Below are 72089 nucleotides of genomic sequence, written 5' to 3' on the forward strand. Positions count from 1 at the left end.
GATGATTGATCAGCCACAGTTTCAGTTTTAAGGGTGTAACATCAAAATGCATCCACATTTGGGAAATGATGGTTTACAAGTTGCAACAGGGATAAAGCATCTAGCACAGAATCAGAGAAAATGCCAAATAGCCTTCTCTAAGCAGGCCCTTTTATCCTAACCTAAACTTTAGGTAGGGAGAGTTGGTCTAAGCCTTTGAATTGAGCAAATAATATGTTTGCCGTTTTTTGTATCTAGAAATACAACTGACAGACACCCCTACTTCCACACCCCACTCTAGTCACACACACACAAACAGATATCCCCCTGTCAATTCAAGGACTCAATTGGCCCACATGGATAAATGCAATAAGGTACACTAGAAGCGAAAAAATGACATGTTGGAAACTTTCATAATTACAAAAACACGTGATCACTTTGACAGAGGAGAGACTTGCATGTGCTCTGATGTGTCCTTCCGCTGCCAACAAAAGAACTAGCTAGCCGACTACAAAAAAACGTCAATCGGAAAAACGTACACTGTAAATCTTCTGCAATGAAACAGCTATTCTAAGAATGCACATGTATTTATTTGATAGAAACTTTTTTATTTCTAGATCTATATATTTGCGGCGGTGGGATATATATATTTTAAACCTCTACATATTTTTTTTCCTCCGTTGGAAGCCATGATGGAAGCTTGAGAGAAACGCAAAAAGAAGATGCTTCCCTGGACATATGTCAAACGAGTCTGTGCAAATATTTGGTCTTTGTATAGCCATTATACATGCACGTTGGAGCCTGACACTTTTTCGCGTGTATTTTGGCAATCTATTGGTGAAGATGTTGATTCGCTAGAAGGTTTTTGGATTTTTTAAAAAGTGGGTAGCTATTGCAGCTCGCTAGATGGCTAGCTAAGTCTGAGTGGATACGGTAACTAATTACTGCTGGGCTTTCCAAAGGCCGGTAGTCTTCAAATTCGAGCGAGCGCCGGAGAGTTATCTCCTCGCTGGTCGGTCAATCACGGCGGCTTCGGTAGATCAAGAGATTCGGACTGTATTATACCTTACGGTTAGGCGGGAGGATAATTGTATGTATTTTTCAAGGGGGAGTTGCAAGACAAATTCCAATATTGGGAAAGTTTGGCCTGCGCGGAAGAACAGAGCAAGGCCCGTCTCTATGATCCAGAGAAAAGGCCATTCTAGCTAGCTAACGCGTTAATCCTACTCACGACGACGACCACTGCTGGCTTGTCTCTGCGAGGAAGGAGCTGCAAAATCAAAAGAGCAAAGGGCGCTCGAGAAGCAAAGCCATTGCCAACCGAAGCAAAAGCAACGGCAGCTAGCTAACTTTTCATAATTTGAAACCCACAGACTCCTGTCACTAGCCAGCAAGCTAGTTAGCTACAATGGCTGCGATAATAAAAGAAATGGTCAGCCGGAACAAAAGGAGATACCAGGAGGATGGGTTCGACTTGGACTTAACGTGTATCCTTTTCTTAAATAACTAACGTTATACAGTTTAGCATACAGTAAACTAGCTAACTAGCCACGTTAGTATACCTACTGTTGTCAATGGAATATCGTTGATTGCTAACTAACGTTAAGGTAGCTAACGTTAGCTGGCTAATGTTTGCTAATTTATTGATACGACAGAATAGAAAGCATGTTTGAAAGGTGGTGTGAAGCTGTCAAATGTCATGAGGTTAAGTTACTACACATATTTATAGGATTAATGTTCCCACACATCCATATCTCCATGTTACAGCACTTGTTTACACTAGACAGACGGACATAGCTAGCTAAATTAGAAACGGAGGCCGCCTAGGCTAAGTTAGCTATATCTAGTGTGCAAGATAAACTGGGAAGGAAGTGTATTTCCTCAACTGGAGGCACACGTAGTGTATGGATCTGTGCAACACTTACTGTAGCAGTTTTTTAAAATGTTATTTCTCGCACACATGAAAGATAAGGGGCATATCAGTGTCTTTCGAAAGCTTTTTAGAAAGCAATGATTATTGATGCATCTAAACGTTAAAACAGTGTCGGAATTGTAGTTCACATGGAGCCAACCGTGGGCGAATGCAACCGCTGAAAACCCTACATACACAGAAGGGTTTAAGAGCTTGGTTCCGATTAGCAGCCAGTCAATATTACATAACTTTATTGGTTACAAATAGTCCATCTCTAGACATGACTACTTTGCCATTAGGTAGCTACTGTAGCTTGCTAAAGTAAAACGTGGCTTCTTATTTGACAGTGCAGGGAAGATGGTTGGCTGCGTTATTAATGTTTTCTTATCTAGCTATGACTAGTTATAACTAGCGAACCTAGCTATTGATCAGCTAATCAATAACACAGAGGCTGCATTTACACAGGCAGCTCAATTTTGATATGTTGCCCAATTATGGGCAATGGGTCAGAATTTGGCTAGTGTGTAAATGCAGCCTGACAGTTCTGGCACTATGGCCCAGAGGCCAATTTTATCATGGATTTAATTATTGGGCATGTTGGGAAGCAATCAATTAAATGTTTAAGACCGTGCAATGCACCTTTCAAATGTCCTGCTATCCGGATTAAAAGAAACAAAATATGGTGTCGTGAATTGGTCAATCTTGCGACATGTGCTGCTAGCTGTCAAACGTGATCTAAATTAGGGTAATGGTAATTTATCTGGCATCCTTGATTAAAAAATATTTGAAGAACACTAGCGAATTCCAAAAGGGCCTCAATGCAGTTCTTTATGCAAATGTTATAATTGAGAAGATCTTTAGGAAATTAACCCAACCCCCTCCAAAAGACACACCTACATATACAGGTTTTGGAGAGTTGTGGGGGTGTTAAGTGCCTTGCTCAAGGGCACAACGGTAGGCAATGGTATCTAGGATTTGATACTAGTAAACCTCCGGTTGCAAGCTCACTTCACAAAAGATTTTTCCAGTCGGACCCGGAATCCAATAGGCAAGATCCCGGTTGCTGGCTCATCTCTCTAACCGCCAAGCTACCTGCCGCCCCACATTCACGCTAATCATTTCTAGAGGTTAACTTCAGAACATGCGCATATATACTGTCAAGTGAAGTTTGTGATCTAGACCTATATCCATTTTGTTAACCCATAGGATGGTAGTCCCTTGCAGCACATCTCAAACCTGGCCAACCTGGCCCTGATATTGAAGACCAGTTCAAGCGAGTGCACTGAACGGGTGTGTGCTTGGAATCTGCTCGGTATGGTAAAATACCTTGGCAGAGGAAAATGCTGGAGCAACTACTGAAGACTGTCTTACAAGCTGACATCAAAGGTCAAGTTGTGACATCTTCTACCTGGCTGTTTTAAAATGTATATTTTAATGTGTTTTGACACTTGAGTTCATGTTGGAAATCAGAAGGGGAGACAGGCAAATGGGGGCGAGACGGTGGGAAGGGTGGACACGGATTGAACCCTGGTCAAACGACTGAAGTATTGCATTCATTTCATAGTTTTCTCTGTTGACGTGGATAATGTGCCCAATGTTTATTTGGAGAATTTTGTGCAATTTAATATTTGCAATGCAATGGTGATGCCTTTCAGAACAATTTACGCTGAACAAAAGTATAAACGCAACATGTGAATAGTTAGATGTTTCATGAGCTGAAATAAAAGATCCCAGAAATGTTCCATATGCACAAAAGGCTTATTTCTCTAAAATGTTGTGCATAAATTTGTTTACATCTCTGTTAGTGAGCATTTCTCCTTTGCCAAGATAATCCACCCACCTGACAGGTGTGGCATATCAAGAAGCTAATTAAACAGCATGATCATTATACAGGTGCACCTTGTCCTGGGGACAATAAAAGGCCACTAAAATGTGCAGTTTTGTCATGCCACAGATGTCTCAAGTTTTGAGGGAGTGTGCAATTGCCATGCCGGCTGCAGGAATGTCCACCAGAGCTGTTGCCAGAGAACGTTAATTTCTCTACCGTAAGCCGTCTCCGACATCGTTTTAGAGAATTTGTCAGTGTGTCCAACCGGTCTCACAACCACAGACCACGTGTATGGCGTGCATTTGCTGATATCAACGTTGTGATCTGGGATGTGGTTATGGTATGGGCAGGCATAAGCTACAGACAATGAACAGAATTGCATTTTATTGATGGCAAAATGAATGCACAGAGATACTGTGACGAGATCCTGAGGCCAATTGCCATGCCATTCATCTGCCGCCGTCACCTTATGTTTCAGCATTATAATGCATGGCTCTGTCGCAAGGATCTGTACAGAATTCCTGGAAGCTGAAAATGTCCCAGCTCTTCCATGGCCTGCATATTTACCAGACATGTCACCCATTGAGCAAGTTTGGGATGCTCTGGATGAACATGTACAACAACGTGTTCCTGTTTCCACCAATATCCAGCAACTTCGCACAGTCATCGAAGAGGAGTGGGACAACATTCCACCAGCCACAATCAACAGCATGATGAACTCTATGCAAAGGAGATGTGTTGTGCTGCATGAGGCAAATGGTTGTCACACCAGACACTGACTTGTTTTCTGATCTATCCCCTACTTTTTTTTTTTAAGGTATCTGTGACCAACAGATGCAGTCCCTACAGGATTTCAGTGTCTGTGATATTTGCGGGCAAAAATGCTTGATATTTCTGCAGCAATTCAGACATTTTGAATAGCAATTTGGGACGATTGTGTCCATTTTGTCACATGTGCTGATGGGGGGAGGAGTTTGGCTTGACTGAACCATTAATTTTATGCAGTAAAAGTTCATTGGTTAAAAGCCCTCTTTTTGTAATGCTACGATCAGACAGTTTTATGCAGTAATATTGCAGTGATTACTGTTATATACGGTAATAGTAATGATGCACCGATATGACATTTTTGGCCAATACCGATATCCGATATTTTCCTTGCCAAAAAACCTGATAACGATAACTAATATTTAAAATTTTAGAGGCCTTTTAAGCATTCTAGTACAGTTAAATAGTTAACACACACACATGGACGCATCGGTTTAAGGCACTGCATCACAGTGCAAGAGGCGTCACTACAGTCCCTGGTTCGAATCCATGCTGTATCACATTCGGCCGTGATTGGGAGTCCCATAGGGCAGCGCACAATTGGCCCAGCGTCGTCTGGGTTTGGCTAGGGTAGGCCATCTTTGTTCTGAACTGACTTGCCTAGTTAAATAAAGGTTACTCACACACACCACACTGACCAAAAAGTTATTTTGTTGGCATTTACATATGTCCCCATTACCAGTAAAACACAATCAAAACCTATTTATTTTATTTACTTGCTGTGCTGTTTCATTGTTCAGTCGTTTCATTCTCAACCAGGATTTCTATGGAACACTGTTTGGGTCTTTGCATGTCAATAAAGATGCATGTCAAATAACACTATTTGACGTGTCAAATAAGCTTGTTGACCAATCAGGGCCTGAATATGACTGCACTTCACATAATAATTGAACGCGTTCATATTTTTTTAACGTAGATATTACACATTGATTACACTATCACTCGTATTTCATATGTCACAACGATTCATCGATACGTATGCTAAGATACTGGTAAAGTTGTCTCGCGCACCTACAGTGCTGGTCATAAAAAAAAAGCTAGCTAGCTAGCTCAAGGATGCAAGCAATGTTCTTCCCCAAAAACATAGCTACTGAAACAGATGTCTTTTTGCTATTGTTAGCTAGCTAACTATATAGCTAGGTGTCATCTAAAATAACCCTAATTTATAAGACAGTTGTTATTTGATTAATGGTGGTCAGACCCATCTATGTGAAGCTAGCCACAATAAGGATTAACAACAATAGTGGACTTTGCGGTTAGCCTTCAAAATAAAAGTATGTCATTGACAGTGATGCAAATGAATACAAATAGTGGAATTATGCCATAATTGAATAGATCATGCTAATCGAGGTTGGAATGTTATATGCACCTGTACATAGCCATCTGTAAATAGCCCACCCAACTACCTCATCCCCATATTGTTATTTATTTTTTCTGCTCCTTTGCACCCCATTATCTCTACTTGCACATCCATCTTCTGCACATCTATCACTCCAGTGTTTAATTGCTAAATTGTAATTATTTTGCCACTATGGCATATTTATTGCCTTACCTCCCTAATCTTACTTAATTTGCACACACTGTATATAGACTTTTCTATTGCGTTATTGACTGTACATTTGTTTAGTCCATGTGTAACTCTGTGTTGTTTGTCTCACACTGCTTTGCTTTATCTTGGCCAGGTCGCAGTTGTAAATGAGAACTTGTTCTCAACTGGCCTACCTGGTTAAATAAAGGTGAAATAAATTTAATAAATATATAAAAATCAACAAAAGATCAGTTGTTCATTTGACAAATCAGTTAATCACACTGGATGTATTATACTTTAGAATTGCATTGGGGGCATACTTATTTCACTCTACAGCCTTACCTACGGATTGTGGATCAATGACGTGGGGTATCAGTCTACTCAGTGACACCCAGAGAACATTAGCGTCGTAGCTCTTGTTGCGTGACTCTGAAACAACTGAATTGAGCCACGTTTGTTGTCAACCTATGTGTATTGAACCCTATTCCAGAGGAAAAACAATACTGCATGGCTGTTTTGGAGTCTGATAACTGAGGAGGACGTTGGGGAAAAATATATTGAATATTGAGTATACTGTTACCCAATTTTGTTGATCCCCAATCCTTAGGTAAAGCTGTACAGTGCAAAATGAATGTCAATACACACAATAGGCTGACTGAGGAGGTGATTTCACACAGTCACAGTCCCGCGATAATAGCTACAATGCTAATATTTGCCTAAACTCTTCACAGTTCTGTGGGTGTCACCGAGTAGGCTGATAACCCATTTCTTTGCTTCACATTCCAACCTTGTTTAACATTGTCTCGTCTAAATATGGCATGGTTCCACCAATTTGTAACCTTCAGCATCACTTTCAAAGAGGTACTTTTATTTTGAAGGCAAACTGAAAATTCAACTTGTGCCTTATTGTGGCTAGCTTCACAACACATAACCCGGTCAGGTCGAGCGTCACTAGCCAGATGAAGCCAGCTGGCATGCTTATAACGTTAGCTTTGGGCAACAGGGTTAAGTAGCTGGCTAGCTATTTATTTTCATGAACTGAAGTTCAATTTCAGTAGGCGAACAACAAGTGGCTACATAGCTAATACTTACTCACAAGGATTCCTAAATCATTGCATTTACATTTTACATTTTAGTCATTTAGCAGACGCTCTTATCCAGAGCGACTTACAGTAGAGTGCATACATTTTATTACATTTTACATACTGAGACAAGGATATCCCTACCGGCCAAACCCTCCCTAACCCGGACGACGCTATGCCAATTGTGCGTCGCCCCACGGACCTCCCGGTTGCGGCCGGCTGCGACAGAGCCTGGGCGCGAACCCAGAGACTCTGGTGGCGCAGCTAGCACTGCGATGCAGTGCCCTAGACCACTGCGCCACCCGGGAGGTCTATTGCGAGGTCATTGCTAAGAATAGTGAAAATGAGTGCAGTTTCTACTGGTCAATGTTTTCAGGTTGGTTGTATTGGTGCTAGCTAGGTACCAAGCTAAAGTTAGCTAGCTACCCCAGAAGTTGCGGTCGAACAAATAATGCTTTATTACCAAAGCGGTATTGTAAACACATCGTTTGTGGCTGGTGTTTGCAGACTTTTTTGTACAGCTTTGACAGTGCTACTGATAGTAGTGGTGGCACTTGGCTTGCACGTGCAAATTCAGAACACACAACATTCTATAATAGAACTGCGTTATTTGACGTGTCAAATTTTAAGCTTATTTAACAAAGTGTTATTTGACGTGTGTCTTTTTTGACACGCAAAGACCCAAATGGCGTTACATAGTATGTCGTGAATCTAATAGCAGTGACACTATTACTGTGTAACTCCGGTAGGGCAACATCTGAAAAATAGCACGCTTGGTAGTGTGTACCGGTGCTCGACTAGTCACGAAAGCCAACATCACCCACGACAGAGAACGGTTGATTGTCAAGGGCAATGCATTCCATTATCTTGGCGTTAATGGATTTCGCCTTTGAGTTGTCTTGCTGAAATTTTCTTAATCTTTCAAATAACTGCTCGACTTAGCCCACACAGCAGGCGTTGTGGGCTAGGTTAGGAATGCTGTGTTGCATGTGTAGCGCGAAATTTTACGTGGCGTCATTACGTCAAGTTATATAGGTATGCACATCAGCTTTGACGTCGGTTTTTCACATCAGGCTGATACCGATGTTGGCACTTTTAGCTAATATCGTCCGATTCCAATATGTTCACCAACTATATAGTTTATCCCTAGGTAATAGTGCAGGGATTGTTCAAATTCCAAGCCGTCATAAATATGCAGGGCTTTGTTGATTAAAAATAAATAAAGGGACTGTACACACCTTATCTATTGTGTGGTAGGTGTTTAGCCTAATGAACTGGCTATACATGTGACGGTTTACTGAGGAATCTGATCAGTTAACCTACTTGTGTGACTGAGCAAATGTTCCCATAGTATGTGTTGTGGTAGGCGATATAGTATTAAAATGTAAAGAGACCATGTTGCTGTAATGTTTTATCGGTTTTGGCATGTTGTCTTAAAGCAATATAGGCTTTTTGCAGTTATGTAATGCAGAGTTCTGGGAACAATCCTTAAAGCACCAGTGATCTTGTATCAGCAATGCTGCCTGCGAGGGCTCCTCTCTAACCCACCACCTTTCCATTTTCCATAGCACCCTTTCTTTCCTGCATTCTCATCTCTTACCCACCCTAACACTTCCCATATCATTTGCTCTCTTTCCCGCTCCTCTCTTTATCTCTTTTCCACACTCTCCCCATCTACTCTCACTCTTTTTCTGGTGCTCCCAGCTGTGGAGTTGGCTAGAGTAGGGCCTTATAAAATTCAACAACATTCCATATGTATAGTAGGTAATTAACTACATGCATTGAACTTAATAGAAAATGAATGAATTTGCTTAATAATCATAAGACATTAACAAAATGCATCAGTGATTTGTATTTTGAAACTGCACAGAACGTGTGCGCATGTCTACACTTTGTGTAGCCGTTAACGATGATGCTAATGATATCGGTCCTCTGGTAAACATGCCAAGGCTTTCCAAAAAACTTTCTCAATTAAATGTAGCCTATACCTACCTGGCAGAATGATATCATGATTTTTTGTATCAATCCAGTGTCCATTTGTTTTGAAAACTCTGCAGTCACATGAGTACTACAGAAACATTGCTAACCAAACAACGGTCTCTTGCTGGTTGGTGAAAACTAAAACGTAATCCGGCAGAAATTAAAAGAGATTTTATAGGACCCTTTCCGTCTGGGGTCCCGCATGTGCGTTTCGTCGCAGCTGCAGAACGCCATGCCCCCCTGCTCCCTAGTATGTAACTACCCTGAGAGCTTTTTAAACACTTAGTCAGAGTGCAATGATTTTGCCCGTAGGACCCGAGACGTAGGTTGTAACCCCGGACTTTATATCCGGGGTGTGAAAGGAAGGCCCGAAAAATTGTTAGACTTAGGTGGCTGGAGTCTAACAGAATGGCTACACAGACTGAGTTAATCCTTGTATGTTATTTACATTTTTGGCCTGTCTCTAGGCTCACTCACAGGACTCTACACACTTCAACACACACAATATGCACACATATTGATACTGACTCTCACATACACATATTTAGCAGATGTTATTGCGGGTGTAGTGAAATGCTTGTGTTCCTAGCTCCAACAGTGCAGTAGTATCTAACAATTCACAACAATACACTCATCCAGAAGGCGAGGTCAGTACAGGTGCATCAAAGCTGGGACCGAGGGACTGAAAAACAGCTTCTATCTCAAGGCCATCGGACTGTTAAACAGCCATCGCTGAGTGGCTGCTGACAACATACTGACTCAAATCTCTATCCACTTTAATAATTAAAGATTGGATGTAATACATGTATCACTAGTCACAGTATATCTCATATGTATATACTGTACTCTATACCATCTACTGCATCTTGCCTATGCCGCACGGCCATCGCTCATCCATATATGTATATGTACATATTCATATTCATTCCTTTACACTTGCGTGTATAAGGTAGTTGTTGTGAAATTGTTAGATTACTTGTTAGATATTACTGCACGGTCGGAACTAGAAGCAAAAGCATTTAGCTACACTCGCATTAACATTTGCTAACCATGTGTATGTGACCAATAAAATTTGATTTGATTTGACATCTGAAAGTAAAATAATGGAATTAAGAAATATATAAATATTAGATAGAGCAATGTTGGAGTGGTGTTGACTAAAATACAGTAGAATAGAATACAGTGTATAGAGATGAGAACTAAAGCAGTATGTAAACATTATTAAAGTGTATGTATATAGGGCAGCAGCCTCTAAGGTGCAGGGTTGCATAACCGGGTGGATAGTGATGGCTATTTAACAGTCTGAGGGCCTTGAGATCTTAACTGTTTTCAGTCTCTCGGTCCCAGCTTTGATGCACCTGTACTGACCTCGCCTTCTGGACGATAGTGGGGTGAACAGGACGTGGCTCGGGTGATGAATGTCCTTTGATCTTTCTGGCCTTCCTGTGACATCGGGTGCTGTAGGTGTCCTGGAGGGCAGGTAGTTTGCCCCTGGTGATGTGTTGGGCAGACCGCACCACCATCTGGAGAGCCCTGCGGATGCGGGCGGTGCAGTTGCCATACCAGGCAGTGATACAGCCCGAAAGGATGCTCTCAATTGTGCATCTGTAAAAGGGTCTTAGGAGCCAAGCCACATTTCTTCAGCCTCCTGAGGTTGAAGAGGCACTGTTGCGCCTTCTTCACCACACTGTGTGTGGGTGGACCATTTCAGATTTGTCACCGATGTGTACGCTGAGGAACTTCAAGCTTTCCACCTTCTCTACTGCGGTCCCGTCGATGTGGATAGGGGCGTGCTCCCTATGCTCTTTCCTGTGAGAGGTTGATTTCCTGGCACCACTCTCACAAGGCCCTCACCTCCTCCCTGTAGGCTGTCTCGTCATTGTTGGTAATCAGGCCTACTACTGCTGTCGTCTACAAACTTGATGATTGAGTTGGAGGCGTGCGTGGCCACGCAGTCATGGGTGAGCAGGGAGTACAAGAAGGGGCTGAGCACACACCCTTGTGGGGCCCCTGTGTTGAGGATCAGCAAAGTGGAGGTGTTGTTTCCTACTTTCAACACCTGGGGGTGGCCCGTCAGGACTATGGTGTTAAATGCTGAGCAATAGTCAATGAACAGCTTTCTTACATAGGTATTCCTCTAGTCCAGATGGGTTAGGGCAGTGCGATTGCATCATCTGTGGATCTATTGGGGCGGTAAGCAAATTGAAGTGAGTCTAGGGTGTCAAATAAGGTAGAGGTGATATGATCCTTAACTAGCCTCTCAAAGCGCTTCATGATGACAGAAGTGAGTGCTATGGGGCGATAGTCATTTTGTTCAGTTACCTTTGCTTTCTTGGGTACAGGAACAATGGTGGACATCTTTAAGCATGTGGGGAAAGCAGACTGGGATAGGGAGAGATTGGGATAGGGAGAGATTGAATATGTCCAATAACACTCCAGCCAGCTGGTCTGCGCATGCTCTGAGGAAGCGTCCAGGGATGCCGTCTAGGCCGGCAGCTTTGCGAGGGTGAACACACTTAAATGTCTTACTCGCGTTGGCCACGGAGAAGAAGAGCCCACTGTCCTTGGTATCGGGCTGCGTCGGTGGCACTGTGTTATCCTCGACGCGGGGGAAGAATGGGTTTAGCTTGTCCGGAAGCAAGACGTCGGTGTCCATGACGTGGCTGGTTTTCCCTTTGTAGTCTGATTTTCTGTAGACCCCACCACATATGTCTTGTGTCTGAGCAGTTGAATTGCGACTCTACTTTGTCATTGTACTGATGTTTTGCCTGTTTGATTGCCTTACAGAGGGAATAACTACACTGTTTGTATTCGGCCATATTCCCAGCCATCTTACCATTGTTAAATGCGGTAGTTCACGTTCTCAGTGTTGCGCGAATGCTTCTATCTACGGTTTCTAGTTTGGGTTGGTTTTAATATTCACAGTGGGTACAACATCTCCTATACACTTTCTGATGAACTCAGTCACCGAATCCATGTATTTGTCTTTGGTATTCTCAGAGGCTACCCGGAAAATATTCCCAGTTCATGTGATCAAAACAATCTTGAAAAATGAATTCCAATTGGTCATACCAGCGTTGAATAGACCTTATCATGGGTACTTCCTGTTTCTGGCTATAGGAAGGGAGGAGCAAAATGGAGTCGTGATCAGATTTGCCGACGGTAGGACGGGGGAGGGCCTTGTAGGCATTTCGAAAAGTTGAGTAGCAGTGGTCCAAAGTTTTTCCAGCGCGAGTACTACAGTCAATATGTTGGTAGAGCTTCGGTAGCGTGTTCCTCAAAGTTGCTTTGTTAAAATCCCCAGATACAATAAATGCGGCCTCAGGATATGTGGTTTCCAGTTTGCATAAAGTCCAGTGTAGTTCTTTGAGGGCCATCGTGGAATCGGTTTGAGGGGGAATATACATGGCTGTGACTAACCGAAGATAATTTTCTTGGTAGGTATTCTAGGTCGGTGAACTAAAGAACTTGAGTTTCTGTATGTTATCACAATCACACCATGAGTAGTTAACTTCTTATGGCTGCAGCCCGAGGCCGCCCACAATATGACAACAGCCAGCTCAAGTGCAGGGCGCGAAATTCAAAAGATATTTTTTTTAAATATTTAACTTTCACACATTAACAAATCCAATACAGCAAATGAAAGGTACACATCTTGTGAATCCAGCCAACATGTCCGATTTTTAAAATGTTTTACAACGAAAACAGCACGTATATTTATGTTAGCTCACCACCAAATACAAAAAAGGACAGACATTTTTCACAGCACAGGTAGCATGCACAAAGCCAACCTAACTAACCAAGAACCAACCAAACTAACCAAGAAACAACTTCATCAGATGACAGTCTTATAACATGTTATACAATAAATCTATGTTTTGTTCGAAAAATGTGCATATTTCAGGTATAAATCATAGTTTACATTGCAGCTACAATCAGAAATTGCACCGAAAGCAGCCAGAATAATTACAGACACCAACGTCAAATACCTAATTACTCATCATAAAACATTTCTGAAAAATACATAGTGTACAGCAAATGAAAGACAGGCATCTTGTGATTCCAGACAATATTTCCGATTTATCAAGTGTGTTACAGCGAAAACACAATATAGCGTTATATTAGCTTACCACAATAGCCAGAAACACAAGCCCTTCCCCAGCAGTAAAAGTTAGCGATCGTGACAAACCAGTAAAAGATATATAATTTTTGACTAACCTTGATATTCTTCATCAGATGACAGTCCTATAACATCAGGTTATACATACACTTATGTTTTGTTCGAAAATGTGCATATTTAGAGCTGAAATCAGTGGTTACACATTGTGCTAACGTAGCTACTATTTCCCACAACGTCCGGATATTTTTCTGACACTTTTTCTGACACACATATTCTGACCAAATAGCTATTCATAAACATAACTAAAAAATACATGTTGTATAGGAAATGATAGATCCATTAGTTCTTAATGAAATCGCCGTGTTAGAATTCTAAAAAATAACTTCATTACGACATCCAGCTTCGGTATAGCTAGAGTACCCAAAAGTTGGGCGCCGACGACTAGTTCACATGTACGACAGATATATGAAATAGCATCATAAAATGTTTCTTACTTTTGCTGATCTTTCATCAGAATGTTGGACAAGGGGTCCTTTGTCGGGAACAATCGTTGTTTGGATTTAGAACGGCCACTTTCCCTCTTGAATTAGCAAGCGCACTAGCCAAGTGGCGCGAATCTCTCCATCGTCAACAAACTCGGAGAACGGAACACGGCAAAACTCCCGAAAAAATTTCAATAATCTGATTAAACTATATTGAAAAAACATACTTTACGATGATATGGTCACATGTATAAAATAAAATCAAAGCCGGAGATATTGGTCGTCCATAACGGCAGCTAAACAGAAGGCAAATCCAGGTACCTCCTCGCGCTCTCCAGAAAACAGGAAATGGGGGACACGTCATACAAAGAGCTTGTATTCCACTTCAGACCAAGATAAACACTCAATTTCTTCTCTCACCGCCTCTTGACATCCAGGGGAAGGTCTATGAAGTGCATGTATACTAATACGTATCATGCCCATTTATAGGCAGGAAGTAGAACAGAGCCTCGATTTCAGACTTTCCACTTCCTGGTCAGGAAGTTTGTGCCAAATGAGTTCTGTTTGACTCACAGATATAATTCAAACGGTTTTAGAAACTAGAGAGTGTTTTCTATCCAATAGTAATAATAATATGCATATTGTACGAGCAAGAATTGAGTACGAGGCCGTTTGAAATGGGCACCTTTTATCTGGCTACTCAATACTGCCCCTGCAGCCCAAACAGGTTAATCATGAAACATACACCTCCGCCTTTCTTCTTCCCTGAGAGTTCTTTATTCCTGTCAGCGCAATGTACTGAGAACACAGCTGGCTATATGGACGGGGACAGTATATCCCAAGAGAGTCACGCTTCCTTAAAACAGAGAATGTTACTATCACTGATGTCTCTAGAAGGAGATCCTCGCCTTGAGCTCATCTACTTTATTATCCAGAGACTGAACATTAGCGAGTAATATACTCAGAAGTGGTGGATGGTGTGCACGCCTCCTGAGTCGGACTAGATGTCCACTCCGAATACATCTTCTCTGCTGGCGGTTTTGGAGCAGCCTTTTGAATAGTTAAAATTTGCTGTGGGGTACGAACAAAGGATCCAATTAGGGAAAGTCGTATTCCTGGTCGCAATGCTGGTGAGTTACCGCCGCTATGATATCCAAATGCTATTTCTGGCTGTATGCAATAACACCAAAAAAATTCTGGACTAATAATGTAAGAAATAACACACACAAAAATTAAATACTACAAAGCTGCTGCCGCCATCTTGCAGGGATACTGGAGTAACTCATACAATCACCATTTACGCAGCTGCTTTTCTTTTTATTATATATCCTGATGCCTAGTCACCTTACCCCTATACATATCTACCTTTTACTACACCAGTATCACTGCACATTGTAAATATGGTATTGGAACAGACCCTGTATATAGCGTCTTATTTTCTCATGTTCTCATTTTTATTTATGTGTTTTTTGTTCTACCTTCCGTTGATTTTAGTGCTACATTGATATTGATTACTGCATTTTTGGGTTTGGGGCATGAAAACCCCAAATTGGCCCAGTTAAATTTGATCTTGGCAAATGTGTTAATTGCATTTACAGATCCTGCCACAGTATTGTTTGTGTGCATGCACTATGCAGAAATGAGATACAGTTTAAGTGAGGGAAATTGTCACCTTTCGCACCAGAGCTGTCAGTGGTGTGCGTCAAATCTTTAAGACCAGTTTTAAAATAATTTGCGCTCAAAGAAGTTCTGCTAGAAACGAAGGAGACAGGGTATCCAATTAGAACTGTTCAGCTTTCTATTTCTGACACCGTAACACAGGAAATGTACTAAAAGGGTGCCCTTTTGTCAGTGGTTAAATTGAAAAATCCCACCGCTTATGTTGCATGCAGGCTTCAGAATGTCAGTTACAGGCAGGAGTTAATATGTGCAATTCAAAAAAAAAAAAAGTGAGATATATGATATTGAAGTTGATGGACATATACAGTTGAAGTCGGAAGTTTACATATACCTTAGCCAAATACATTTAAACTCAGTTTTTCACAATTCCTGACATTTAATCCTAGTAAAAATTAGGATTAGGATCACCACTATTATTTTAAGAATGTGAAATGTCAGAATAATAGTAGAGAGAATGATTTATTTCAGCTTTTATTTCTTTCATCACATTCCCAGTGGGTCAGAAGTTTACATGCACTCAATTCGTATTTGGTAACTTGGGTCAAACGTTTCAGGTAGCCTTCCACAAGCTTCCCACAATAAGTTGGGTGAAGTTTGGCACATTCCTCCTAACAGAGCTGGTGTAACGGAGTCAGGTTTGTAGGCCTCCTTGCTCTCACACGCTGTTTCAGTTCTGCACACAAATTTTCTATAGGATTGAGGTCAGGGCTTTGTGATGGCCACTCAACTTTGTTGTCCTTAAGCCATTTTGACACAACTTTGGAAGTATGCTTGGGGTCATTGTCCATTTTGAAAACCCATTTGCGACCAAGCTTTTACCTTCTGACTGATGTCTTGAGATGTTGCTTCAATATATCCACATAATTGTCCTTGCTCATAATGCCATCTATTTTGTGAAGTGCACCGGTCCCTTCTGCAGCAAAGCACCCCCACAACATGATGCTGCCACTCCCGTGCTTCATGGTTGGGATGGTGTTCTTCGGCTTGCAAGCCTCCCCCTTTTTCCTCCAATCTTAACGATGGTCATTATGGCCTAACAGTTCTATTTTTGTTTCATCAGACCAGAGGACATTTCTCCAAAGAGTACAATCTTTGTCCCCATGTGCAGTTGCAAACCGTAGTCTGGCTTTTTCATGGCGGTTTTGGAGCAGTGGCTTCTTCCTTGCTGAGCGGCCTTTCAGGTTATGTCGATATAGGACTTGTTTTACTGTGGATATAGATACTTTTGTACCTGTTTCCTCCAGCATCTTCACAAGGTCCTTTGCTGTTGTTTTGGGATTGATTTGCGCTCTTCGCACCAAAGTACGTTCAACTCTAGGAGACAGAACGCGTCTCCTTCCTGAGCGGTATAACGGCTGCGTGGTCGCATGGTGTTAATACTTGCGTACTATTGTTTGTACAGATGAACGTGGTACCTTCAGGCATTTGGAAATTGCTTCCAAGGATGAACCAGACTTGTGGAGGTCTACAATTTTTTTCTGCGTTCTTGGCTGATTTCTTTTGATTTTCCCATGATGTCAAGCAAAGAGGCACTGAGTTTGAAGGTAGGCCTTGAAATACATCCACAGGTACACCTCCAATTGACTCAAATGATGTCAATTAGCCTATCAGAAGCTTCTAAAGCCATGACATAATTTTCTGATATTTTCCAAGCTGTTTAAAGGCACAGTCAACTTAGTGTATGTAAACTTCTGACCCACTGGAATTGTGATACAGTGAATAACTGTCTGTAAACTGTCTGTAAACAATTGTTGGAAAAATTACTTGTGTCATGCACAAAGTAGATATCCTAACCGACTTGCCAAAACTATAGTTTGTTAGCAAGAAATTGGTGAAATTAAAACAAGTTTTAATGACTCCAACCTAAGTGTATGTAATCTTCCGACTTCAACTGTATGAGGTTATGACATTTTTAATCCAGAGACAGATATTTTTCAGTAGTTTAAAAGCTAAAATCCTTATTTGGTGAAACTGCCATGTCCGTTTGTGATATTACAACAGAGGTTACTGCAAACAACAAACATTTTTTATTTTTTTTTTATTTTTTTTTTTACATAATTGAACGCGCAACAGAACAGCAGAATATGTACTGCAACCGCCTGACGTTCTTTGGCTCCTTTTCATCAACAAAAGAAAAATGACAGTTTACCTAAATGCGGATTCGAGCTTTAAGTCTTTTAATTTGCACGCAAGGAGTGTGTTGGTTTAGCAGTGCTCCAGACACATTTTTCCCCCTATTGACTGTGTCACTTGACTTCAGTGACTGTGTCACTGAAGGAGCACATTTGTTGTTGCTTGACCACGAGACACTTGATTTCAGTATGCATGGTCAATGCAGCATATGCAACAATGTTGATGACAATGATGCTGTTTCCACTTTGCGTCTTAATATAAATCCACAAGTGTTATATAATTACACTTAATTTGTTTGTTTACATCTGCAAACAGCTAGTTTATTTTCTTAGCAAGTTGTGGCTAAGTCGTGTTAGCTGCTAATGCTAATTCCTATTTAGCTGGCTAGCTAGCTAATAAATGTACTGTCAGACCAAACGTAGCTAGCTATACAACCTGTTACCAGTGATGGTGTAAGCGTAAATCAGCAGGTTTTGTGAAACAGTATCTTCTAAACCAAAGAGGATTAGGCGAAGCATGAATGTTACCAACATGAAGTAGCTAAGAGAGAACATTGTAATGTAGCCAAATATTATAGGGTCCCCTAGGAAACACTGACCAACACTTTGGTTCCTACACTTAAAAATTATGCAATTTTAATTTTGAAAAGGTAGCAGTCAGTACTAGGGCCGGTAACGGTGACCATATTACCGGCAGTCAGGAGTAATGACCACAGTCAAATTCCAAGTGAATGAGTTATGGTCACTATGCTTCTCCAAAACTGTGCTTTGATGCCTCTGATGGTCGTAGTAGCCTACCAAACTTGCTAATGGCCGGTACTCTGCGCTCTATTGTCCCTTTCACTCTGACATCAATGCAAATAGAATCGCAAATGAAACACTTCGTGAGAGCCCTGGCATTCAGAGTTTGAGCGGAGTAGGATCAGCTGTTGCACAGCAAGAGCCAGCTCCTCGTAGCTGATTGTTGCATGGAATAAAATGTGTTCCTGTTACGCAACATTTCTATAGGCTATGCAATTGCATGAGAAAAGTTATTGGGTTTGACGCTACAAGTTTTGCACACCTGTATTTGGGGAGTTTCTCCCATTCTCTGTAGATCCTCAAGCTCTGTCAGGTTGGATGGGGAGCGTCGCTGCACCGCTATTTTCAGGTCTCTCTAGAGATGTTCGATCGGGTTCAAGTCCGGGCTCTGTCTGGGCCACTGAAGGACTTTCAGAGACTTGTCCCGAAGCCACTCCTGCATTGTCTTGGCAGTGTACTTAGGGTCTTTGTCCTGTAGGAAGGTGATCCTTTGCCCCAGTCTGAGAACCTGCTCTTGAGCGCTCAGGACTTCATCAAGGATCTCTCTGTACTTTGTTCTGTTCATCTTTCCCTTGATCCTGACTAGTCACTCAGTCCCTGCCACTGAAATACATCCCCACAGCATTATGCTGCCACCACCATGCTTCACCGTAGGGATGGTGTTGGCCAGGTGATGAGCGGTGCCTGGTTTCCTCCAGAGTGACCATGATGATGCAGTATTCTATATTAAATCTGGTCTTTACATATGACCTACTAATATACTGTATGTGTGGAATTATTTTTGATTTAGAAATGGCCCACAAAAAAGTCATCCATAGCCTGCACTTGAATAGCGAATGGAGGTTACGTGCAGTTACTTTTTATTTTATATACAGTGAAATGTAAAAAATAACTTGTTTAAAAAAAATCTAAAACGGAAAAGTGGTGCGTGCATATGTATACACCCCCTTTGCTATGAAGCCCCTAAATAAGATCTGGTGCAACCAATTACATTCAGAAGTCACATAATTAGTTCGATTGCACACAGGTGGATTTTATTTAAGTGTCACATGATCTCAGTATATATATACACCTGTTCTGAAAGGCCCCAGAGTCTGCAACACCACTAAGCAAGGGGCACCACTAAGCAAGTGGCACCATGAAGACTAATGAGCTCTCCAAACAGGTCAGGGACAAAGTTATGGAGAAGTACAGATCAGGGTTGGGTTATAACAAAATATTTGAACATTTGAACATCCCATGGAGCACAATTTAAAATCCATTATTAAAAAAATAGAAAGAATATGGCACCACAACAAACCTGCCAAGAGAGGGCCGCCCACCAAAACTCAAGGACCAGGCAAGGAGGGCATTACTCAGAAGAGACCAAAGATAACCCTGAAGGAGCTGCAAAGCTCCACAGCGGAGATTGGAGTATCTGTCCATAGGACCACTTTAAGCCATACACTCCACAGAGCTGGGCTTTACGGAAGAGTGGCCAGAAGAAAGCCATTGCTTAAAGAAAAAAATAAGCAAACACATTTGGTGTTCGCCAAAAGGCATGTGGGAGACTCCTCAAAAATATAGAAGGTACTCTGGTTAGATGAGACTACAATTGAGCTTTTTGGCAATCAAGGAAAACACTATGTCTGGTGCAAACCCAAAACCTCTCATCACCCCGAGAGCAACATCCCCACAGTGAAGCAATCTTCCAGAGATTTGAGACTGGGACGAAGGTTCACATTCCAGCAGGACAATGACCCTAAGCATATTGCTGAAGCAACCCTCGAGTGGTTTAACTTCTTATGGCTGCAAGCCCGACGTCGGTACACTTATGACAACAGCCAGCTCAAGTGCAGGGCGCGAAATTCAAAATATATATTTTTTACATATTTAACTTTCACACATTAACAAGTCCAATACAGCAAATGAAAGGTACACATCTTGTGAATCCAGCCAACATGTCCGATTTTTAAAATGTTTTACAGCGAAAACAGCACGTATATTTATGTTAGCTCACCACCAAATACAAAAAAGGACAGACATTTTTCACAGCACAGGTAGCATGCACAAAGCCAACCTAACTAACCAAGAACCAACCAAACTAACCAACAAACAACTTCATCAGATGACAGTCTTATAACATGTTATTCAATAAATCTATGTTTTGTTCGAAAAATTTGCATATTTCAGGTATAAATCATAGTTTACATTGCAGCTACAATCAGAAATTGCACCGAAAGCAGCCAGAATAATTACAGACACCAACGCCAAATAACTAAATACTCATCATAAAACATTTCTGAAAAATACATAGTGTACAGCAAATGAAAGACAGGCATCTTGTGATTCCAGACAATATTTCCGATTTATCAAGTGTTTTACAGCGAAAACACAATATAGCGTTATATTAGCTTACCACAATAGCCAAAAACACAAGCAATTTCCCAGTAGCAAAAGTTAGCGATCGTAACAAACAAGCAAAAGATATATAATTTTTGACTAACCTTGATTTTCTTCATCAGATGACAGTCCTATAACATCAGGTTATACATACACTTATGTTTTGTTCGAAAATGTGCATATTTAGAGCTGAAATCAATGGTTATACATTCTGCTAACTTAGCTACTTTTTCCCACAACGCCCAGATTTTTTTCTGACACACATATTCTGACCAAATAGCTATTCATAAACATAACTAAAACATACATGTTGTATAGGAAATTATAGATCCATTAGTTCTTAATGAAATCGCAGTGTTAGAATTCTAAAAAATAACTTCATTACGACATCCAGCTTCGGTATAGCTAGAGTACCCAAAAGGTGGGCGCCCACGAATAGTTCACATGTACGACAGATATATGAAATAGCATCATAAAATGTTTCTTACTTTTGCTGATCTTTCATCAGAATGTTGGACAAGGGGTCCTTTGTCCAGAACAGTCGTTGTTTGGATTTAGAACGTCCACTTTCCCTCTTGATTTAGCAAGCGCACTAGCCAAGTGGCGCGAATCTCTCCATCGTAAACAAAGTCAGAGAACGGAACACGGCAAAACTCCCGAAAAAATTTCAATCATCTGATTAAACTATATTGAAAAAACATACTTTACGATGATATGGTCACATGTATCAAATAAAATCAAAGCCGGAGATAGTAGTCACCTATAACGGCAGCTAAACAGAAGGCAATCCCACTGTCCACCTCGCGCTCCCCAGAGTACCGGAAACGGGGGACACGTCATACAAAGAGCTTGTATTCCACTTCAGACCAAGATAAACACTAAATTTCTTCTCTCACAGCCTCTTGACATCCAGGGGAAGGTCTATGAAGTGCACGTATACTCTTACGTATCATGCCCATTTATAGGTAGGAAGAAGAACAGAGCCTCGATTTCAGACTTTCCACTTCCTGGTCAGGAAGTTTGTGCCAAATGAGTTCTGTTTGACTCACAGATATAATTCAAAAGGTTTTAGAAACTAGAGAGTGTTTTCTATCCAATAGTAATAATAATATGCATATTGTACGAGCAAGAATTGAGTACGAGGCCGTTTGAAATGGGCACCTTTAATCAGAGCTACTCAATACTGCCCCTGCAGCCATAAAAAGTTAAGGGGAAACATTTAAATGTCTTGGAATGGCCTAGTCAAAGCACAGACTTCAATCTAATTGAGAATCTGTGGAATGACTTAAAGATTGCTGTACACATGCGGAACTCATCCAACCTGAAGGAGCTGGAGCAGTTTTGCTTTGAAGAATGGGCAAAAATCCCAGTGGCTAGATGTGCCAAGCTCATGGAGACATACCCCAAGATACTTTTTAAAATTTTTGTTTTTATTTCACCATTATTTAACCAGGTAGGCCAGTTGAGAACAAGTTCTCATTTACAACTGCGACCTGGCCAAGATAAAGCAAAGCAGTGCGACAAAAACAACAACACAGAGTTACACATACAAACGTACAGTCATTAACACAAAACAAAATTCTATGTACGGTGTGTGCAAATGTAGAAGAGTAGGGAGGTAGGCGATAAATAGGCCCAAGAAACGAAAATAATTACAATTTAGCATTAATACTGGAGTGATAGATATGCAGATGATGTGCACGTAGAGATACTGGCGTGCAAAAGGGTAAGTAATAATGTAGGGATGAGGTAGTTGGGTGTGCTATTTACAGATTGGCTGTGTACAGGTACAGTGATCGGTAAGCTGCTCAGACAGCTGATGCTTAAAGTTAGAGAGGGAGATATAAGACTCCAGCTTCAGATTTTTGCAATTCGTTCCAGTCATTGGCAGCAGAGAACTGGAAGGAAAGGCGGCCAAAGTAAGTGTTGGCTTTGGGGATGACCAGTGCAATATACCTGCTAGAGCGCGTGCTACGGGTGGGTGTTGCTATGGTTACCAGTGAGCTGAGATAAGCGGGGCTTTTACCTAGTAAAGACTTATAGATGACCTAGAGCCAGTGGGTTTGGCGATGGATATGTATTGAAGGCCTGCCAACGAGAGCATACAGGTCGCAGTGGGGGGGCTTTGGTGATAAACCGATGGCACTGTGATATACTTCTTCCTGTTTGCTGAGTATTGTTGGGTGCTATTTTGTAAATGACATCGCCGAAGTCAAGGATCGGTAGGATAGTCAGTTTTCCGAGGGTATGTTTGGCGGCATGAGTGAAGGAGGCTTTGTTGCGAAATAGGAAGCCAATTCTAGATTTAATTTTGGATTGGAGATGCTTAATGTGAGTCTGGAAGGAGAGTTTACAGTCTAACCAGACACCTAGGTATTTTTAGTTGTCCACGTATTCTAAGTCAGAACCGTCCAGAGTAGTGATGCTAGTCGGGCGGGAAGGTGCGGGCAGCGATCGGTTGAACAGAATGCAACAGTTGGAGGCCATGGAAGGAGTGTTGTATTGCGTTGAAGCTCGTTTGGCGGTTTGTTAGCACAGTGTCCAAAGAAGGGCTAGATGTATACAGAATGGTGTCGTCTGCTTAGAGGTGGATCAGAGAATCACCAGCAGCAAGAGCGACATCATTGATATATACAGAGAAGAGAGTCGGCCTGAGAATTGAACCCTGTGGCACCCCCATAGAAACTGCTTGAGGTCCGGACAACAGGCCCTCCGATTTGACACACTGAACTCTATCTGAGAAGTAGTTGGTGAACCAGGCGAGGCAGTCATTTGTGAAGCCAAGGCTATTGAGTCTATCGATAAGAATGCGGTGATTGACAGAGTTGAAAGCCTTGGCGGTTATGATATCGTTTAGGACCTTGAGCGTGGCTGAAGTGCACCCATGACCTGCTCGGAAACCTGATTTTATAGCGGAGAAGGTACGGTGGGATTCGAAATGGTCGGTGATCTGGTTTTTAACTTGGCTTTCGAAGACTTTAGAAAGGCAGGGCAGGATGGATATAGGTCTATAACAGTTTTATTTTTATTTATTTGTTATTTTACCAGGTAAGTTGACTGAGAACACATTCTCATTTACAGCCACGACCTGGGGAATAGTTACAGGGATGAATGAGCCAATTGGAAACTGGGGATTATTAGGTGACCACAATGGTTTGAGGGCCAGATTGGGAATTTAGCCACGACACCAGGGTTAACACCCCTACTCTTACGATAAGTGCCATGGGATCTTTAATGACCTCAGAGAGTCAGGACGCCCGTTTAACGTCCCAGCCGAAAGACGGCACTCTACACAGGGCAGTGTCCCCAATTCCTGCCCTGGGGCATTGGGATATTTTTTAGACCAGAGGAAGGAGTGCCTCCTTCTGACCCTCCTAACTAATGCGTAGTTTTATAATGTGTATTTTTTTTTTTTTACAAAGTAAAACGAGAGAAATAAGCTTTTGGCAAGAACGCATTGGCCTTCACCGGCGAGTGAGCTGTGTATCATTGGGTGAGTCAGTGAAACTGGAAAGTATTTTTAGGACAATCATTTCCTCATATTGTAGCCTACAATGTGTCTCTGCACACACACCTAGGCCTAGGCCATTGATGGATTTAAGACAACGTCGTTTTTATTGAGTTCAGTGTCAAAGTAGCCTGCCATTTAAATAATTTGTGCTTTATTAAAAATGATTCTGCTAGTCTTCAGTCATGTTAAATGACTTAGAGCATGAAATGTGTTTATAAAAAGGACACATTTTTCCGGGATCCTAGGCTACTAAAAATGTGTGCAACTTCTGTAAGTGCCTAAATTCTACTGCTCAATGCCACTACGCATTATATTATAAGTTGTTTTTATTCTCTTTTTGTTGTCATGCGTTCCGGTCCCTCAGAGCTCCCCAGGCCTCACCCCCCCAATTAACCACTGGTATTAATGTTTTTTTACATATACTAAATAATAAAGTAAGTACGACTCAGAATATGTTCTTCTGAAATGGGTTACATTTTCTTCATATTATGCTTCTTTTGACATGCTTAAAATAAATGATTTATTGTGATGGTGTTTAATGGGTTTATTAAACTTTTTTAATGTAGATGTTCCAAAGGCCCACATCAGTGGCTTGTAGGTACGCGTGGAAGCCAGAGATGCGAAATGTGTTTGTTATTAACAGTCAATTAACGTAAGACAGGCAGTTATTTGAATGACAATCACCGGCTGACAAAATGTCATGACCGCCACAGCTCTAATCAGGACGTATTTCTTTCCATCTGCTGTTCCACAAGCCTACTCTGAGTGCACAGAGAGAAAGGGCACAGGGGCAGGGCAGACACTTTCATGCAGGGATAAGGAAAGTCATGCACTTTAGGCTACTGTTTGACCAAATACTGTAATGTATCCCAACAAGACTTTCCTTGTCCGTCGAGACAGTGTCCTCTACCCTTGCGTTTGATATGTTGAATATTCCATGTGATTCAACTGGGGCTGTAGGAGAGTTAAGCCCAACATTTGCAATGATCTCAATATAACTTGGGCTCTATAAATACATGCAGGTCAAGCTATGGAGATTCTCCGAGTGCACCCACATGTGGGCCCTGGTTGATAGGAGTGCTCCGGTCCTTTCGGCCTCTAGCCCTCACACAGTCAACTCCATCTGTTACGTTAGTGATCACAACCCTTCTGCCCTGCACTCTACTTACCCATTACTGTACATTGCTGCTCAATGACACCCACATAGTTATAGAAATGTCTATTTTCCTATCTGAATGCATCATGATGATCTTTGTTCAGAAGATATGTTATTGTGATATGATTGCCTTGTAAACTTGAGGTTTTAGAATTGTATGAGTTATTTATTTGAGTCATTTTGTATGAGTTATTTATTTATTTGAGTCATATATATATATATACAGTACCAGTCAAAAGTTTGGACACCTACTCATTCCAGGATTTTTCTTTATTTTGACTATTTTCTACATTGTAGAATAATAGTGAAGACAAACTATGAAATAACACATATGGAATCAAGTAGTAACCAAAAAAGCATTAAAGAAATCAAATATATATTTTATTTGAGATTATTCAAAGTAGCCACCCTTTGCCTTGATGACAGCTTTGCACACTCTTGGCATTCTCTCAACCAGCTTCATGAAGTCACCTGGAATGCATTTCAATTAACAGGCGTGCGTTGTTAAAAGTACATTTCTGGAATTTGGGCCAATCAATTGTGTTGTTACAAGGTAGGGCTGGTAAACAGAAGATAGCCCTATTTGGTAAAAGACCAAGTCCATGTGATGGCAAGACCAGCTCAAATAAAAAAAGAGAAATTACAGTCCATCATTAGTTTAAGACATGAAGGTCAGTCAATCTGGAAAATATCAAGAACTTTGAAAGTTTATTCTAGTGCAGTCGCAAAAACCACCAAGCGCTATGATGAAACTGGCTCTCTTGAGGACCGTGACAGGAAAGGAAGACCCAGAGTTACTTCGGCTGCAGAGGATGAGTTCATTAGAGTTACCAGCCTCCGAATTTGCAGCCCAAGTAAATGCTTCAGAGTTCAAGTAACAGGCACATCTCAACATCAACTTTTCAGAGGAGACTGTGTGAATCAGGCCTTCATGGTCGAATTGCTGCAAAGAAGCCACTACTAAAGGACACCAATAAGAAGAAGAGACTTGCTTGGGCCAAGAAACATGAGCAATGGACATTAGCCTGGTAGACTGTGCTTTGGTCTGATGAGTTCAAATTTGAGGTTTTTGGTTCCAACCGCTGTGTCCTTGTGAGACGCAGATTAGGTGAACGGATGATCTCCGCATGTGTGGTTCTCACCGTGAAGCGTTGGGGTGCTTTGCTGGTGACACTGTCAGTGTTTTATTTATAATTCAAGGCAAATCATGGCTACCACAGCATTCTGCAGCGATACGCCATCCCATCTGGTTTGCGCTTAGTGGGACTATCATTTGTTTTTCAACAGGACAATGACCCAAAACACACCTCCAGGCTATGTAAGGGCTATTTGACCAAGAAGGTGAGTGATGGATTGCTGCATCAGATGACCTGGCCTCACCCGACCTCAACCCAGTTGAGATGGTTTAGGATGAGTTGGACCGCAGAGTGAAGGAAAAGCAGCCAACAATTGCTCAGCATATGTGGGAACTCCTTCAAGACTGTTGGAAAAGCATTCCAGGTGAAGCTGGTTGAGAGTGCCAAGAGTGCAAAGCTGTCATCAAGGCAAAGGGTGGCTATTTTGAAGAATGTAAAAGATATTCTGATTTGTTTAACACTTTTCTGGTTACTACATGATTCCATATGTGTTATTTCATAGTTTTGAGGTCTTTAATATTATTCTACAATGTAGAAAAATAAAGAATCTGTTGAATGAGTAGGTGTCAACTTTTGACTGGTACTGGTACTGGTACTGGTGTGTGTGTGTACGTGTGTACTCAACATGTAAAGTGTTGGTCCCATGTTTCATGAGCGGAAATAAAAGATCCCAGAAATGTTCCATACGCACAAAAAGCTTATTTCTCAATTTTGTGCACAAAATTGTTTACATCCCTGTTAGTGAGCTTATCTCCTTTGCCTAGATAATCCATCCACCTGACTGACGGGTGTGGCATATCAAGAAACTGATTAAACAGCTTGAGCATTACACAGGTGCACCTTGTGCTGGGGACAAAAGGACACTCTAAAATGTGCCGTTTTGTCAAACACCACAATGCCATAGATGTCTCAAGTTGAGCGATCGTGCAATTGGCATGCTGATTGCAAGAATGTTCTCCGGAGATGTTGCCAGAAAATTGAATATTCATTTTTCTACCATAATCTGACTAAGTCATTTTATGGAATTTGGCAGTATGTCCAACCGGCCTCATAATCGCAGACCACGTGTGATCACGCCAGCCCAAGACCTCCACATCTGGCTTCTTCACTTGGGGAAACCAGCCACACAGACAGTTGATGAATCTAAGGAGTATTTCTGTCTGTAATAAAGACCTTTTGTGTGGAGATACTCTTGTTATTGGCTGGGCCTGGCTCCCCAGTGGGTGAGCATTGCTCTGAAGTGGGTGGGCCCCTTTCCTTATGCCCTCCCAGGCCCATCCATGGCTGTGCTCCTGCCCAGTCATGTGAAATCCATAGATTAGGGCCTATTGAATTTATTTTAATTGACTGATTTCCTTCTATGAAGTGGAACTTGTTAAAATGGGTGAAATTGTTGCCTTTTATATTTTTGTTCAGTGTTTGTGTGTGTGTATATATATAGGATTTTCTTCTATGTGTGTTTTATGTGTCCTTGACTCACTGGTGACCACAGATATCTATCCAAACATCATTGCTATGGGCTTTCCTGCAGAACGACTCGAAGGAGTGTACAGAAACAATATAGATGACGTTGTACGGTGAGTAACGGCCGCTCATGACCTCGTCTGGTGAGGAATCTGTAATGAATGCGTCTAGAATGTATTTTGTGACTAACATTAGACAAAACAATACAAGTTCATTATCCTGAGGTGTAGTGTCAAATATTTTGCGCCGTTGTCTATTTTGTAGCGTTTTCTGTATTTCTGTAGTTGTGTAATGTTCTGAATGTAACTGCGCCTCAACAGGTTTCTTGACTCAAAACATAAAAGCCATTATAAGATTTACAATCTGTAAGTATACCACAAAACGCTTACATGCTAATATCAATGTTTTGTTTACAAATTAATTGCTCCTTCATGACCACTGACTGAAATCCTTCCCATTTCAGTTGTGTAGAACGACACTATGATGCTGCCAAATTTAACTGCAGAGGTACGCTATCAAAAACATCCCTGACACTTCACTGTCACCTATCTCACATTTATGTTTTTAGAGCCAGGTGGCTGAAAGGGAACTTTGTGTATTTATATTTTTCTCTCTCCACCCTCCAGTTGCACAGTACCCCTTTGAAGACCACAATCCGCCTCAGCTAGAGCTTATCAAGCCATTCTGTGAAGATCTGGACCAGTGGCTGAGCGAGGATGACAATCATGTGGCGGCCATCCACTGCAAGGCAGGGAAGGGCCGCACTGGGGTGATGATCTGCGCCTACCTCCTGCACCGCAGCAAGTTCCAAGAGCCCCAGGAGGCCCTCGACTTCTATGGGGAAGTGCGGACAAGGGACAAGAAGGTCAGTGACTTGCCATGGTTGATGACTACGCTAGTACTCAGTGCGGGAAGTCTCATAAAAGCAGAATAGGTCTAGATCTTCTTTGTTTTGTCCTAGACCTGCCTTGATCTCAATACCTAATTTCCAAGACATATTTTATATTTTTTACAATCTGTATATCCTACTATGTGGTAATTATTAAATTATGAGTTAATTCTCTGGCATTGACTGTTTTTTGTTGTTTTTCCTTTTCAGGGAGTGACAATCCCGAGCCAACGGCGCTATGTGTACTACTACAGCCACCTGCTGAAGAACAAGCTGGACTACAAGCCAGTGGCTCTGCTCTTCCATAAAATGGTGTTTGAGACGCTGCCAATGTTCAGCGGAGGCACCTGCAGTGAGTCACTCTCATGTTTAACTTCACCTCTGACCCAGGGCGTAACTCTTTTAAACGGATTGGCAGGCTCTGAGTGTGCATACGGTCACCCACGTTAGTAGAGAGTCATTATATACTTTACATTGAAGCCAAGCTCTTGATCAGTTGCTTGTGCTCTTTAAGAAAGATGGTTAGTTATTAATGAGAGAGAAAATAGATGACAATCTCTACTCTCAGTTGCATTCATCAGGGCTGGGTTTTACCTGCGTATCCAAATAGTTTTTTTCTGCAGTCAGGATGAATGCATTATGTCTCAATTTGTTTCAAAATAACAAGTCACCAAGGACCTCACAGAGATGATATTTGATAGTTTTTTAAATTCTCAATACTTGCTCTTCTTGAAAAAGAACTGCGTTTATTATTGATGTTCAAGGATTTTCAGAAACTGCACAAGTTGGTTCGCACAACTCCTAGCTCAAGTAGACATATTTTCACCACCAATCTTTAATCAAACAGCTCCAATGATCTATCCTATGTCTTTCATCTAATTGAATATGTGAATTTCTATGCATGTGCATCTACTGTATGTAATTTGCTTGGCTAAACCTCTCTGTGAAACAATTATTTGAATATTTTTCCATTTTGGTCCTATTTCTGGTTTAATGTGCCTGAGTCACAGATCATCTTTCCTTTTGGTGTTTATCAATGCGTCACTTGTTTCCTCCTTGAATTCTCTGTGATGCTCTCACCTAACACCTGAATGTGCTCAACTGCTCTGCACTCACCCTTCTCTTTCCCTCTAATACTCCCTAAAGAGGGCCCTATTCTGAGTTTGACGTTCCCTTTTTACGTAGACCTAGATAGTTACATCATGTTACTTGTTAGCACTCAATCTAAAGTGTCAGCTAAATGCTGAGGTGTATTGAGTGAGAAGCTAATTTGGAGAAGACTAGGCTTTCAATGGGACTAGCATATAATACTAACATATAAGACATTTCTCATTGGTGAATGCACATTTTAGAAACAAACAGGCTAGATGCAGCCTTCTGCAATGGGGATTTGAGACATTCTTGGACTATCTAACGTTAGTCTGAAGTTCCCACGTTTTTTTTCTTCCTGTGAATTATTAATGTATCGCACCATGTGTCCTGTGTCTTGTTGACTAGTTTTAAGTTATCTCCATTTGAATGCCAAGTATGTTGTTTCTATATGTGTGGCTGCGTATGTACATAATTGATAATCTAGCGTATACAGGTAACTGCCAAAATAAAGGAAACTCCAATATAAAGTGTCTTCTCAATACGGCGTTGGGCCACCACGAGCCAGAACAGCCTCAATACATCTTGGCATAGATTCTACAAGTGTCTGGAACTTTATTGGAGTGATGCTACATCTTTCTTCCATGAGAAATTCCATAATTGGGTGTTTTGTTGGTGGAAAACGCAGGTGCGGCTCCAGAATCTCCCATAAGTGTTCAATTGGGTTGAGATCTGTTGACTGAGATGGCCAGGACATGGTTTACATAGTTTTTATGCTCATCAACTATTCAGTGACCACTCGTGCCCTGTGGATGGTGGAATTCTCATTCTATGGAGGTATAGCCATGGTAGCCAAAATAATGACCTGCCCAGCATTTTTATACATGACCCAGGAACCACACCTGTGTGGAAGCACCTGCTTTCAATATACTTTGTATCCCTCATTTACTGAAGTGTTTCCATTATTTTGGCAGTTGCCTATATATTTACTGATATAAGTGTTCCTGCTGTGTTCTGAAGGCCCAGCCAGTGCCAGCCCAGCCAGGCTGTGTGTTAATCTCCTTCTCTCTCTCTGTAAGGGGACAGTACCATTAAAAACAGGAGCGAGCCGATCCCTCTGGGCTTCAAGAAAGGGAATTGGCATTGGGGTAAATGAGCCTTTCATCCATTTTGATGTACTTCCCTCATACACTGTTCATTTGGACCCAGTCCCAACAAGAACTAGGTAGATGCTCTTCTAGTGAAGGCTAGAAGAAGGTGTAGTGTTAAGACATTGCTGTGTGGAGGCATATAAAGACCAACCAACCACCCTACTCCCCTTATGAGTAGTTTCGAACTCTCACAAATGTAATGCAGTCCGTTTGTTATTGACGAAAGTGCAACAGTCATCAGAATAGGGTCCCATGGCTTTGGTTTTGGTTCTTTTTGGGTGTTATTTGTGGTCTGGTTCTTTCCCTCACTCCTTCTTTATGGGATTACACTGTTTTCAAGAACTCACAACTAGGGTTTTCTTTAACTGTCCAACTGTCCTTCAATGTGGACATGGCAGCAACTCCAAGAAACTAACATTTGTATACTGTCTTGTTCTTTCTCTACCTCTGTTACCCTTCGTTGCCACCTCTCTCTCCCTATCTCTGCCCCTTGTCTCTGAAACACTCACGCCTCTCTAGATCCTCAGTTTGTGGTGTATCAACTTAAAGTCAAGATCCACACGTCCAACCCGGCTCACACACGGAGGGAAGAAAAGCACATGCTATTTGAGTTTCCCCAACCGCTGCCCGTGTGTGGAGACATCAAAGTGGAGTTCTTTCACAAGCAAAACAAAATGATGAAGAAGGTTGGTTTGTTCCACCCATCACATGAGTGTCCCTAGTTTCCCGCTGGATTTCCTTGGCTTCGGCCGTTTTCAATTGCTGTTTTTTCCAATTAATTGTGGTTAATAGAGATGAGCATTTTAAATGATTTCACTATTTGAATAATATTTCATATTTTTACGGATATGCGCAGAGTCGAAATACATGTTTTAAAGAAAGTATACATATTTTTTAATCCCGCGACTCGAGAGAGCCGGTGCTCTGCTGCTGTCAGCAGAAGGGTGGGGGAGGGATGGGTGTGTGTGACAGACTGAGTGGCACAGAGGGAGAGAGAGAGAAAGTAGCTAAATCGACTCGCGCTACTTGTCTACAACATATGAAACAACAGGCTACCCAGGGGTTAAAGTTCTCCATAATTGCTACGGATTTCCATCATATGGATTCTGGAGAGGTTGTTTTTGAGATCAGTGTACAGCTGGCCAAAAGCCAGTAAAAATGCAGAGCGCCAAATTCAAATAAATTACTATAAAAATCAAACTTTCATGAAATCACACATGCAATATACCAAATTAAAGCTACACTTGTTGTGAATCCAGCCAACATGTCAGATTTCAAATAGGCTTTTCGGCAAAAGCAAACAATGCTATTATCTGAGGATAGCACCATAGTAAACAAAGAGAGAGAAGCATATTTCAACCCTGCAGGCGCGACACAAAACGCAGAAATAAAAATATAATTCATGCCTTACCTTTGACGAGCTTCTGTTGTTGGCACTCCAATATGTCCCATAAACATCACAAATGGTCCTTTTGTTCGATTAATTCCGTCGATATATATCCAAAATGTCCATTTATTTGGCGCGTTTGATCCAGAAAAACACCGGTTCCAACTTGTGCAACGTGACTACAAAATATCTCAAAAGTTACCTGTAAACTTTGCCAAAACATTTCCAACTACTTTTGTAATACAACTTTAGGTATTTTTTAACGTAAATAATCGATTAAATTGAAGACGGGATGATCTGTGTTCAATACAAGATTAAAACAAACTGTAGCTAGCTTTCTGACGCGCCTCTATCTAACAGTACACTTCAAGTTACCCTCGTTCAGGATGGCCGTACTTCTTCAGTACACAAAGGAAAAAACCTCAACCAATTTCTAAAGACTGTTGACATCCAGTGGAAGTGGTAGGAACTGCAAGAAGGTCAATTAGAAATCTGGATTCCCAATGAAAACCCATTGAAAAGAGAGTGACCTCAAAAAAAGAAAATCTGAATGTTTGTCCTGGGTTTCGCCTGCTAATAAATAAGTTATGTTATACTCACAGACATGATTCAAACAGTTTTAGAAACTTCAGAGTGTTTTCTATCCAAATCTACTAATGATATGCATATCTTATCTTCTGGGGATGAGTAGCTGGCAGTTGAATTTTGGTATGCTTTTCATCCAAACGTGAAAATGCTGCCCCCTATCCTAGAGAAGTTAAGAGGGGATCCCAGTTTTACATTGCTACTATGTAAATGTATCTATATATATTTTTTTTTTCAAATGCACTTTTGCAACCAGAGTTCCAAGCATGGTTTAGGCACAGCTGCGCAACAGAGCTCTTAAAAGGGCAATTTCATACTTTGTAAAATGTTTCGAGTGAAGAATAATTGTTTATAATAATAATAATTACAACAATCTGGATGTTGAGTCCAATGGGGTAAATGCAGATGGACAAACCCCATGCTTCAGCATATTTATTTACAGCCACTATTCTGCATCAGTTGGCCTACACGTGTTGATCAAATACATGTTTATTGGTCACATACACATGGTTAGCAGATGTTAATGTGAGTGTAGCATAATGCTCGTACTTCTGGTTCCGACAGTGCAGTAATATGTAACAAGTAATCTAAAGATTCCACAACTACCTAATACACACAAATCTAAAGGGATGGAATAAGAATATGTACATATAAATCTATGGATGAGCGATGACCGAGCGGCATAGGCAAGATGCAATAGATGGTATAAGATACAGTATATACATATGGGATGAGTAATGCAAGATATGTAAACATTATTAAAGTGGCATTATTTAAAGTGACTAGTGATCCATTTATTAAAGTGGCCAATGATTTGAGTCTGTATGTAGGCAGCAGCTTCTCTGTGTTAGTGATGGCTGTTTAACAGTCTGATAGCCTTGAGATAGAAGTTGTTTTTCAGTCTCTCGGTCCCAGCTTTGATGCACCTGTACTGACCTCGCCTTCTGGATGGTAGCGGGATGAACAGGCAGTGGCTCAGGTGGTTGTTGTCCTTCATGATCTTTTTTGCCTTCCTGATAGTTTTCCCCCGGTGATGCGTTGTGCAGACCCCCCCACCCTCTGGAGAGCCTTGCGGTTGTGTACGGTGCATTTGCCGTACCAGGCGGTGATACAGGATGCTCTCAATTGTGCATCTGTAAAAGTTTGAGGGTTTTGGGTGACAAGCCAAATTTATTCAGCCTCCTGAGGTTGAAGAGGTGCTGTTGCGCCTTCTTCACCGCACTGTCTGTGTGGGTGAACCATTTCAGTTTGTCCGTGATGTGTACGCAGAGGAACGTAACTTTCCACTTTCTCCACTGCTGTCCCGTGGATGTGGATAGTTGGGTGCTCCTTCTGCTGTTTCCTGAAGTCCACGATCATCTCCTTTGTTTTGTTGACATTGAGTGAGCAGTTGTTTTCTTGACACCACACTCTGAGTGCCCTCACCCCTTCCCTGTAGGCTGTCTCGTTGTTGTTGGTAATCCAGCCCACTACTGTTGTGTCGTCTGCAAACTTGATGATTTGAGTTGGAGGCGTGCATGGCCACGCAGTCATGGGTGAACAGGAAGTACAGGAGGGGGCTGAGCATGCACCCTTGTGGGGCCCCAGTGTTGAGGATCAGCGAAGTGGAGATGTTGTTTCCTACCTTCACCACCTGGGGGCGGCCCGTCAAAGTCCAGGACCCAATTACACAGGCGGGGTTGAGACCCAGGGCCTCAAGCTTAATGATGAGTTTGGAGGGTACTATGGTGTTGAATGCTGAGCTGTAGTCAATGAACAGCATTTTTACATAGGTATTCCTCTTGTCCAGATGGGATAGGGCGGTGTGATGGTGATGGCATTGTCTGTGGACCTGTTGGGGCGGTATGCAAACTGAAGTGGGTCTAAGGTGGCCGGTAAGGTGGAGGTGATATGATCCTTGACTAGTCTCTCAAAGCACTTCATGATGACAGAAGTGAGTGCCATGGTGCGATAGTAATTTTGTTCAGTTATCTTTGCCGCCTTGGGTACAGGAACAATGGTGGCCATCTTGAAGCATGTGGGGACAGCAGAGTGGGATAGGGAGCGATTGAATATGTCCGTAAACGCGGCTAGGGATGCCGTTTGGGACAGCAGCCTTGCGAGGGTTAACACGTTTTAAATGTCTTACTCATGCTTATTGCTAGTAGTGTATCTGATAATATAGACCATGCATAGGCTATATGCATGGTCCAATATGTAAAATTATTTTATAATGTTTACCAATATGTTATTGGGCCCATTTCTGGAGGTGGAAATTGTATTTTAGATGGTGTCAGCATTTTATTTTCATTCATTTTGGGAGTAGAATGTCCTTTTTTAAAGTCACCAGAACTGACCTTCCCAGTCCCTCTACATAAAAATTATTCGGGGGTCCTGGACCTCCTAAGCAAGGGGACTGTAATTTGTCAAACTTGCTGTTTAATAAATGTACAAAATGATCCTCTATCTTTAAAGGCATGATGGTCATGACTTTCTTACATGAAAAGGGAGGTTAACTTGGCCCCAGACAAACCCCTGAGTTGGTTGATCATTGTAGCCTACTCCTTCTCATTTATCTAACTTAATGAATTGATTCGAAGTCTCCCACTTGCTACACATGGAGCCTCTGACTGTGGCGCTGCTTTGATTGACTGACGAACAAGCTACACGTGTGAAGGCTACCGGTGCGTCTTTTTTTATGTGGCGCACTCCAAAAAACTCTCAAATGTTGTTTTACGAAAATGTTTAATGTAAACGTCTATCCTTGTATATTAGTACTCAAGTAATACTAACGTCCTTTCAGATATTCGAATAACCGTACCCATCCCTAGTGTTTCATTGTGTGTCTTCTATTGTATCATACATGATCGTCCTGATGATCATCCTAATGAACAAAAGTTATAAACAGCACTCGGAAGTTATAATTGGCTAGCTTACCTGGAAATGTGTTGAATCATCTTACTATGAATAATTGAGGATTTTCACACCTATGTACTGTAATTGTTTAGTTTTTCTAAACCCGGCATTAGCGTCGTGAATATAACCACGATTATCTTCAGACAGACTCCATTACAGTTATTCAGTACCTCACCCTCTCCCTCCACTATACAGGATAAGATGTTCCACTTCTGGGTTAACACCTTCTTCATTCCCGGGCCATCGGAGGAGAGCATGGAGAAGGTGGAGAACGGGTCGGTGGTGGTGGTGGTGAACGACATAGAAGGGGTCCAGAACCAGCCCCCGGGCGGCCCCCCTCCCCATGCCCAGCCCCCCCAGAGCGCCAAGCGCAGGGACAGCGGCAAGGACAGTGACGGGGACTACCTCATCCTCGCGCTGACCAAAAATGACCTGGACAAGGCCAACAAAGACAAAGCTAACCGCTACTTCTCACCTAATTTCAAGGTGAGCCATTCAAACTAATGGTTGTAATGGATTATCATGGTTAAATTAATGAGGAAGGTACTACAAATCTTTAAATCTTTTACAAGGTTCCCTTTTCTGATATTATGGCTTACCCTTTCTCTCTCGCTGCTTTAGGTGAAGTTGTATTTCACAAAAACCGTGGAAGATTCTTTGAATTCCGAGGTGAGCACTTCGACATCCGTCACTCCGGACGTTAGCGACAATGAGCCTGACCATTATCGATATTCCGACACCACTGACTCTGATCCGGAAAATGAACCTTTTGACGAGGAACAGCACACGCAAATCACAAAAGTGTGAACTTTTTTTAACAGGAAAAAAATATGTACACCAGAGGAAATAAAGGAGAGAACTTGAATATGAACTCAAAAGAAGAACCTTTGTCCCCCTACCTCCCCCAAAATGGCAATAGAGCACCATCATGTCAAATGCCAATTTTAGTTTAAAAAAATATTATCCTGACCAATATGTTTTTATTATTTTCTTTGGCGCGGCCGTGTACCATGCGCAAAGTATTGACACTGTTGGCCCATGGGGAAAGGTGCTTGTGTGTGTGTGCGTGTGTGTATGTATATATATGTGTATGTGTGTGTGTATATATATATATATATACATATATAAAAAGTTTGGACACACCTACTCATTCCAGGATTTTTCTTAATTTTTACTGTTTTCTACATTGTAGAATAATAGTGAAGACATCAAACTATGAAATAACACCTATGAAATCATGTAGTAACCAATAGTGTTAAACAAATCAAAATATATTTTATATTTGAGATTCTTCGAAGTAGCCTCCCTTTGCCTTGATGACAGCTTTGCACACTCTTGGCATTCTCTCAACCAGCTTCATGAGGTAGTCACCTGGAATGCATTTCAATTAACATGTGTGCCTTGTTAAAAGTTAATTTCTGGAATTGCTTTCCTCCTTACTGCGCTTCAGCCAATCAGTTGTGTTGTTACAAGGTAGGGTTGGTATACGGAAGATAGCCCTATTTTGTAAAAGACCAAGTCCATATGATGGCAAGAACAGCTCAAATAAGCAAAGAGAAACGACAGTCCATTACATGAAGGTCAGTCAATCTGGAAAATCTCAAGAACTTTTAAAGTTTCTTCAAGTGCAGTCGCAAAAACCATCAAGCGCTATGATGAAACTGGCTCGCATGAGGACCGCCACAGGAAAGAAAGACACAGAGTTACCTCTGCTGCAGAGGAAAAGTTCATTAGAGTTACCAAGCCTCAGAAATCGGCACCTCAGATTGCAGCCAAAATAAATGTTTTACAGAGATCAAGTAACAGAATGTGTTCTTAACTGACTTGCCTAGCTAAATAAAAGTTAAATAAAATAAATAAATAGACATCAACATCAACTGTTCAGAGGAGACTTAATCAGACCTTCATGGTCGAATTGCTGCAAAGAAACCACTACTAAAGGACACCAATAAGAAGAGACTTGCTTGGGCCAAGAAACACAATGGACAGTAGACCGGTGGAAATCTGTCCTTTGGTCTGGAGTCCAAATTGGAGATTTTTGGTTCCAGACACCGTGTCCTTGTGAGATGCAGAGTAGGTGAACGGATGGGCTCTGCATGTGTGGTTCCCACCGTGAAGCATAGAGGAGAAGGTGTGACGGTGTGTGGGTGCTTTGCTGGTGACACTGTGATTTATTTAGAATTCAAGGCACACTTAACCAGCATGGCTACCGAAGCATTCTGCAGCGATATGCCATCCCATCTGGTTTGGGCTCAGTGGAACTATCATTTGTTTTTCAACAGGAGAATGACCCAAAACATACCTCCAGGTCAAAAAATGCTATTTGACCAAGAAGGAGAGTGATGGTGCTGCATCAGGGGCGGCAGGTAGCCTAGTTGGGTCAGTAACCGGAAGGTTGCTAGATCGAATCCCCAAGCTGACAAGGTAAAAATCTGTCGTTCTTCCCCTGAACAAGGCAGTTAACCTACTGTTCTTAGGCCGTCATTGTAAATATGAATTTGTTCTTATCTGACTTGCCTAGTTAAATAAAGGTTAAATCAAATTAAAAATCAGAAGACCTGGCCTCCACAATCATCTGACCTCAACCCAATTGCGATGGTTTGGGATGAGTTGGGCCACAGAGTGAAGAAAAATCAGCCAACAAGTGCTCAGCGTAGGTGGGAACTCCAAGACTGTTGGGAAAGCATTTCAGGTGAAGCTGGTTGAGAGAATGCCAAGAGTGTCAAAGCTGTCATCAAGGCAAAGGGTGGCTACTTTAAAGAATCTAAAATATATTTTTATTTGTTTAACACTTTTTTTGGTTACTACATGATTCCAAATGTGTTATTTCATAGTTTTGATGTCTTCACTATTATTCTACAATGTAGAAAATAGTAAAAATAAAGAAAAACCTTGAATAAGTAGGTGTGTTCAAACTTGACTGGTACTGTATGTCTCTCACTACATGACCAAAAGTATGTGGACACGTGCTCATCGAACATCTCATTCCAAAATCATGGGCATTAATATACATTTGGTCCCCCCTTTGCTGCTAATACAGCCTCCACTCTTCTGGGAAGGCTTTCTACTAGATGTTGGAACATTGCTGCAGGGACTTGCTTTCATTCAGCCACGAGCATTAGTAAGGTCAGGCACTGATGTTGGGCGATTAGGCCTGGCTCGCAGTCGGCGTTCCAATTCATCCAAAGGTGTTCGATGGGGTTGGAAGGACAGAATCGTCTAGATTGTCATTATATGCTGTAGCATTAATATTCTCTTCACCGGAACATCCCCAGACCATTATTCCTCCTCCACAGAACTTACCAGTTGGCACTATATGCATTGGCGCAGCTACTGTTCTCCTGTCTCTCCAAACACAGATTTGTCCGTCAGACTGACAGATGAACGCGTTTCCACTGTTCCAGAGTCCAATGGTGTCGCGCTTTACCCCACTCCAGCCAACGTTTGGCATTGCGCAGGGTATTCTTAGGCTTGTTTGCGGCTGCTCGGCCATGGAAACCCATTTCATGAATCTCCCGACGAACAGTTCTTCTGCTGATGTTGCTTCCAGAGGCAGTTTGGAACTCTGTAGTGAGTGTTGGACAGACGACTTTTACACGCTTCAGCACTCAGCAGTCCTGTTCTGTGAGCTTGTGTGGCTTACCACTTCACGGCTGAGCCTTTGTTGCTCCTAGACATTTCACTACAACAGCACTTACAGTTAACAGGGGCATCTCTAGCAGGGCAAAACCATTAACTGACTTGGTGGAAAGGTGGCATCCTATGACTGTGCCACGTTGAAAGTTACTGAGCTCTAAAGTAAGGCCATTCTTATGCCTATGTTTGTCTCTGGAGATTGCATGGCCATGTGCTCTATTTCATACACCTGTCAGCAACAAGCGTTGCTGAAATAGCCGAATCCACTCATTTGAAAGTGTGTCCACATACTTTGGTATATATTGTGTGTGCAGTGCTTAATTTGCGCTGGATCCACTCTGTTTTGGACTGTTTTGTTTCCGGAAAATATTTGGCCGGATCCGGTAACTCTCAGTTGCATGACAAATAATTGTACATTTTTGCGATGTTAAAATTCGAACAAAAGCGCCAAGTTCATCCGAGTTGCCAATTCGTTAATTATCCTGCCCCCACAATAAACGTAATGTGAAAAATAACATTTTCAGCTCCGGCCTAATATTCGAAGAGTAGATTCGGTTTGGGCTGGCCAGGGTTTATGGTTTGTGCAACATTGTAACCTATGTTTGAGACCAACGCGTGGCAGTGGCTCCTTGAGAAGCAGGCCAGTGTCTCTTACATAACTACAATGAGATTAACTTTAAATGATCTCTCTCCCTCTGCTGTGATAGATGTGAGCCTGCAACTCATCTCTCCAGTGTTGCACTTCATCATTTATTTCCTTATGGAATCGTACGAAGGGTTCTGAAGCAACTGCAGCACCCTTGATAAATTTAAATATATTTGCCAAAGTTATATAATTACTGCTGTCTGTTCAGAAATAAATGAAATAATTCAGAACAGCCTACTACACCACGAGAAGGCCTATTATTTAGCTACAGAGGATCAATAGCTTCTTTTTTTTTTAAATAACCTAGCTGTGCATTGTAGCCCAATAACAAGGAATAGCCTACAGTCGGGAACACGCAGCAAATCTGTCAGTGAAAAAAATGCATGCAGACAAAACCGGCCTTTCACAATATTTCAAATACAATCGAGGGAAAACACAAGTTGGAAAGCAAATGGCTCATGGTGAAAATAGGAGACTATGCTCTAGGCTACCAAAATATTTGATCAACTTCCAAATATTGTTTTACAAGGTAAAAGGGAGAGAGGCTTTTGGCATGAGTGCTTCAGCCATCACCAGGGAGTGAGCTGTGCATCATTGGGTGAGTCAGTAACACTGGAAAGCATTTTTAGGACTATTATTTCCTCATATTGTAGCCTACAATATGTTTCTCCACACACCTAGGCTATTGATGGATTTAAGGCAGGGTCGTTTTTATTGATCTCAGATTCTCAGTTTGTTGGTGTCCAAGTAGCCTGCCATTTTTATCATTTGTGTGGTATTAAAAAATATTATGCCAAAGTCTGCAGTCATGTAAAATTTACTTAGAATTGCATGAAATGTGTTTATGAAAGGCCAAATTTTCCCAGGACCCTAGGCTACTAAAAATGTTCTCCATGTGTGCAACTTCTGTAAGTGCCTCTGCTCCATGGCACTTTTTCTCATGCGTTCCAGAACCTCTGAACTCCCTAGGTCACCCCCCTCTCTCTGTTTTTGTTCCGGCACCTCCCGATTTACAAATTAAGCTCTGTGTGTGTGTGTGTGTGTGTGTGTGTGTGTGTGTGTGTGTGTGTGTGTGTGTGTGTGTGTGTGTGTGTGTGTGTGTGTGTGTGTAAACAAACTTTGTGTCAAAGACAATGGAAACGAGTAACAATCAGGAGGACTAAGCTCCTTCTGTCAAAACCAAGGCCAGTGCTGCAGTCACTTTGTTTCTATTCCTGTCTTCTCTCCCCTTTTCCTCCTCCTACCCCCTCCACCACACCTTTTCCCTCATCCTCCTTTACTGTGAATGCTTCTCGTGCCCTTTGCAGGCTGTCACGCGACGAGGACTTTTGGCCTTTGAAGTTGCATGAAGGCGGTGCGTTGGGGGCGTGGTTGAGTTATGAAGAGGCTAATGTCTAAAGCATTGCCATTCCTTTTCCCACTGTGTATATGTTTAAATTATGCAGAACAAGGCATCCCATTTAATTGTCAATGTTTTGTTTTTTTATCCTAAAATAAAAAATATTATACACGAAACAGCAGGGAGACAAGCGTTGCAATGTCAACACTTTATATACATTTAAAGGACTGTGGCAGTGTGCATGTATTGGAATTTAGCATCCATCCCTAATAAATGTATGCAATGTCTTTTCTTGCAGAAACACGTTTTCCAATGTATTAAGCGCTCAGGTTATCCTGTGGATTGACTGGTCTTTTTGGGTTGAATTGCATCATGGAGGGGGGGAGAGTAGAATATGACATGAAAGCTCATCCAATTGCAAAGCAGTGTGGACCACCACTGATGACAGACATGAGCTCTTGGATCCCTTGATCTTGTCCCACACTGGCCTACCATTATAGAGGTCTAACTCACATGCAACTACACTGAACAAAAAATATAAAGGCAACATGTAGTGTTGTTTCATGAGCTAAAATAAAAGATCCCCGAAATGTTCCACATGCACAAAAAGCTTAATTCTCTCAAATGTTGTGTAGACATTTGTTTACATCCCCCTTTTGTGGGGAGGGAGGCATTATCTAAGATGCTCTTTGAACAAGTAGTTTTTTTTGGTGCTTTCGGAAGATAGGCAGGGACTGTGCTCTCCAAGCTTCAGGGGGAAGCTGGTTCCACCATTGGGGTGCCAGGACAGAGAAGAGCTTGGACTGGGCTGAGTGGGAGCTGCCCTCCCGTAGAAGTGGAGGTCAAGAGACCAGAGGTGGCAGAACGGAGTGCTCGGGTTGGGGTGTAGGGTTTGAGCATAGGTAGCCTGAAGATAGGAAGGGGCAGTTCCTCTTCTGCTCTGTAGGCAAGCATCATAGTCTTGTAGTGGATGCCAATTTTCTCAACTATAAGCAGTTGATTTCATACCCAGCTATCATGCCAGTGGGCTTGTCCGCCTGTCTGCTTTACCAGGTTTTCTCCATCCCAGCAGCTGAAACATAGAAAACTCCACACGACTTCTTGGTAATTGAGACGCAGCCCTGGAGAGAGAGAGCTGCCTGTGCCTGGGTAAAGCAGCTTACTCCGCTCCCCACACTTCTGTGGCTCCCCAAATGAAAGAGTAACAGGATTAAGTACCATGTCACTGATAGGAAGCAGGACCCTGGCTAAAGCGAGACCACTTGTCCTCTAACAAAATAGAATATGAATAAAGTATAAAAAAAAGTGTTCCCACCACAGGGACAGTCAGTCACATAATCCCCCTCTACTCTATTAAGAGTTGCTCCCCCGGTCTCATCAAAGACACGCAGCTCGCCAGCGAATGAGTCTGGCAGGAGTCGCTGGGGCCTTACTGTAATTGGCTAGAGCGATGGAGAGTAGAGTACCTAGTATGTTAGATTATTACTGAATGGGTTGAGTTGGGAGAGATGCCTATGCCCTCTATGGGTAAATAAAGACTGAAGCGTAATACACTGGCCTCTGGAAGATTCCAGTTCAAGCTGGCAACCCACATGTTGTTTTTAAATTAGGCCTTCATCGCAGTGATATATAGATAAATAAAATAAATACGCAGCATGATGTTGGTATAGCGAATAGCTCTTCTAATATACTGGGTTTCTCATGGTATTTCCTTGTGTATCTCTCTGGCTTCACCATCTTATATACATTCACAGCACTATCTGTTAATGTGAGGGGTAGAGCTTACATCAAATATATAGATTCAAACACACTATTATGATTAAATAGGGCAGTTGCAAAGTATGGCTCAGCACAGCAGGACCTGGCAACTCTCCACCACCCCTCTGCCTGGCTGAACAGCTGTGTTGTGTTTGTAATAGGCCAATAATAAAACAGGGAGTCGAAATTAAACAAAAGCTTTAAAAAACACAGGAGCTGTAAAGTTACCAAAGACTCAGCGGCACGACTGAGCCTGTGGAAAAAGAGTACAGACATACAAACACACTACACACATTTACAGTATCATATTGAAAGCACATACAGTACCAGTCAAAAGTTTGGACACACCTACCCATTCCAGGGTTTTCTTTATTTTACAATTTTTCTACATTGTAGAATAATAGTGAAGACATCAAAACTATAAAATAACACATGGAATCATGTAACCAATTGTAACTTATCCAAACAAGACTTTCCTTGTCTGTCGAGGCAGTGTCCTCTTTACCCTTACGTTTGATATGTTGAATATTCCATGTGATTCAACTGGGGCTGTAGGAGAGTTAAGCCCAACATTTGCAATGATCTCAATATAACTTGGGCTCTATAAATACATGCAGGTCAAGCTATGGAGATTCTCCGAGTGCACCCACATGTGGGCCCTGGTTGATAGGAGTGCTCCGGTCCTTTCGGCCTCTAGCCCTCACACAGTCAACTCCATCTGTTACGTTAGTGATCACAACCCTTCTGCCCTGCACTCTACTTACCCATTACTGTACATTGCTGCACAATGACACCCACATAGGTATAGAAATATTTTCCTATCTGAATGCATCATGATGATCTTTGTTCAGAAGATATGTTATTGTGATATGATTGCCTTGTAAACTTGAGGTTTTAGAATTGTATGAGTTATTTATTTGAGAATATATACAGTACCAGTCAAAAGTTTGAACACACCTACTCATTCCAGGGTTTTTCTTTATTTTTACTATTTTCTACATTGTAGAATAATAGTGAGACATCAAAACTATGATATAACACATATGGAATCATGTAGTAAAAAATATTAAAGAAATCAAAATATATTTTATATTTGAGATTCTTCAAAAGTAGCCACCCTTTGCCTTGATGACAGCTTTTCATACTCTTGGCATTCTCTCAACCAGCTTCATGAGGTAGTCACCTGGAATGCATTTCAATTAACAGGTGTACCTTGTTAAAAATGTATTTGTGGAATTTCTTTCCTTCTTAATGCGTTCGAGCCAATCAGTTGTGTTGTAACAAGGTAGGGGTGGTATACAGAAGATAGCCATATTTGGTAAAAGACCAAGTCCATATTATGGCAAGAACAGCTCAAATAAGCAAAGAGAAACAATAGGCCATCATTAGTTTAAGACATGAAGGTCAGTCAATGCAGGACATTTCAAGAACTTTGAAAGTAATGTTCAGTCCTAATGTGAACACAATTAATTCACAGATACATTTAGTCTGAAACATTTCACACCCCTATATGCACACAGACACACAAGCATATTGCCTGTTGGCTCACACCCACCCATACAGTATGGTCCACATGCGAAGTGCCTCACTGCTGCTTTTGCAACAGCTAATGGGGATCCTAATAAAATACCAAATGGGAGGTTTAGAGTTGACATTTGGTAGGTGACACAAGTCGGAGATACATGTGTGCATGTATTAGGCTTATACACAATATACTGCACAGGAGGTTGGTGGCACCTTAATTGGGGAGGACGGGCTCATGGTAATGGCTGGAGCGGAATGGTATCAAAAAAAATCAAACATGGTTTCCATGTGTTTGATGCCATTCCATTTACTCTGTTCCAGCCATTATTATGAGCCATCCTCCCTTCAGCAACCTCCTGTGATATACCGTATTAGGAAAGGCAGGCCATGGGTTTAATAAAAGGTTAAATTAGAACATTAGAACTTATCCTAAGTGGTCTAGCGGTCTAAGCCGCTGCCTCTGGAGTGCATTTACGATGTACTGCTGCCAGCCTGGGTTTAAATCCGGCCTACTGCTCTTTCAGCACCCTGTGCTTCCTTTTGTCTCTATCCAATAAATATACAAATACTTTAAAAAAAGTATATTTAAACAAAAAAACTGACCCTAAAATTGGTTACTTTCCCTATAAATATGTGGTGATGTATCCTGTTCTCCACCCTCCCTTTTAACCCCAAGGAAGGTCTGACAACATCTCAGGGTGTTGGGCCTTTTCTTTCCATTAATCTATTGTATAAACCAGGGGTGTCGAACTCATTCCATGGAGGGCCTAGTTACTGCGGGATTTTGGTTTTCCTTTTAAATTAAGACCTAGACAATGAGGTGAGGGGAGTTCTTTACTAATTAGTGACCTCAATTACTCAATCAAGTACAAGAGAGGAGTGAAAACCCCACAGACACTCGACCCTCCTTGGAATGAGTTTGACATGTGACATAAGCCATAGGTGCATTTGTTTTATGAATCGTGTGTGTGTGTGTAGTTTGCGTGTGTGTTTCAATGTAGAACTATGCATTTGAGAAGCACATGGAAACAGTTGCTGCTGTCACCACCACTCATTCCCTACCGCATTGTTTCCTAACTCTGGTCCTCAAGTACCCCCAACAGTACACATTTTTGTTGTAACCCTGAACAAGCACACCTGATTCAACTTTTCAACTAATCATCAAGCCCTCAATAAGTTGAATGGAGGTGTGTTGGAAAATACTGCCCTACCCAACACACACTAGCCTAGCGCGTGCCCTTCCATTCCCTAAAGTGTGTTATAAGTAGAGTTGACTGGTGTCCAGTGCCCATTGCATATTGAAAGGCATGCATAGTCACCAGCACATACTGTATATGTGTACATGTCCATAAACAGTGTACAATTACAGTATAAATTATTCACACAGAAATAGTCTCCACACACACAGGAACTTGCATTTGGCTTGGCTCAGGGGTGTGGTGGTAAAGCGTCTCTCTGCTAAGTTGTGTTGGCCTGCACCCTCTAGGGGAATAAAGACCACATTTATCAGCCTTTACTGTGACATGTCCCTCTACCTGACTTTTACTCTGAAATCTTAGAGCAGGTGTAATCTTCCCTCTCTCCTCTCCCTCTTTATCAAGTGTCAGCAGAAGGTAATATGAGGCATATGGCTGCTGATGACAGCCCCTAATCCTTACACTGATAACTGATTGTTACCCACCCGCTGTAGTCTCATCCCCATACCGAGAGGAGAGCAGCAGTGTGTGCATGTGCTCATACGATAGCTACAGTATATCCTTCCCCTCACACTATTATTACCGGCATAAGGCTTGTTTTTCTTTTGAGGCCAGGAAGGAGCTGGTACGATGTACATTACTGTCAGTTTTAGATTTTAGTGATATTATATATATATCTATATGCAGGCCTCAGTCACTACCCTGAGAGCACTTGATTCAGTGTATCATGCAGCCCTCAGGTTCATTACAAATCAGAAACGTCTAACACATCATTGTGATCTCTACAGCGCTGTTGGCTGGTCGTCATTGACCTTGCGTAGGCTTAAACACTGGTATACACTGATTTATAAGGCCATATTGGGTAAAATGCCATTTTCTCTATTATTTTTTAGTCAGGTCAGTAAATAAATATCAATTACGGTCCCATTCTGATTTGCTTCTAACAGTACCAAAAATTAGAACAGGTCATGGTAGAAATAGTTTTAGTTACTTAGCTCCGTGGTCCTTGAATTCTCTCCTGAACATTTTAAAATGTGATGATCTAGTTTCGTTGGTGGAGTTTAAACACTTGATCGATGTATATATCATAGAAGAGTGTAATTGTTTTTAGGCCAGCTGTTTTTAGTCAAGATATTTTTTAATTTTTTTTGTGTAATATGTAATTGGTGTACTGTATGTGTGTTTATAGTTTTGTTTAATGTTGTGTTAGTGTATGTAAGTTGTTTTGTCTGAAACGTTGTTCCCCCTGCTGCTATTGGACCAAGTCTCTCTTGGAAAAGAGATAATCTCAATGAGAAAAAACCTGTATAAATAAAGGTAAAATAAAAAAATAAAGGTGTCCTGACCACATACAGTGGGGCAAAAAAGTATTTAGTCAGCCGCCAATTGTGCAAGTTCTCCCACTTAAAAAGATGAGAGAGGCCTGTAATTTTCATCATAGGTACACTTCAACTATGACAGACAAAATGAGAAAAAAAATCACATTGTAGGATTTTTAGTGAATTTATTTGCAAATTATGGTGGAAAATAAGTAGAACTTGCAAAATTGGTGGCTGACTAAATACTTTTTTGCCCCACTGTATGAGTGTTGCTATCTGACATGATTGATATGCAGAGAGTTATAGGAAAAAGATAGATGCTTGTTAGATATTTAAATCATGGACATGTATAGGGGGATGTGAAGTGGGTTTATGTGTGTGAGAATGGGTAATAGCATAAGGCCTCTAAATAAGATATACTGTACCAAGCATCTGAGAATTTTGGTGGGCGTACATCAATACGTCTAGGGTAGGATATTGTGCGTGTGACTATGCGTGTGGTGGTATGTTTGTGAATGTGCGTTAGTGGGTAGTGTTCATATTTCTCTGTAACCAGTGCTAGGCAGCCAGGGCTTTTTAATGGGCCTGTGATTTGACAGAATCCCGAGGGGGGAAGGGGATTAGGATTAGCAGCTGTTTCCCCTCAAACACTGGAGGCGATACGCCACATCTACGCTGCGCTGCTGACGGCAAATTAAGAGACGAATAGGACATGCGGGTGTCGTCTCAGATAATGCTAAAACCCACCCGATTCATAAATAACGAGGAATGTGTCCTTTTCTTGAACCCAGCTGTGTGAATCCACTGTCATACACATTCTACTGTCGTACACATGGGCATGCATGCAGGCACACAGACACAGGTAGAGGGACAGGGAGAGAGTTGAAGGCATATCACTGCCGTGAGAAAGGTTTGAAACATAATGTCTTTAATCCGAGAGCAGCACAAAGCCTGCCTACAGATTACGCTGCCTGCCTCTCAAACTACTTTGCAGCAGATCGACATGACCCACACTAAGACCCACAGAGACCGGGACTTCTAACCCCAAACACACACACACACACACTCATATGTTTTGAAGCAAATAACACATTGATTATTTGAAGAGACTACATTTCAACAGTAAAGTACCAAAATGCCAATGAAGCAGAGGAAGATGGTGAGGTTGAGGACCCAGACGTCTGTATGAATAACATGGACTGATAGACATAGGCTTAAATTACTCTGACTTAAGAACTACCATCCCTCTAGCATGACCTGGATCCAGACAAACCACTTACAGATATCGGCTCTATTGATTACAGACCTGTTACAGAACTATTCAGCTGATTCTACTCTGTCACTGAACCCTGATAGACAAGACCAGCTCTAATGGCTCTCTCTAGACAATAACTCTGTTCAATCAAGTATGAACCCTGACAAAGACAAATCATCAATGCATTTAACCCTCAAAAAACACCTAATCTAGCCTATGGTAGTTTGGTAGATGGGACCTTTTATTTGAGTTCTAGGTTTCTCTGCAGAAATAATAACAAGTTATCCAAACCACCATATTTTGTCCAGCTAGACAGATCATCTGCAAATATATAGCTCCCCATGTATTCAACTAAGATTGTACTTTTCTATACCATGTGTTATATGGCTGTGTACAAAACCCAAAGTATCTTATTTTGTGCATAAAAAAAAAGAAAGCTGTATGCAAAGGCTGCAAATGGTATAGATAGAACTGCAAAACAGAATTCAGATATACTCTGAATCTACAAAGGGAGCTGTATTGGTGTGTGTTTCCTCCATAAAAGGAGTTATTCTAGGGCAAATCTAAATCCAAAAATCTAAAAAAGTATATTTGAATCCAAGTTTCTGTGGTTATACATATCCTCAACGCTAACGTGTGGAGTGGGGCTTGTTGGAGTGATCTTCAGATCACCTGCAGAGATGTAGCACCTTATGCACTCTCTTATGGTTATAACTGGTTATAATTAGGTATGACCGGATACAATATCTAAGTAACCTTAGATATATGCTTAGTTGTGACCCTTTCAATGTACACATAGTGCTGCATTGAATCTTTTATATAAATACTGGAATTCCTATAATACCCTCCAATATTCTAAATGTGCAACTTCTTTTAGTATTTTGGGTGGTATAACATTTGGTTTGAATTGACTTTGAGGATTTGGGCATGCTCTCTGAAGCATCCTGCCGTAGGCCCTAACACTCCCATTGTTTCACTAACAGCGATGCTAATGCTGGCTGTGGGGTAAGTAAGTAATGAAAACCACACCAAACTTTTAGTCAATGTCTCTCAGGATCAATGGATGAATCACTTGTTGTCAATCAAATTAAGTATATTTCAATTGTTTTGTGTACTCCCCCTTTAAATTGCAATAGTTTTTACCATAATAAATATGACAACATTTATATTTAAGTTATACTACAATACAATAATTTGAATCCACTTTTTTATACTAATGTGGATTGTATTTTTTTTTAAAGTTCTTTATGAGGGACATTTTATATTTTAGTTTCACGGAATATGGAAAATAACAATCTGTTTGGGTAATTTTCTTTTTCAGATAACATTATTTACATGTATAATGATGTTTTGATAAAAAGTAAGTTTATATTTTGCTATGATTGTTGCTTTTTCCAATAGTTTCTTCTAGGGGTTAAAATGACCCCAAGTTGGTAATGTATGTAAAATACACTGAATATACAGTACCAGTCAAAAGTTTGGACACACCTTCTCATTCAAAGGTTTTTCTTTATTTTTACTATTTTCTACATTGTAGAATAATAGTGAGGACCTCAAAACTATGAAATAACACATACTGTATGGAATCATGTAGTAACTAACATTTTTTAAAGAAATCAAAATAGATTTTATTTTTGAAATTCTTCAAAGTAGCCACCCTTTGCGTTGATGGACAGCTTTGCACACTCTTGGCATTCTCTCAACCAGCTTACCCTGGAATGTTTTTCCAACAGTCTTGAAGGAGTTCCCACATATGCTGAGCAATTGTTGGCTGCTTTTCCTTCACTCTGCAGTCCAACTCACCCCAAACCATCTCAACTGGGTTGAGGTCAGGTGATTGTGGAGGCCAGGTCATCTGATTCAGCAATCCATCCCTCTCCTTCTTGGTCAAATAGCCCCTACACAGCCTGGAGGTGTGTTTTGGGTTCTTGTCCTGTTGAAAAACAAATGATAGTCCCACTAAGCGCAAACCAGATGGGATGGCATATCACTGCAGAATGCTGTGGTAGCCATGCTGGTTAAAGTGTGCCTTGAATTCAAAATAAATCACTGACCGTGTCACTAGCAAAGCATCACCACCAAATGCATTGCCTAGTTAAAATAAAAAGTGGTGATCCTAACTGACCTAAGACTGGGAATTCTTACTCTGATTAAACGTCAGGAATTGTGAAAAACTGAGTTTAAATGTATTTGGCTTAGGTGTATGTAAACTTCCGACTTCAACTGTACATATTACCTAAATTACCTCGACTAACCTGTGCCCCCGCACATTGACTCTGTACCGGCAAACCCTGTGTATGCACTGCATGCTTAGTTTAATGAAGTGAAAACAAACTTAAAGATACCCCCAAAAATGTGTCCAATCAATGTTGCTAAATATCATGTGTCTATCCATGGTACTGATTTCTGTCTGTGTGTGCGTGCAAGTAAAACAAAACATTATTACTCACCCTACTTGTAGACTAGTTGAACACCAATGCCTTCCTCCTCTCTTTCATCTTGGCCAAATGGTCTATGGCTCGATCATACAGTACACTTTTAGTTTATGTTGTCAAAGGGTATCTAGCTAAAATACTTGCTAGCCTAACTTCCTGATTCAGAGGGGTTGGGTTAAATGCAGAAGACACATTTCAGTTGAATGCATTCAGTTGTGCAACTGACTAGGTATCCCCCTTTCCCTTTCTCTCATGGGTAACAATGAACCAGTTAAGTTAGCTAGCTAGTTAAAGTGAGCCTACTCAGCTACATATTGAACTTCAATTCTCAGGCCAGTGGCACAACATATTCATTCACGGTTACATTAGAATGTCCATCATAATCATTTTGCCTGTACAGAGAATTTAGCAAGCTAGCTACTGCAGAACATCAACACAACCAGACCAGAAACAGACACGTTTTTCTGGACAGTACGTTTTGCTTAGGAAGTGATTTGATTGGTGTCAAGCCAAATCCAAACTGGCCTCCTTGGGGGGGCTTTTGCTGCACCAGGACAACCCACAGTTGAGCTCAGCTCAAAGCTGATTGGCTAATTATTTTATACATATTTCTTTTGCCAACAAGCATCAGTCAATCAAATGCTACAGTGGCAATATGTTATACTCTTTTGGTTCAGACAGCATCAGATACATGAGCTTCACATACTGAGACAGATATTACAAGTTCATAAATAACATAAATAAATAACATCTGCAATGTTTTAATTTCCAACTTTCATTACTGAATAAGTAATTACATTATTGCCACCAGCCAGCAGTCTAAAAATGGCAGCATATGGCACCTTGTATAGCTTCGTGAAATGTTAGGATTAACATTAGAAAATGACGACCAAATATGCCTACCAATAAACATTTATCCATTATCTGAACCAAATCTATACATACCCTGGCACCAAAGAAAGCCTATCATCGATTTGATGGGCATGTAGTCGCATGGACCTGTAGTCGCATAGACATGTCGCAGTTTCAGCAGCAGCAACATGGCGATTGGTATATTGGCTATAGGCTGACACGCATTACATTTTTCAAACTCGTGTGGGGGTCCAGAGAAACAGTGTTACACCAGTGGTGTGCATGTGAGTGTGTGTGTGTGTGTGTGTATGTGGGGGGGAGGGGGGGGTAGCTATCTATACCAGGCAGTATCTGAAGCCATAGACTGTTCTGCCCGCCAGTGCGGTACCGGAGATCCAGGTCTTGGACCAACAGGCTCCAAGACAGCTTCTACCTCCATGCAATAAGACTGCTGAACAGCTAATTATATACCTTGGATTAACTTACTAATTAAAACAGCAGCTCTTTGCTGTATTCATTGAGTCCCTCTAGTCATGGTTTTAAAAGTTTTGAAATCTCACAGTATCAACTGTGCTGTGCGCTTGAGGCTTCTTTTTTGCTTTTTACAGCCTATGGCTCGAGGTGTGCAGACATGATGATCAGAGCTATCTAATTGGCCAACGGTAGGCCTAAAGGTGCACTTGATTTGCTCTCTGGGCCTGCCGGGTAGTCAGAGTTCTACCTTCAGACAAATGAAATGGTTCAAAATGGGAACACTTTGCCTTTCTGGCACTAAGGTTGCTGAATCAAGGTCACCTACCGACAACAACAAAAACAAAACAAAAATAGGAACAAGACTGTTGTTTTTACAGAAATGTTTGGTGGCCGACTATGAATACCTTAGAGATTGAGCACTTGACCGGTTGTTGACCACTAATCTACATTGATAGAAGTGGATTTAATAAGTGACATCAATAAGTGATCATAGCTTTCACCTGGTCAGTTTGTCATGGAAAGAGCAGGTGTACTTAATGTTTTGTACACTCAGTGTACATGACAATGTGCTGCGGTTTCATGTCTGTTCACTTCCTCTGTGATTTTAGCAGAGCGTGAGAGAGAACAAAAGAACTCGCGAAAGAGGAATTCTTAAGACCTGCACTTGAACGCCCGCGACCACAAATAAATGAGTGTGATTCCTCACTTCCTTCCTATTGAGCATGAATAGGTCAAGAGCACAGGGTGTAAACTCTTTCATTTACATTACATTTAAGTCATTTAGCAGACGCTCTTATCCAGAGCGACTTACAAATTGGATATATATATATATTTAACCAGGCAAGTCTGTTAAGAACAAATTCTTATTTTCAATGACGGCCTAGGAACAGTGGGTTAACTGCCTTGTTCAGGGGCAGAACGACAGATTTTTACCTTGTCAGCTCGGGGATTCGAACTTGCAACCTTTCGGTTACTAGTCCAACGCTCTAACCACTAGGCTACCTGCCGCCCCACTAGGCTACCTTTCCACCCCTTCTGTGCATGTATGTGTGTGTGCTGGTTTAGTGAAGTATTGTAGTATGTGGATAGGGACCCTGCATACATATGCTATACATATACAGTATATGTATGTGTAGACTGAAGAGGGATCTCTCCAGTTCTCCTGCCGACCTCCTGTGCCATCTGCGAGTTACAGGGCAGAAATGAAAATCAGCTGCATCCCTATAATCCACCAGGGCCAGCTCTCTCCATTAGAGCAGCCCACACAACTAAATAGGTCAGACAGACCAGCAGCCAGCTGTGTGCGTTTGCGCACGCGCGCATGGGAAAGACTGCACACATGCACGGTTCCTTTGTGTAGTGAGACGGTTGTGCATATGTGTGTGTATGGGGGATGGGGGTTGGGTTGATATGACAGTGAATAGAGGCCTTGTGTTATCTATCGCATGTGTATGTGTGCGTGTGTGAATACCACTTAAAGACAAAATAGTCCTGTAATGCAGCAAAGCAGCAGTACATACTCAGTCTGTCAGATGTAAACATTCTAACACACAACAACCTTACTACGCTTATCTTCAAAGATGTATTTTAACCATAAATTGACACAAAATGGCCACACACAGTATGTGACCAGACAGGGTTTCAAAGCAACTCAAGTAATGTGTTGCAAAAATATGTGTTTTTGTTCATAAATTGTACTACATAATTAGAGCATATATAGCATGTATAGTATTGTAATAATAAATACATATCAATTGAATCAGGTCTTTCTGAAGGAATGGCACCTCCTCTTTGTGCAGCTGAAAGACAGCGGCAATACAGAGAACGACATAAATGCAGACCCAGAAATAAGGAGAGTATCTAGAGAAAGAGAGGGAGAAATGGAGGAAAGATAGAGACAGGGAAGAAGAAGGCAATAGCTGAACTCAGTGACAGAGTGCAGCGTTCAGAAAGGAAGAAATGGAGAGATTCAAAAGGAATGATCAGAGCCAGGGCCAAGATTAGTCCATTGCTACAGTCTGCAGAGGTAACCCTTTTTCCTCCCCATACACACATACATACATTTTTATTGAAATGTATAAGATGTTTGTTACTCTTTATATCGTATCATATGCTATCTCTTCTCACCTCAGATGCCTGCCTTAAGATGCCATTAAAGGAATGATGAAGATTCATCAGGTTATCAGTGTCTCACCAGGCCAGATAAACTACAGGGACATTACTTGTCTGTGCAAGAAGGATAGTGGCATGTTGGACTGTCCTTGTTTTCAGCTCAAAGAGGCAACTCTGGGTGACCCTACAGCATCTAACCAGCTCCCTGCATCTCATGACAAGGCTGACACCACATGGCGACCTGGCACCATTGAACTTAATCACGTAGGGGAGTGGTGTGTTGTCAATTATGACCATGAAGGATACCCTGGCATCATGTAGAGGAACATAACATTAAGGTGAAGTGCATGTACTGGAATGGCATCAACAAATTCTTCTGGCCAAGTCCAAAGGAAAATATTTGTTGGTACTCTGATGGACAGATAATTTGTCTGATGCCGGAGCCACAGGCTGTTAATAAACGCTCTGTGCAGATGGAAAAATCCACCTGGAAGTATGTGGAAGAGCATTTGGGGTGAAAGGGGGGAGAGATGGAAAGAGGGGGAGAGGAAGAGAGGGACAGGAATGTGTTTTAATGCTAATTTCAATGATTTTGTACCGGCAATGTATTTTTGTGTTGTTGTTTTTCAGTGAATATGTAACTAAATAGCAGTTCCAATGTTGTTACTACATGAATTACTATGTAGATGTCTATTCAGTGTTCAATATTCAGGGTTTAATTTATGTTCTGTCCCGTTATGGCTGTCCACCCTGTTATACCTTGGTTGACCCTGTTATCTTTTTCAAATTAATTCAGTTACATTGTCAAATATCAATAATTTGAAATGTATTTTAAAGAGTTTGACACGACCAGCACCACACAATTATAAACTTGGATAAACTATCAATATCTGTCTCAGTTTAGAAAGATTAGATTTAAGTTCTGTATAAAACCACACATTGTATTCAAAATGTGCTATTAGCAAGTTAGATTTAAGTTCTGTATAAGTTCTGTATAAAACCACACATTGTATTCAAAATGTGCTATTTCTTTATAATTTGAACAGAACAAATGGACAGGGTTGACAAGGGGACACAATAGCTTTATGAACATGTAAATATTATTAAAATAGTCCAATGAAGGTAATTAAACTCATATGGCTGATTCACTGAAAATGTGTTTATAATTATCTAACTAAGTGCTGGAGCTTGGCCAACATGTTTTTCTACATGTCTAATATTTCCTTTTTATAGTAAAACATAAAAGGAATACATATTCTGAAATAAAATGTAAAATGTTGCATGGTCCAAATGGTACTGTTTTGTGATATTTACCCAACTGTATTATTCTCAAATACACTATCTGTCTTCAACTTGATTTGAGCTATTCTATTCCAATTATTTTGCTTAACTTTTTTCTCAGTCTTGATTGCATTTCTAAAGCCAGTAATTTGTCTTGTTTTTTGTTCTTGGATAGTCAAGAGTAGTAGTGTGGAGCTGCACTGCTCTGTGAATGTGTATGTGAATGGAAGTGAGCAAGAGAAGTTGAGAGAGAGAGAGCATGCAGATAGAGAGTGTGATTGAGAATGAGTGAGGGAGAAATAAAATATCTGGTCTGAACTTTGTGACTACATTCTTATTACATGAAATAATAATACCTAAATATTACATGCTTTTCAGAACATCCTACTGTCAGATTTAATTTCCCATGCAGCTAACTTTATTATTTTCCTCCTCTAACTGATCTAAGGGGCAGATATGCACCGTGAAGGGACATGGGACAATATTTCTCATTTCCTGTATCAAGATTGTTCCCCCTATAGCCTAATCATGTAGATATTCCCAGATGCGTGTGTGAAAGTGTGTCTGCCTTCTTTCTGCACAATTTGTTTTCTGTATGTGCCTGCATCATATATTATTGTGCATGCACTGTATATACTGTATGTGTGTTTGACATATAGCTGGACCATGGCCTTGGTTGGCTAGGGGTGACACTACTTCAGGTCTCAGGGTCACAAGCTAGCTACACAAGACCTGTGCAAGCAGAGAGTTTAAGGAGTGTGAGGACAGGTTGAGGACAGTGTGATGACATGTCTACTTGGGCTCGGTGCAACTGCAGGCACACCGGCTTAGCTCATTCTGCCTCTGTTCAGTTTGCATTAAGTCCCTAAACGGATTTCTCCGATACCACTACTCCCGATGAATCCATCTCTATGGGATATTCAGCTAGGATTATTCTCTACAGCAGTCAGAGCAGTCATAGCCAGTTGTTAAACAGGTATACTAATCACTCTCCTCTCTCCATTGTCTTTCCCTCCAGACACTCTCGGTCTGACTGACTGACTGAATGTTCCCAGTCAAATCCCTCAGCAGAGTACGGACACAATCAGCTTTAATTAGACCGACCACTAGAAGTGGTGCCGGAAAATCTCTGTACAGACATACCGTCTACAGCCAGCTTTGCAGATTTATTTCTGTAGGTCTTATGTTTGTGTGTGTGTGTGAGAGAGAGAATGTTTGTGAGTGTCTATGCATGTGTACAGTACGTGTGTGTATGTGGTTTCAGCACATAAAGTACTCCAAATCCACTCAACATGCTCTTTTTGCTCCTGAGTTCCTCTGAGGTCACTTCCTGTGGTCATGGAGCAGCATGTCCTTTTCCTGTTCTATGTGCTGTGCAACATCAGCTCTCTGTGCAACCTGCACGTCCCCTGTGCTAGTTCGAATCCCCGAGCTGACAAGGTAAAAATCTGTCGTTCTGCCCTTGAACAAGGCAGATAACCCACTGTTCCTAGGCCATCATTGTAAATAAGAATTTGTTCTTAACTGACTTGCCTAGTTAAATAAATCAAATTTAAACCAGATGAGGGCATCAGGCAGGCAGGGGTGCAATGCAGGCAAACAGTGGCAACTCGTGACCTTGTGTTCTTTCTGAGCAAAACATAGTTCTGAGATATTGAGCATCAAAGTTATCACATCCCAGATCTCAGAACTGTTTTGTAGTAAATTATTCTTTCATAGCCCATTAAGGTCTTCACCGTAAAAGGTACCTAAAGCAATCGCAGATAGAACCAAATGGCTCTGAAATGTCAGTCTGGGTTCAGCCATAAGGTTCTATCTGACACTTCTGAATTACACATGTTCAGTTTAAGACAACTGTAGCTATTTGAATACATAAATTATAGAATAGCACTATTTTATCAAGATAATCAGAACACATAATCAAATACATGAAGAAATGTATTATAATCATCTGACTAATTATTGTCATCGCTGAAGAACGATGTGAAAACCATCATTTACTTTATGAATTTTGACTGTGTTTTTTTTTGTGTTGCTTGCTTGCCATTATTTCTGGCTAGACTAACTTAGACCATACTTAGAAGGAGATGGCAAAGCCGTGTTCTGATTGGTCCGTCTGTATTTGTTCAGGATTGTTTGGATTGCAGATAGAACCTTATAGCGGCAAGTTTCTAGTTTTTCATTTTTTTCACTTATAATGTACTTTTTCTCAAATCTAGCGTCACAGAAATATAAATAACCATCTTAAGATCAATTATATGTAACCACCTCATTTTTGTGATATTTGCCCAGCTAGCACATTTGGTTCCTTGGAAGCTGTTTTTGGTTACACATTGGTTGTGGGAACAAATGCATACATTTCCTGATGGATAAAACGAAAAAAATGTAAACGTTCTGAGAACTTTAATTTTTAAGTTGCAGGGAGGTTCTAAGAACATTTTACTCGGGTTCCTTGAAAGTTTTCCTGGTAGGTTTTGTTAACGCTCTGAGAATGGAAATCCTAAGTTATTTGGAGGTTTTTTAATAACTTCCTTAAGTTTAATTGAATGTTTCAATAATACTTTTAAATAACACTGCTAGCTTTTCCAAGCGCAGATAGGTCACATGCAAATACATTTTATTGTGACATCAGTGAGATTCGAACCTATAACCTTCTGCTCTCTGTCAATGGTATTAGTCCGCTGTACCACCAGGATGGAGCTAGCGTGCTGTTTTTTGCACATACAAAACTTTTCATTCTTATCTATTCAAACAGACACATTTAAAAGGAAACAAGCACTAATTAAGATCCGGTGTGGCCAATTAGTGGGCACGGCCAACACACCTGAACACACTTAACAAGATAGAGGATAGTGAGAGTTTTGTTGACAGTGAGAACGGAATGTATATGTTTTTTGTTTTTATTCTTAGAAGGTTCTCTGAAAATTACTTATTAGGTTTTCTTCTGTTTTTTTATGGAAAGTTTTCTTAACGTTCTTGGAAAAATCTTGGAACAATGAATTTATTCTGAACAAAAATATAAACACAACATGCAATAATTTCTAAGATTTTACTGAGTTACAGTTCATATCAGCAAATCAGTCAATTTAAATAAATAAATTAGGCCCCAATCTATGGATTTCACATAACTGGGAATACAGATATGTATCTGTTGGTCACAGATACCTTAAAAAAATGTTGGGGTGTGGATCAGATAACCAGTCAGTATCTGGTGTGACCACCATTTTCCTCATGCAATGCGACATATCTCCTTTGCATAGAGTTGATCAGGCTGTTGATTGTGGCCTGTGGAATGTTGTCCCACTCCCTTCAATGGGTATTGGCGGGAACTGGAACATGCTGTCTTACACATCGATCCAGAGCATCCCAAACATGTTCAACGGGTGACATGTCTGGTGAGTATGGCCATGGAAGAACTGGGACATTTTCAGCTTCCAGGAATTGTGTACAGGTACTTACAACATGGGGCTGTGTATTATCATGCTGAAACATGAGGTGATGGCAGTGGGTGAATGGCACGACAATGGGCCTCAGGATCTCGTCACGGTATCTCTGTGCATTCAAATGATCATTGATAAAATGCAATTGTGTTCATTGTCCGTAGCTTATGCCTGCCCATACTATAACCCCACCGTCACCATGGGGCACTCTGTTCACAACGTTGACATCAGCAAACAACTCGCCCACACAACGCGTACATGCTGTCTGCCATCTGCCCAGAACAGTTGAAACCGGGATTCATCTGTGAAGAGTACACGTCTCCGGCATGCCAGTGGCCATCGAAGGTGAGCCCACTGAAGTCGGTAACGATGCCGAACTGCAGTCAGATCAAGACCCTGGTAAGGATAATGAGCTTCCCTGAGACGGTTTCTGACAGTGTGTGTAGAAATGTTTTGGTTTTGCAAACCCACAGTTTATCAGCTGTCTAGGTGGCTGGTCTCAGACAATCCCGCAGGTGAAAAAGCCCGATGTGGAGGTCCTGGGCTGGCATTGGCACATGTGGTCTGCGGTTGAGAGGCCGGTTACATTAATTGCTCAATTCTCTAAAACAACGTTGGAGGTGGCTTATGTTAGAGAAAATAACATTACATTTTCTGGCAACAGCTCTGGTGGACAGTCCAGCAGTCAGCATGCCAATTGCACTCTCCCTCAAAACTTGAGACATCTGTGGCATTCTGTTGTGTGACAGAACTGCACATTTTAGAGTGGCCCTTTTATTGTCCCCAGCACAAGGTGCACCTGTGTAATGATCTTGCTGTTTAATAAGCATCTTGATATGCCACACCTGTCAGGTGGATGGATTATCTTGTCAAATGAGAAATGCTCACTGACAGGGATGTAAACACATTTATGCACTACCTAAGCTTTTTCTGAGTATGGAACATTTCTTGGATCTTTAATTTGAGCTCAGGAAACATGGGACCAACACTTTACATTTATATTGTTTCTTACTGTTCTCTGAACTATTTGAGAACATTCCCAATGTCAAACCAGTTGGAGAACGTTCAATAACATTTTGTCAAGTTCCTTTCCTCCTCTGAGGAGCCTCCACTGGTATCTACTGTATACATTTACTTGTTAACACTTCAGCTCCCGAGTGGCATAGCAGTCTAAGGCACTGCATCTCAGTGCAAAAAGCATCAGTACAGTCCCTGGTTTGAATCCAGGTTGTGTCACATCTGGCAGTGCTTGGGAGTCCCATACGGCGGCACACATTTGGCCCAGCGTCGCCCTGTCAGTGTCACGCCCTGATCTGTTTCACCTGTCTTTGTGGTTGTCTCCACCCCCCTCCAGGTGTCGCCTGTGTTCTCTCTCTCTCTCTATATATATATATATATATATATATATAGAGAGAGAGAGAGAGAGAGAACACAGGGAATATATACACTTTATACACTCTTTATTCCAGTGTTCCAGTGTTGTAGTACTGGAGACCGGAGTTGGTCTCGAGACCACATATCGAGTGTCTCAGTCTCGTCTCTGTGTCGGATACACTTGTACTCAGTTTTGGACAGTGAGTCTTCCCAAGACTAGCTGAGTAAAAAACTCATAATTATCAACTTTCATTCAGTCAGCGCATAAAACCGCTTCACCAGACCAAATATATACACTCCTTTCTTGAAACATTAATATCTTAACAGCCTTATCTATTACAGACAGGTTTGTGCAGTGGCGAACCAATAAGCCTTTAGTGTGTGACAGGTTCGTGATTCTGAAAGGACCACAATCATAATACCAGCGCACTCATGTAGGAGAGTGCACTTCTTGTAAAACACAAAGGGTCAGTGGTATAAAGGTATAAACCGTATGTATACCCACTTTTCAGTGGGCATTGCGTATACTCACTTCTTGATCCTTACTGATTCGTATCAAAGTAGTGTAGTGAAGGTATACAACTTATAAATGATGTAGTACAATAGAGAAATCATGCATAAAGGAGCCTACACAATCGCATAGCACTTGACATATATTCACATGCACGCTGCACACCTCGCCTGTCCCGCCTAGTTTCAGCCGAATATCATCTGCAGGCAACAAGAGTGTGCAGCTCTCAACTGGTTTTGGCTTGGAGCAGCTCACAGAAGAATGACATCGGTAGCTGGTAGGGTAAGAAAGACGTTTCAACTTATATTTACCAGTAAATGCTAACTAAGGAAACAATGGTAATGCAAACCAGGTATTGAAAAAGTTTAGTCCAAAGTGTTGGTTAGTAGGTTATTTGTGGCAATTGTCATCATGAGCTGTTTGCATCAGGGGCGTAAACATGGATGGGCCTGTGTAGCCAGGCCCTGTCAGTGTCACGCCCTGATCTGTTTCACCTGTCTTTGTGATTGTCTCCACCCCACTCCAGGTGTCGGCCATCTTCCCCGTTATTCCCTGTGTTCTCTGTTTGTCTGTTGGTTTGTTGCCAGTTCGTCAAGCTTACCAGCGTTTGTCCTGTCAGCTCCTGTTTTTTCCCCAGCCTCTCTTTTTCTCGCCTTCCTGGTTTTGACCCTCGCCTGTCCCGTCTCTGTATCCGCCTGCCTGACCACTCTGCCTGACACTGAGCCTGCCTGCCGACCGGTACCCTTGCCCATCTCTGGATTATAGACCCCTGCCTGCCTTGACCTGTCTCTTGCCTGCCCCTTGTACTATTAAACCATTGTTTATTCGACATGTCTGCATCTGGGTCTTACCTTGATTCCTGATAGACAGGCCCACCCAAACAGATTGATGTGGTTTAAGCATTGTTGTGGACTTAGACCATACATTTTCTCCTTTTTTTTCTATTTAAAAAAAGTGTGATTTTGAGAGTAAAAATCTGAAATATCTATAGGAAAAAAACATGAAAACAGGATTTTTCACAGCCTTTCCTTCGCTGGGCTGGCCGTTCGGGAACTTTTTGGCAAAATTTGAGTATACCTACTTCTCCAGGCACCACTGCATAGGGCCGATGTAAAGACAGCAGTCACACATAGCATGATGTTAAAGGATAAGCAGTACATGAACTCGAACATAATACGCCAGTATGTCCCAATCATAACAATACAAAAACACAACCATTAAGCATTTCCCAATCGAAATGTACAACTATTATTTCCCATTGCAAAAATAATTTCAGGTTTAGCACACAAAGTAACTGGTGACCTAAAGTTTAAAGTGAAACTGACAGCGTTTGAACTACTTTGCAGATATGAAAGAAGCAGACAATCATATCAGTCAAAAATATAAAATTCCCAGTTTATGCTATGAAACCAACTTTATAAGAGGCATTGCTGGCAGAATAGAGGGATGCAGTTCAAAGCATGATTAATATCATTCACCAGTACATTTCTTGGTAGTCCAAAAAATATTGCTCTCAGGTGTTAAATCACAGCTGGCCTGGTTCATTGTTTGCTGCTTCCATTCAGGATGCACTGTTTCAGTTTCAATTACTCAATATTCTGGACAAAAACGGACTAATGTAACTAAGGCTGGGAATGTCAATGCAATCAAACTAGCAAGGGCAATGATCACAAGTCAGTCATAACGTGGCTAATAGGATAGTGTATCTATTTATGTAGCAAACTAAAATCACGGAGCCTAACGTTAGCTAGCTGCTAGGAGGATGTCATGCCATTGGAGGAGTGGGTGAGTGACTGACTTTTTCACCTCATATCGTTTTTTGGTGGCTATACACAGCTAGAGATACAGGTGTCATTTGGTTAGCTAGCAATAACTTTAACGACTTATCTAGTTTGCATATATTTTATGTTCGCAAAATAACTCTGGCTATCTACTCCAATTTTAGAACACTCGTCTGAGTGTGCCAGAGCTCAGAACAACTGATGAATTTACGAATGCGCAACATCTGCTGAATATGAGCGGTGTCAGTAAACATAGGCAAAAAAAAAGTAATAGTTAGTCAAGAACGCTCTAGATAACATGTAAACAGCCTAACCAGCTCTGTTGTGAGTAAAATAGTCAGATTTAGGGGCGGCAGGTAGCCTAGTGGTTAGAGTGTTGGACCAGTAACTGAAAGGTTGCTAGATTGAATCCCCAAGCTGACAAGGTAAAAATATGTGAACTAGGCAGTTAACCCACTGTTCCCAGGCCGTCATTGTAAATAAGAATGTGTCCTTAACTGACTTGCCTAGTTAAATAAAGGTTAAATAAATAAAAAATATATTCTCTCATTTGTGTCTGGAAGTAGCAAGCTAGCCAACCTTAGCAACTTAGCTTGGGTGCTTAGTTGGGACAAACATGCATTGGCAGGCAAGCTGCAGAAGGACGAGGAGGTTACAATTCCCCATCGTTTATCACTGCAATTTTGACAACCAACTAGCTGAAAAAGTTAGAGGGTTTATCTAATGTTCCTTTGTTAGATTTTAGCACATCTTGCTCTGGCTAGCATTAGTTGTTGATCTTGTTGATGTGCATAACTGAGGGAGAGAGAGCCTACCTTTTCATGGTTGTTTGATCAATAGGACTGTATAGTTCCCAAATGTAAGAGTGTTTACATATTTGCAGAAATCCATTCAGATGTATTTTGTGGCTTTTGGCGAATGCTCTCTAATGATCTAAAGTCGCGCTGTTGCAACTGCCTGTAAACACACAGTCCAGTTCAAAGTGAATGATGGAAGGCCCGTGTGGCAAATGTCTTGTTTGTATAAAGGCCTACTGTAGCTCTGATTGGCTATAGCGCACCGTTCTATGTAGACTCTGGTCCTGGACAAGACAGATGTTTTTATTCGGTTTTATTTACTGCAGAGTCTATTAACTGTCTAAATGCATGCCCGCTTGACCACTCTATATTGCTATAGAATTTTCAAAATTGCATTGGTATACGTAATTCCCAAACATTCTAAGAATTTATGAAAACGTGAAAATGACCATATCTAAGTGGCCGCTTGTCAGAAAATGTTTACAAAAGTGTCATATTCTTCCTGGGGGTGTAAATGAACATGATGTCAGTTCTAGCTTCTGATGGTCTAGCCAATGGCTGACTTAGCTAACTAGATTTATCTCCCCAGAGACCAGCTAAAAAAATCCTGATTGGATCTTTTTTTCTCTTCAGTGTTAACTCTTTCCTTTCCAAAACAACTGAAAAAATTAAATCAGAACATCATTGAAAATTATAATATATTTATTTCATAAATCCTTAGCCCTTCTCTGAAGGCGTAGAAGGCTCATTGTTCCCCACTGTGTTTGGGTTAGTAATAATTTGTAGAGTGACTCTATTTCCCCTCAGCATGCAGTTCTTCACTATTCTGAATGTCTAAAGAATCCATATGTCGTCCTGAAATATGAACACAGAAATACTGGACATTTTGAACTCTTATTATGATGGCGATTTGACAATATTAAAATCATGGTCTTGAATTGGACTCACATTTTTCTGGTCTCGGTCTTGACTCGGTCTCGGACCCTTTGTCGACCACAACACTGCTTTTTTCCCTCTCTCCCTGAAAATAGATCTTCTACCTATGTGCTCTTACTCCGCTCAGTCTCTCAGTCGCTCAGTCTCTCAGAACCTTTAGCGGCATCCTCCACACAACAAAATCCTGCTGTACTGTAGATACAGATTCTGAAAATGAGCTGGGGTGATTCTGGGTGGCACACAGTGGTTGTGGATGAGATGTATTTCCTCATCTTTAAGGTAGTAGTAGTAGTAGTAGCAGTAGCAGTAGTAGAAGTAGAAGAATAAATGATACACTGCATGAACAAAAGTATGTGGACAGCTGCTCATCCAACATCTTATTCCAAAATCATAGAGTTGGTCCCCGCTTTGCTGAAATAACAGCCTCCACTCTTCTGGCATGGCTTTCCACTAGATGTTGGAACATTGCTGCAGGGACCATTAGTGAGATCGGGCACTGATGTTGGGCGATTAGGCCTGGCTCGCCGTCAGTGTTCCAATTCATGCCAAAGGTGTTTGATGGGGTTGAGGTCAGGGCTCTGTGCAGGCCACTCAAGTTCCTCCACATCGATCTCGACAAACAATTTCTGTACAGACCTCGCTTTGTGCACGGGGGCATTGTCATGCTGAAACAGGAAAGGGCATTCCTCAAACTATTGCCACAAAGTTGGAAGTACAGAATTGTCAAGAATGTCATTGTATGATGTAGCTTTAAGATTTCCCTTCACTGGAACTAAGAGGCCTAGCCCGAACCATGAAAAACAGCCACAGACCATTATTCCTCCTCCACCAGACTTTACAGTTGGCACTAAGAATTCAGGGAGATCGTGTTCTCCTGGCATCCGCCAAACCCAGATTCGTCAGTCAGACTGCCCAGTGGTGAACCGAGATCCATCACTCCAGAGAGCGCGTTTCCGCTGCTTCAGAGCACAATGGCGGTGAGCTTTACACCACTCCAGCTGACAATTGGCATTGCGCATGGTGATCTTATGCTTGTGTGCAGCTGCTCGGCCATGGAAACCCATGTCATGAAGCTCCTGACGAACAGTTATTGTGCTGACGTTGCTTCCAGAGGCAGTTTGGAACTCGGTAGATTTTTACGCGCTTCAGCACTCAGCAGTCCCGTTCTGTAAACTTGTGCAGGCTACCACTTCGCGGCTGAGCTGTTGTTGCTCCTAAACGTTTCCACTTCACAATAACAGCACTTACAGTTGACCAGGCAGCTCTAGCAAGGCAGAAATTTGATGAACTGACTTGTTGGAAAGGTGGCATCCTATGACGGTGCCACGTTGAAAGTCACTGAGCTCTTCAGTAAGGCCATTCTACTGCCAATGTTTGTCTATGGAGATTGCATGACGGTGTGCTCGATTTTATGCACCTGTCAGCAACGGGTGTGACTGAAATAGCCAAATACACTAATTTGAAGGGGTGTCCACATACTTTTGTATGTATAGTGTATCATAGGAAAATGTCATCCTGTCACATGTTGCAAAAAGTTATGTCTTAACCAATTGGCCATGTTCCCAGCAGGCTTTGTGGTGCAAATAGAAAAAGATGAGCGTCAACCACTGATGCTTATGTCAATCCATCAAAGTCAATGGGAAAAGTTGAGTGTAAACCAATTGAAGCTTATATCAATACATTGCATTCAATGGGAAAATGTGAAAAAATGAGACTCATAGACAGACAGAAAGACATCTCTCTCTCTCTCGCTCTCTCTATTCTCTAATCCCCTCTCCCAGCCTATATCTCTCCCTCCCTCTCTTTGCCTCCCTCTGTCTCTTTCTCTACCTCCTCTTTACCCCTCCTCTTCTCTCTCCCTCCCCTTTTTAATCCCCTCTACCCTCTCCCCCTCTCTCCCTCTTCTATCTTTCTTTCTCTCCTTTCCTCTCTCTTTCTCTGTCCTATCTCCCTCCTCTCTATCGCTCTCTTTCTCCCTCCTCTCTTCCTCCTCTCTCCCACCTGTCTGCCTGTTGACTCTCTCTCCCCTCCCACCTCTCTCTCCCCCTCCCTCCTTAACCCTCTCACTTTCTTTCTCCCCCTCCCTCAATCTACCTAATTTTCTCTCCCTCTTCTCCCCTCCTCCTCCATTATCTCTCCCTCTTTTCTCCCACCTCCACAGACAGGTAATTGATGGGCAAAATATGTATCAAGGGCATTGACACAAGTCAATACATTGCATCCAAGGCAAATAAGTTGGTGATACAGATGCAAATAGTAAATTCAACGAATTGTGGCTGTTCAGAGTACAAAAGTGGAGCCAGACAGGCATGCAGACAGACAAACAGGCAGGAAGACAGATGCATACAGACGCATGCAGGCAGGCAGGCAGACAGACAGACAGACAGACAGACAGACAGACAGACAGACAGACAGACAGACAGACAGACAGACAGACAGACAGACAGACAGACAGACACAGACAGTTTCAAGTTTCAAGTTAATCTAAAAAAATGTGACCAATATCCTCTTCAGAAATTATTCTAACAAGGCTCTTAGCTTTTAGAACTGCCAGAACACTGTGTCCAATGGTGGTCCTCCTTGTGAAGATTAAACCTTTTAAACCCTTTGAAATCACCCCTGTGATCCACAATTAAGTCACTTCCTGTAATCACAGGAAGTACGGCTTCTTGAGGAAACTCTTTAACAATGCCCAGAGTTTCAAGTCTTTACATTAAGAATTGACCGTTCTACAGAGGATGGAAGACAGTGTTTTTGTGTAAGGGAGAGAGAGATGAGAGGAGTGGGGAGGGAGGAAGGGAGGGGGGTTGGTGCTTGCCCATGTGTACTCCAATGCTTCCCTCAGTTGTGTCAAGTTGGCTGGATGTCCTTTGGGTGGTGGGCTATTTTTGATACACAGGAAACTGTTCAGCGTGAAAAACCCAGCAGCGTTGCAGTTAATGACACAAACCGGTGCACCTAGCACCTACTACCATACCCGTTCAAATGCACTTAAATCTTGTGTCTTGCTCATTCACCCTCTGTATGGCACACATACACAATCTATGCCTCAATTGTCTCAATGCTTAAATAGAGAGAGAGAGAGAGAGCGATCTGTCTGCCTGCGAGTCTCGTCTTTTCATCTTTTCCCATTGAATGCAATGTATTGACATAAGCTTCAACCCTATGACTGTGGTGACACTCATCTTTTCCCATTGAATGCAATGTATTATACAATGGGTGCGTCTAATCCTGAATGTTGATTGGTTAAAACCGCATTCCAGCCAGTGTCTATTCCACAAGTTACCACCGGTTAAATCGATGACGTTAAAATAACTATTTTCCATCTGACTGCACAATCCACTGTCTCATCAGTCCAGCCAAGCAATTTATAAACTTGATCTCCACTATAAAAATCCTCTAGACATTATCTCACATTTAACATTTAATTTTCACCTAGGAGAATTTGTATAAACCTTGCTGTCTGTCTCTTCCAAATTTGCAGCATTGTTTCAATATTAAAATTCGATCTCCAGCTGTAACATAGTAATGAACGAGTCGGGACGAGACAGACAGGCAGGCAGCGTTTCTCAGCCAGTCGAAATCATGAATCAGCTGGCATCATTTTTATGGATATATACAAAGAAATGTCCATTGTAAAAAGATCAAACGAAACGAAATGCAGCTAGTTTGCAGTGTTTCCAGCCTCAGTTTGAAGTGATTGTGTTAGCTGTGTTGTTGGTTAGCTCCTCTGAACAACAGTGTCCTGACGAGTGAGCACATTTTCTATGCCAGGCGAAATCGCGCCTCATTAGCTCATTGTTATGGATGTATCCAAATAAATAAATAAACTAGAAAACAGCTTAAACAAATGCAAATGCATCTACTGTTGTTATTCTGTCTGCACTGTTTACGTGACTGTAGGTTAGTCGTAGTTGGCTAGCTAGCAAGCAAGGGATAAGAACGTTGCCAGCCAGTAGGGCAATGGAACATACGACTGGGTCGCGTCCATAGATACAGAACAAAAAGACTGAACGACTGGGTCGTGTCTCTGGCAACCGAATGAACGACCAGCCGACTTTGGTAGCAACCCTAGATTTGTGTCGGGACTATATCTTGTGGAAGGATTAAATAGTAGGAATAAATTCATCAAAATAACGTTTTTAATGAAAATATGTCAATCCTTATTTTAATATGTTGTTAACCCGTTGTATAAAAGTGATAGTGTCCTCGAAGCCTGCCTAACAACACCTATGCCAATATATCCTCCAAACACCGGCTTCTTGGGCATTATCACTTAATTGACATAAGCATCAATTGGGTGACACTCTTCTTTTCTCAATGAATGCAATTTATTGACATAAGAATCAACCCTGTGACACTCATCTTTTCCCATTTACTGCCTTGTATTGACAGAACCATCAATTGGTTGTTGTTTCTCTTTTCCCATTCACTGCAATGTATTGACATACGCATCAACCCTGTGACACTCATCTTTTCCCATTTACTGCCCTGTATTGACATTATCGTTAACCCCTTGACACTCTTCTTTTCCCATTGAATGCAATATATTAACAGAACCGTCAGTTGGTCGATGTTTCTCTTTTCCCATTCACTGCAATGTATTGACATAAGCATCAACCCTGTGATACTCATATTTTCCCATTGACTGCAATGTATTGAAAGTAGCATCAATCGGTTGATGCTCATCTTTTCCTATTGGCACCGCAAGGCCTGCAGGGAGCATGGCCAGTTGACAAGCATCAATTGGTTGAAGCATAATGTTTTGCAAAGATTTGACAGAATGACGTTTTGTGGTTGATAATGGGCTTTAGTAGTAGTAGTAATAGTAGTAGTGATACAGTGTAGTCATAAAGGCTGCTAAATTATGATGGATATTCAATGTGAACATAATACCACATGTATTAACATTAATATTATGTGGTAACATCGATAGCTTAGTTGAAAGAGAACGAAGCTCAAATAATACTTCCCTCTCTATGCAATAGCAAAGCTAGTGCGAGAAAAAAAAATTATCATTCTGTTGCATCATTGGAACCAATCAAGGTGCTATCTAGAACTTAAAAGGGTTCTCCAGCTGTCCCAATAGGAGAATCCAAATTCTGTCGTTCTGCCACTGAGCAAGGCAGTTAACCCACTGTTCCCCGGGCGCAGAAGACGTGGATGTCGATTAAGGCAGCCCCCCGCACCTCTCTGATTCAGAGGGGTTGGGTTAAATGCAGAAGACACATTTCAGTTGAAGGCATTCAGTTGTACAACTGACTAGGTATCCCCCTTCCCTTTCCCTTTGAAGAACCCTTTTTGGTTCTAGGTAGAACCCTTTTGGTTCCAGGTAGAACCCTTTTGGGATCCATGTAAAACACTTTCCACAGAGGGTTTTGCACCTGGAACCAAATAGGGTTCTACCTGGAACCGAAAATAGTTCCCCTATGGGGACAGCCGAAGAACCCTTTTGGAACCCTTTGTTCTAAGAGCGGGAGGCTTGGGAACCAAATCTACTGTTCACCCTAGAAGACTGTTAGGGGAACACAGACAGATAATTTAGCTAGACTTTACACTTTCAAAATTTGATGAGAAACATTCATCGCTCATTCAGGAAAATCTCCTCCAGGAAATGAAATTAACGCCTGTGTTGAACTAATTCTGTCTCCATTTGGCTTGAATAAATGAGAGGTATTGTCTGGGTTGAATGCCTCACATCCCATAGTGGCAGAATCCCCAACCCTATTGGTAAATGAGGGGTCTAAGTATGGGTTTGGACTCTTTAAATATTGTTTCTTTCCAACATAAGTCTTGTACTTGTCACATCTGCTCCTGCAACGCCCTCCACTGCTCATCCTGTGTCTCCTTGAACTGCGGCCACTCCCCCAATACTCTCTCCCTCTCCTTCTCCCTCTCTCTCTCTGTGTGTGTGTGATTGTGTGGGCAGAGACAGGTGTGCTGTTCCATAATCAAGACCTCTACAAATACTCAGCCCTGCCACTTCCACACTGCCAGAACGTAATCTCTACTCGGTCAGTTTACGTTTCTAGCCATTATTACTATTAGATCCTGTTTTCCTCTCTGCTGCAGTTCTGCCTGCTCTGACTCTGGTCCCTGTCTCCAGTTCCACGTCTCGTCATCCTGCTACTCTGTCCTGGATTCACCACTCTACTACTCCCTTGGATTCCCCTCCGGACCTGCTTACCCTGTCCCAACCCGTCTCGCTCCAGCCTCAGCCTCCGTATCTGGTTTCCTGCAACCCACCCAAGCTTCCCCTGGCCTGCACTCCATCTTCTCCCTGTTTCAATAAATACCTTGGTTACTTCATCCCAATCTCCTCGTCTGAGTCTGCTCTTGGGGTCCCCTGTTCCACTCTGCTTAACAGTACTACCCAAATTATATGTCTGTGTCAGCTATAGGCCTACCTAAAGGTAATCTTTCAGGGTGAATATGTAGTGGCTATAGCAAACACACATACACACAGCTTGTGCTTAAAGCTGATGATGAGATGCTACAATTAATCTGACCTTGTAGCCATGATGTCACTGTCAATTGCCAAAATTAATATCAAATGTCTGCCTTCATCAGGCAAACATCTGTGGTGAACTGCCAAGGGCATATACATTATTATCCAACAGATGTGGTTGCTTGAAAATATTACAAACATTTCCTTACAGAAATGTAGATAGATATTTGATTACAGATGTTCATCATCTGCACAGGTAGGTCCATAAGAACAGACATTGTAGGCTAGCACAAAGCTAAGTCTGCACTTCCAAAAATCAGTGAAACTACAAAAAGCTGAAATTTGATACTCTTGGAAAAGACAATCAAATCCCACAGGATGTCTGCTTCAAGGAAGTTCTCCAGCCCAAAATTGTAGTTTAATAAGAGAATTTAACAAGCCTTTTTGTGGAAATGCTAAAGCCCTCGTTGACCACTTTGCAAAGATCAAACATATGCGTTGTTTTTTTATGCTTGTCATTTTTTTTACGTACCAGGAGACATTGAAAGAATTCACTGCAACATACCTAGATGATTGTATAGCTGATCTTAGTTCATAGCTTTATGGGAATCCCCCTCCCCAGAGGCATAAAATCAGACACGCATTGTGTCCATTCGTTCAATACTATTTCTATGAGAAGAATTGAAGATTCTACCTCTTTTCTGATTCAATAGCTTGTCCTTTGATGCTGATGGAGACTCCAAGTATCCACTACTGGCCATCAAACTAGTATCTCAATTAACTGCTGAATATAAAGTAATCCAGAGGTCTAACAGAGGGACATAGCACAGCCGCCCCAGGTGTGCATTGAAGTGCACCGCTGTGCACTTATCATGTCTACTCTGTATTTCAAACCTGACTGATCACTCTTGGACTATCCATTATTGCAGTATCCTTTCAGTGATCCCACACATTGTACACTTTCCACAAATAGCCTCCACT

The 72089-nt window shown here is 41.5% G+C and overlaps 1 protein-coding gene across 2 annotated transcripts; it reads left to right on the forward strand.

Moving 5' to 3' along the window:
• The first annotated feature begins 470 nt into the window (after positions 1-470).
• Positions 471-37124, forward strand: LOC120046560 (phosphatidylinositol 3,4,5-trisphosphate 3-phosphatase and dual-specificity protein phosphatase PTEN-like). Of its 2 annotated transcripts, XM_038991903.1 has the most exons (10): positions 471-1466; positions 28027-28111; positions 28319-28363; positions 28462-28505; positions 28625-28863; positions 29098-29239; positions 31056-31124; positions 31647-31813; positions 36190-36480; positions 36616-37123. In XM_038991903.1, exons 1-10 carry the CDS (start codon positions 1388-1390, stop codon positions 36799-36801), a joined length of 1347 nt encoding a protein of 448 aa, XP_038847831.1. In that variant the 5' UTR covers positions 471-1387; the 3' UTR covers positions 36802-37123. The 2 variants fall into 2 exon arrangements, with proteins under 2 accessions (XP_038847831.1, XP_038847832.1); XM_038991904.1 differs by lacking the exon at positions 31056-31124 and having other exon boundaries at positions 36616-37124.
• The last annotated feature ends 34965 nt before the right edge of the window (positions 37125-72089 follow it).

Source organism: Salvelinus namaycush, chromosome 4, assembly GCF_016432855.1.
Source record: "Salvelinus namaycush isolate Seneca chromosome 4, SaNama_1.0, whole genome shotgun sequence".
In the NCBI taxonomy this organism is placed as follows: Eukaryota; Metazoa; Chordata; class Actinopteri; order Salmoniformes; family Salmonidae; genus Salvelinus; species Salvelinus namaycush.

Coding starts and splice junctions, on each gene's coding strand:
- LOC120046560 (XM_038991903.1), top strand. CDS start 1,388: ATGGCTGCGATAATAAAAGAAATGGTCAGCCGGAACAAAAGGAGATAC. Junction 29,240..31,055: donor GTTCAGCGGAGGCACCTGCA/GTGAGTCACTCT, acceptor TCTCTCTGTAAG/GGGACAGTACCATTAAAAAC. Junction 31,814..36,189: donor AAAACAAAATGATGAAGAAG/GTTGGTTTGTTC, acceptor TCCACTATACAG/GATAAGATGTTCCACTTCTG.